Source organism: Aythya ferina (genome assembly GCF_964211825.1).
Source record: "Aythya ferina genome assembly, contig: HAP1_SCAFFOLD_501, whole genome shotgun sequence".
Classification (NCBI taxonomy): domain Eukaryota; kingdom Metazoa; phylum Chordata; class Aves; order Anseriformes; family Anatidae; genus Aythya; species Aythya ferina.
In genome coordinates this window covers 1-52,877 of record NW_028181091.1, presented here as the reverse complement: position 1 = coordinate 52,877, position 52,877 = coordinate 1, and the positions used below count along the sequence as shown (strand labels likewise).

Below are 52,877 nucleotides of genomic sequence, written 5' to 3'. Positions count from 1 at the left end.
GGTCATGGCAGGGGGTGGGGTTTATGGGGGGGCGGCGCTTCGCCCCCAACTACGCCTGCCTGGCCGCCGCCATCGCCTTATATGGGCTGTGAGGGGCGGGGCCTGACGGAGGGGGGCGGGGCCGGGGTGGGCGTGGCCTGGGGGTGGGGCTTGGGGGGGTGGGAGGGGGGTGGGGGGGTCTGGGAGGGGGTATGGGAGGGGTAGGGGAGGGGTAGGGGAGGGAAGGAGGGGGTCTAGGGGGCGTGGCTTAAGGAGGGGGCGTGGTCTGGGGGCGTGGCTTGAGTGGGTGGGGTCAAGGGGGGGCGTGGCCTGAGTGGGTGGGGTCGGGGGGTGGGGCTTGGGTGGGTGGGAGGGGCTATGGGGGGCAGGGGTGGGGGTATGGGAGGGGTAGGGGAAGGATGGGGATGGGTCTAGGGGGCGTGGCTTAAGGAGGGGGCGTGGTTTATGGGCGTGGGCGTGGCCTAGGGGGCGTGGCTTGAGTGGGTGGGGTCATGGCAGGGGGTGGGGTTTATGGGGGGGCGGCGCTTCGCCCCCCCATAATGGAGGGATGGGGATGGGGGTAGTGGGCGTGGTCTGGGGGCCTAGGGGGCGTGGTTTGAGTGGGTGGGGTCAAGGGGGGCGTGGCCTGAGTGGGTGGGGTCGGGGGGTGGGGCGGGCCTTGGGTGGGTGGGAGGGGCTATGGGGGGCAGGGGTGGGGGTATGGGAGGGGTAGGGGAGGGATGGGGATGGGTCTAGGGGGCGTGGCTTAAGGAGGGGGCGTGGTTTAGGAGGTGGGCGGGGCCAGATGGGGTGGGGTCTGGGGGCGGGGCCTGGATGGGCGGGGTCTGGGGGTGGGGCTATGGGCTATGGGGCAGAGCCTGGGGGGCTCGTGGGCGGGGTTTAAGCGTACTGGGCGGGGCTTATGGCTAGTAGGCGGGGCTTAGGGGTATGGGCGGGGCTTATGGGTCTGGGCGGGGCTTATGATATATGGGCGTGGCTTGCAGCTTCATGGGCGGGGCTTAGGGCTATGGGGCTGGGCCTGGGGGGCTATGGGGCGGGGCTTGAGGGAGGTGGGCGGGGTTTGGGTCTAGTGGGCGGGGCTTAGTGGACGCGGGTGGGGTTTATGAGACAGTGGGCGTGGCTTAGGAGATATGGGCGGGACTTAGGGCTTGTGGGCGGGGCTTGTGGGTCAGTGGGCGGGGCTTAGAGCTATGGGGCAGGAGCCTGGAGGGGCTTGTGGGTGGGGTTTATGGGAGGTGGGCGGGGCTTATGGGTCGTGGGCGGGGCTTGTGGGTCGGTGGGCGTGTCCTTGGGTTGGCCACGCCCCCACGAAGCCCCTCCCCCCAGGCTGACGTCCCCGGGGCTGCTGCTGGCGCTCGGCCTCTTCCTGGGGGTCGGGGTCGGGACCCAGCTGAGGGCACAGAGACGGCCCCTCCGCCTACTGGGTCGGACTGGGAGCACTGGGAGGGACTGGGAGGGGACTGGGAGGGGCTGGGGGGGGACTGGGAGGGGACTGGGAGGGACTGGGAGGGGACTGGGATATACTGGGAGGGACTGGGAGGGATGGGGGGGGACTGGGAGGGACTGGGAGGGGACTGGGATATACTGGGAGGGACTGGGAGGGGATGGGGGGGACTGGGAGGGACTGGGAGGGGATGGGGGGGGACTGGGATATACTGGGAGGGACTGGGAAGGGATTGGGATATACTGGGAGGGACTCGGAGGGTACTGGGGGTGCACTGGGAGAGCCTGGAAGTCACTGGGGGGAACTGGGGGATACTGGGAGGTAACTGGGGGGGCACCAAGAAGCACTGGGAGGCACTGGGGGGGGCCTGGGAGGAACTGGGCATTACTGGGAGGAACTGGGTGTTACTGGGAGGCACTGGGGAGGGCACTTAGAAGCACTGGGATGAACTGGGCATTACTGGGAGGCACTGGGGGAGACCCTGGGAGAAATTGGGCATTACTGGGAGGAACTGGGCATTACTGGGAGGTTACTGGGCATTACTGGGAGGCACTGGGCATTACTGGGAGGAACTGGGTGTTACTGGGGGGGACCCTGGGAGGCACTGGGCATTACTGGGAGGTTACTGGGTGTTACTGGGAGGCACTGGGCATTACTGGGAGGTTACTGGGTGTTACTGGGAGGCACTGGGCGTTACTGGGAGGCACTGGGATGTTACTGGGGAGGCACTGGGTGTTACTGGGAGGTTACTGGGAGGCACTGGGTATTACTGGGAGGTTACTGGGAGGCACTGGGCGTTACTGGGAGGCACTGGGCGGATACAGGGGGTGTCCAGGAGGCCGGCCGGGGTTGCTGGTGTTGTTCCTGGTGTCACTGGTGTTACTGGTGTCCCTGACTGGTGCCACTGGTGCAGGCCGGGAGCTGGTGCGGGGCAGCGCTGGGCTCTGGCCGCGGCCGTGGCCCTGCCGGGATTCTGGATCGGGGGCGCGGGGCGGCCGTGCTCTGGGTGCTGGGTGAGTGCCCTATAGGGACCCTATAGGGGCCCTAGAGACCCTATGGAGACCCTAGAGCCCCTATAGATCTTATGGACCCTGTGGAGACCCTATAGAACCCTATAGATAGCCTATGGACCCTATAGAGACCCTATGGAGACCTATAGATCCTATAGGGACCCTATAGACCCTATGGAGACCCTATAGAGACCCTATAGATAACCTATAGAGACCCTATGGACCCTATAGAGACCATAGATCCCCTATAGAGACCCTATAGAGACCCTATGGAGACCCTATTGGTACCCTATAGATCCTATCAAGACCCCATTGAGACCCTGTAGAATCTATAGATCCCCTATAGGACGCTATGGACCCTATAGGGACCCTATAGATACCCTATAGAATCTATAGATCCCCTATAGAACCCTATAGAGCCCCTATATATCCCCTATGGTTCCCTATAGATCCCCTATAGATCCCCTATATATCCCCTATGGACTCTATAGATCCCCTGTAGAACCCCTATGAACCCTACAGATCCTATAGAGCCCCTACAGAGACCCTATGGACCCCTAGAGAGACCCTAGAGAGACCCTATGGACCCCTATAGATCCACTATAGTCCCCCCATGGACCCTATAGATCCCCTATAGGGGCCCTACAGAGCCCCTATGGACCCTATAGAACCTTATAGAGCCCCTATAGAGCCTATAGATCCCACTATAGATACCCTATGGACCCCTATAGACCCTTATGGACCCCATATAGACCCCGTATAGCCCCATAGATCCCTATATAGCCCCCTACGGACCCTATGGAGCCCCTATAGAGCCCCTATAGATCCCCCTATAGAGCCCATATAGCCCCCCCATACCCCCCTATACCCCCCTATAGCCCCCTTATAGACCCTATATCCCCCCTGTAGCCCCCCTATAGCCCCCATACCCCCCCCATAGACCCCCTAATCCCCCCATAGCCCCCCTTATTGCCCCCCATAGCCCCCCTATACCCCCCCAGCCCCCTGTAGCCCCCCTATAGCCCCCCTATAGCCCCCTATAGACCCCCTATAGCCCCCCATACCCCCCCCTATAGCCCCCCCGTGACCCCCCCATTTCTCTGCCCCCCCCCCAGGGGCGTCTCTGGCTGTGATCGGTTCCCACGCGGCCCTGCGGCAGCTCGACCCCCCCGAGCCCCCCCTGCTGGAGATGGAGCCCGTCTGACCCCAAAATACCCCAAATTCACCCCAAAATCAAATACCCCAAATTCACCCCAAAACCACCCCCAAATACCCCAAATTCACCCCAAAATGCCCCCAAATCACCCCAAAATACCCCAAATCACCCCAAATTCACCCCAAAATACCCCAAAACCACCCCAAAATACCCCAAATTCACCCCAAAATCATCCCCCAATACCACCAAAACCACCCCCAAATCACCCCAAATACCCCAAATCGCCCCAAAATGCCCCCAAATTATCCCCCAAATACCCCCAAACACCCCCAAAATGCCCCAAATCCCCCCCAAACCGTCCAAACCCCCAAATCAACCCCAATTCCCCCCAAATCCTCTCCAATTTTGTGTATTTCTCCCCAAATTGCTCCAAATTCCCCCCAAATCCTCCAAAACCCCCCAAATCACCCCAAATTTCCCCAATTTCACCCCCTGTGCCAATAAAGCTGCCGCTTGTTCCAGTGCTCGTGTCTGTGTCTTCGGGGGGGTGGTGGGGGGGGGAATCTCTGCCCCACATCTCCCTGCCCCACACATGTCCCTGCCCCACATATTCTTGCCCCACATCTTCCTGCCACACATCTTCCTGCCCCACACATTCCTGCCCCACATATTTTTGCCCCACATGTCCCTGCCCCACATGTGTGCCCCACACATGTCCCTGCCCCACACATTCCTGCCCCATGTCCCTGCCCCACATGTGTGCCCCACACATCGCCCTGCCCCACATATTTTTGCCCCATATGTCCCTGCCCCACATGTCCCTGCCCCACACATGTCCCTGCCCCACATGTCTCTGCCCCACAAGTCCCACATGTGTCCCAGCCCCACATGCGTGCCCCACACATCGCCCTGCCCCACATATTCTTGCCCCATATGTCCCTGCCCCACATGTGTGCCCCACACATGTCCCTGCCCCACACACATGTGTCCCCCATGTATCCCTGCCCCACACATTCCTGCCCCATATGTGTGCCCCACACATCGCCCTGCCCCACATATTCCTGCCCCACAAGTCCCACATGTGTCCCTGCCCCACATGCGTGCCCCACACATCGTCCTGCCCCACATGTCCCTGCCCCACATGTCCCTGCCCCACACATGTGCCTGCCCCACATATTCTTGCCTCATATGTCCCTGCCCCACACGTCTCTGCCCCACAAGTCCCACATGTGTCCCTGCCCCACATCTGTGCCCCACGCGTTGCCCTGCCCCATACATTCCTGCCCCATATATCCCTGCCCCACACATGTCCCTGCCCCACACATATGTGCATGTCCCACATGTGTCCCTGCCCCACATGTGTGCCCCACACATCACCCTGCCCCACATATTCTTGCCCCATATGTCCCTGCCCCACATGTCCCTGCCCCACATGTGTGTGCCCCATGTGTGTCCCTGCCCCACATGTGCCCACCCCACACCTCCCTGCCCCATAGATCCCCACCCCATATGTGCCTGCCCCATAAGTCCCTGCCCCACACATCCCTGCCCCACACATTCCCCCCCCATCCTCTTTGTTACCATGGCAACCTCAGCACCGTCCCCATGGCAACCAAGCCCCAAAATCCCCCCAAATCCCCCCAAAATCCCCCAAATCCCCAAATCCCCCAAATCCCTCCCCTCCCCCCCCATCTCCACCGCGCACTCCGGATTTTGGGGACTTTTGGGCTTTTTTCATGTTTTTTTTTTTTTTAGTATTTTTTTTTCATTTTTTTCGCCACTTTTTCACTTTTTTCGCAGCTTTTTCGCGTTTTTCCCACCATTTTTTGGTGGTGGTTTTTGCACACGACGACAGGATCCCGACGAAGGGGGGGGGGCGGGGGGGGGGGGCAGAAAATAACGGGGGACCCCCCCTAAATCCCCGACCCCCCCCCACTTTTGGGACCCCCCCCTTTTTTTGGGGACCCCCCCCCTTTTGGGGGACCCCCCCCCGAATTATTTGGGGGGGGGCGTTGGGGACCCCCCCTTTGGGGGGGGGTCAGTGGGGAGGGGGTCATTGGGGGGGGTCATTTTTTTTGGGGGGGGTCTTTATTTTTTTGGGGGGCCAGGCTTTAATTTTGGGGTGAAACGAGCCGGTTTTGGGCAAAATGGGTCATTTTGGGGGGCGCTTCTTATTTATTTTTTTTTTGGGGGGGGGCCTCTTTGATTGGGGGGGACACTTTTCAAGTGGGGGGGGTCCTGGGGGGGGTCAATTTGGCGATGCTCCATTTGTAGGGGGGGGGCAGAGCATTTTGGGGGCATTTCCCCAAATTTTTTCTTCCTGGGGGGGGAGGAAATTCAATTTTTTTAATGGGGGGGGGGGCATTTAAATAAGTGGGGGGGGTTATTTGAATAAGGGGGGGGCACATAAATGAGGGGGGGTCATATAAATAAAGGGGGGGGCATTTAATTAAGGGGGGGGCATTTAATTAAGGGGGGGGCATATAAATAAGGGGAGGTCATTTAAATAAGGGAGGGGTAATTTGAATGGGGGGGGTATATTTTTGGGGGGGGTATTTTTAATTTTTTGGGGGAATTTTTAATTTTTGGGGGGTATTTTTAATATTTTGGGGGGGCACTTTTATTCTTGGGGTGTATTTTTTATTATTTTGGGATTATTTTTTATTGTTTTGGGTATTTTTTGGGGGGGAAAGTATTTTTTTGGGGGGGTATTTTTTATTTTTTTGGGGTTATTTTTATTTTTTTGGGGTTATTTTCTATTTTTGGGGGGCTTATTCTTTATTTTTTGGGGATATTTTTTATTTTTGGGGGTTATTCTTTATTTTTTGGGGTTATTTTCTATTTTTTGGGGGGGTTATTCTTTATTTTTGGGGGGTTATTTTTTATTTATTTTTTTTTATTTTTATTTTTTAGTGTAATTTTTATTTTTTTAGGGTATTTTTTATTTTTTTCGGGTATTTCATTTTTGGAGGGGGTGTATTTTTTTTTTTTTTTTGGGGGGGGTATATTTTTAAATGGGGGGGGGGTTCATCCATCGCTGGGAGGTGGTGGTGGGGGGGGGGGCTCAATAATAGGTCTCCTTCTCCACCCAACCTGCGGAAAAAAAAAATAATACAAATTAATTAAAAATAAAAAAAATAAAAATAATTAAAAAAAATAAAAAATTTAAAAAATTTAAAAAAAATAAAAAATTTAAAAAATTTAAAAAAAATAAAAAAATTAAAAAATAAAAAATAAAAAAATAAAAATAATAAAAATTAATTAAAAATAAAAATAATTAAAAAAATTTAAAAAATTTAAAAAATTTAAAAAATTAAAAAATTTAAAAAATAAAAAAATAAAAATAATAAAAATTAATTAAAAATAAAAATAATAAAAAAATTTAAAAAAATAAAAAATTAAAAAAAATAAAAAAATAAAAAAATAAAAAATAAAAATAATAAAAATAATAAAAATTAATTAAAAATAAAAATAATAAAAAAAATTAAAAAAATTTAAAAAATTAAAAAAAATAAAAAAAATAAAAAAAATAATAAAAATTAATTAAAAAAAAATAGGGGTTGGAAAAGGGGTCGGGGGGGGATTTTTGGGTGCCCCCCCACCCAAAAAATTAATGTCCCCCCCCCCAAATTACCTCCGGGGTTGCGGCGCAGGATGAGCTTGCGGATCTCGTCGTAGACGAAGATGAGGAAGCTGTAGGGGAAGGCGCAGAACCACCAGCTGGGCCTGGGGGGGTACGGGGGGGGGCCCCCAAAAAAATTTGGGGGGGGGTCAGGAAAAAAATTGGGGAGGGTCAGGAAAAAATTTGGGGGGGTCCCCAAAAAATTTGGGGGGGATAGGGAGAGATTTGGAGGGGTTTTGGGGGGGGTTTGGGGGGATGGGGGGTTATATAAATTGGGGGGGGTCGGAAAAAAATTTGGGGGGGGCAGGAAAAAATTTGGGGGGGGTTGGGGAGAGATTTGGGGGGATAGGGAGAGATTTGGGGGGGATTTGGGGGGTTTTGGGGGACACGGAGGTGATTTGGGGGGGTCACATAAATTGGGGGGTCCAAAAAATTTGGGGGGGTTAAGAAAAAAAATTGGGGGGGTCAGGAAAAAATTTGGGGGGGGGTCGGGGAAAGATTAGGGAGGGATAGGGAGAGATTTGGGGGGTTTTGGGGGTTTTTGGGGGGGTTTTGGGGATTGGGGGGGTTATATAAATTGGGGGGGTCAGAAAAAAATTTGGGGGGGGGCAGGAAAAAATTTGGGGGGGGGGTTGGGGAAAGATTTGGGGTGGGTTGGGAGAGATTTGGGGGGGTTTTGGAGGGGTTTTGGGGGGGTCATGGAAATTGGGGGGGGTCACACACATGGGGGGGGTCACAGACATTGGGGGGGGAGAGAAAATGGGGGGGGGGAGAGAGAAAATGGGGGGGGGGAGAGAGAAAATTGAGGGGGGTGAGTGGGGGGTCCAAGGCAGCTCGGACCCCCCCCACCCCCATAAATAGCCCCGGGGGGGGCAACTTGAACAGAGACCCCCCCCCCCCCGAAGGCCCCCACCCAAATAAAGCCCCCCCCGTAAAAAAAAAGACCAAATAAAGGCGCCCCCACCCCAAAATAAAGCGCCCCCCCCCCCCCCCATTAAGCTTCCAGGACCTTCCCAACCCAATATTGACAAAACCCAAAGGAATTGCCCCAAAATAAAGCCCTGAAATAATTCCTATGAGGCTTTCACCGCCCCCCACCCCAAAATGAAGCCCCCCCACCCAAATTTGGGTGCCCCCCCCCAAAATTTGGGTGCCCCCCCCCAAGAAAAGATGCCCAAGACTCAACCTGATATTGACAAAACCCAAAGGAATCGCCCCAAAATAAAGCCCTGAAATAATTCCTATGAGGCTTTCACCCCCCCCCACCCCAAAACCAAGGCCCCCCCACCCCAAATTTGGGTGCCCCCCCCCCCAAAATTTGGGTGCCCCCCCCCCAGAGCTCACTTGAGGGGGTACATGCGCAGCGCCACGTCCATGCCGGGCAGTAGGACAGGAACGCCGCCAGCGCCGTCTCCTCAAAAAGCCCAAAAATGAGGATTTTGTTCCTGGGGGGGGGACACGAGAGGGTTACCCGGGTGGCCCCCACCCCCAAAAATCCCCCCCCTAAAAAAATCCGGGCCCCCCCCCTTAAAAAAATCCCATCCCGATAGTCCCCAGAACAGCGGGGATGCGCTGGGCTCGCCGTTAAAAATTTACCAAAATCTCCGTTTTTTAAACAAAAATTGGGGGGGAGAGGGGGATAAATACGTCATCGGGACCCCCCCACACCCCAAAAATCCATTTCCCACCCCAAAATTCCCCCCCCCTTTAATAAAACTCCCCCCAGAGCATGAGGGATGCTCTGGGTACCGCTCTGCTCCCCCCCTAAAAATTTACCAAATTCTCCATTTTTTAAAGATTTTCTGGGGGTTGGGGGGGCATAAACACGTCATCAGGAGCCCCCCTTAATTTTAGAGACCCCCCCCCAATTTTTTGAGACCCCCCCAATTTTAGGAAACCCCCCCAATTTAGGGATCCCCCATCACTCTTGAGAAACCCACCACTCCTACCCAATTTTTTCAAACCCCCCCCAATTTTTTAGGGACCCCCCCAATTTTTTGGGACCCCCCCAATTTTTAGAGACCCCCCCAATTTTAGGGACCCCCCCCAATTTAGGGCTCTCCCATCACTCTTGAGAAACCCACCACTCCTACCCAACTTTTTGTGACTTCCCCAATTTTTTCGGACCCCCCCCCAATTTTTTAGAGACCCCCCAATTTTTTAGGACCCCCCCAATTTTAGGGACCCCCCCCAATGTCAAAGATCCCCCCAATTTTTGAATTTCCCCCCAATTTTAGGGCTCTCCCATCACTCTTGAGGAACCCACCACTCCTACCCAATTTTTTCAAATCCACCCAAATTTTTTAGGACCCCCCCAATTTTTTGGGACCCCCCCCCCAATTTTTGGGGCCCCCCCCCCACAAATTTTAGAGACCCCCCCAATGTCAAGATCTCCCCAATTTAGGGCTCTCCCATCACTCTTGAGGAACCCACCACCCTAGGACTTTCCTACCCAACTTTTTGGGACCCCCCCAATTTTTTTAGGACCCTCCCAATTTTTGGGGACCCCCCCCCAATTTTGGGCCCCCCCCCACGCACTTCATGCCCTGCTGGAAGACGGAGTTGCGCCGGGTCTTGCAGATGATGAGGTCGGACCCCGGTGTGTCCTCCCCCAATTTTTTGGGACCCCACCCCAATTTTAGAGACCCCCCCAATTTTTTGGGGACCCCCCCAAATTTTTAGAGACCCCCCTTATTTTTAGAGACCCCCCCAATTTTAGGGACACCCCCAATTTAAGGATCGCCCATCACTCTTGAGAAACCCACCGCTCTTACCCAATTTTTTTCAAATCCACCCAATTTTTTTAGGACCCCTCCCAATTTTTGGGGACCCCCCCCCAATTTTTGGGGCCCCCCCCACGCACTTCATGCCCTGCTGGAAGACGGAGTTGCGCCGGGTCTTGCAGATGATGAGGTCGGCCCACTGCACCACCACGATGCTGACGAAGAACGCCGTGTGGCACGTGAACTCCACCACCTTGCGCTGCTCGTAGGTCTGGGGGGGGGGCACACACGGCATCAGGGACCCCCCCCCGAAAAAAATAAACCCCCCAAAAATCCCCAAAACTCCCCCCAAAAAAACCCGTTCCTAAATCGGTATATTTGGGCTTGAAAGCATCGCGTGAAGACCCCAACCCCAAATGGAGGAGTCCCCAAAAATAGAGGCGCCCCCCCACGAAAAAATAAAATAAAATGAAATAAACTCCCCCCCCCGAAAAAAATAAACCCCAAAAAATCCCCAAAACTCCCCCAAAAAAACCCGTTCCCTAAATCGGTCTATTTGGGCTTAAAAAGGGTCCCAGAAAGACCCAAGGCTAAATGGAGAACCTCCTAAATGGAGGGGCCCCCCACGAGAAAATAAGATAAAATAAAATAAAATGCCCCCCCAAAAAAATATACACCCCCAAAAAATCCCAAAACTCAAAAAAATAAATGTCCTTAAATCGGTATATTTGGACGTGAAAGTATCGCGTGAAGACCCCAAGTCTAAATGGAGAACCCCTAAATGGAGGGCCCCCCCCACGAAAAAATAAAATAATATAAAATAAAATGGCCCCCCCGAAAAAATATACACCCCAAAAAATCCCGAAAATCAAAAAAAAAAAACAAACATCCCTTAAATTGGTATATTTGGACTTAAAAAGGTCCCAGAAAGACCCCAAGGCTAAATGGAGAACCTCCTAAATGGAGGCCCCCCCCCACGAAAAAATAAAAATAAAATGAAATAAACTCCCCCCCCCCCGAAAAAATAAACCCCAAAAAATCCCCAAAACTCCCCCAAAAAAACCCATTCCCTAAATCGGTATATTTGGGCTTAAAAGCATCGCGTGAAGACCCCAAGGCTAAATGGAGAACCTCCTAAATGGAGGGCCCCCCCCACGAGAAAATATGATAAAATAAAATAAAATGTCCCCCCGAAAAAATATACACCCCAAAAAATCCCGAAAATCAAAAAAAAAAAAAAAACATCCCTTAAATCGGTATATTTGGACTTAAAAAGGGTCCCAGAAAGACCCCAAGGCTAAATGGAGGAGTCCCCAAAAAATAGAGGCGCCCCCCACGAAAAAATAAAATAAAATGAAATAAACTCCCCCCCCTGAAAAAATATACAACCCAAAAAACCCCAAAACTCCCCCCAAAAAACCCGTTCCTAAATCGGTATATTTGTGCTTAAAACCATCGCGTGAAGACCCCAAGGCTAAATGGAGAACCTCCTAAATGGAGGGCCCCCCCCACGAGAAAATAAGATAAAATAAAATAAAATGGCCCCCCGAAAAATATACACCCCAAAAAATCCCGAAAATCAAAAAAAAAAAAAAACGTCCCTTAAATCGGTATGTTTGGGCTTAAAAAGGGTCCCAGAAAGACCCCAAGGCTAAATGGAGAACATCCTAAATGGAGGGCCCCCCCCCACGAAAAAATGAAATAATATAAAATAAAATGCCCCCCCCAAAAAAAATATACACCCCCAAAAAACCCAAAAACTCCCCCCAAAAAACCCGTTCCCTAAATCGGTATATTTGGCTTAAAAGCATCGCGTGAAGACCCCAAGACTAAATGGAGAACATCCTAAATGGAGGTGCCCCCCCACGAGAAAATAAAATAAAATGAAATAAATCCCCCCCCCCGAAAAAAATATACACCCCCAAAAAATCCCGAAAATCAAAAAAATAAATGTCCCTTAAATCGGTATGTTTGGGCTTAAAAAGGGTCCCAGAAAGACCCCAAGGCTAAATGGAGAACCTCCTAAATGGAGGGCCCCCCCACGAGAAAATAAGATAAAATAAAATAAAATGCCCCCCCCAAAAAATATACACCCCAAAAAAAAACAAAACTCCCCCCAAAAAAATAAACGTCCCTTTAAATCGGTCTATTTGGCCTTAAAAACATCCCGTAACGATCCCAACCCTAAATGGAGGAGTCCCCAAAAAAGGAGGAGCCCCCCCCCAAAAAAAAATAGGTCACAGAGACCCCCCCACGACCCCCCCAGACCCCCCCAAGACCCCCCCAAAACCCCCCGTGCCCCCCCCCCCCCAATACTCACCCATCGGACTCTTCCAACTCATTGACGGTGCGCCCATCCCATGACCCCATAACCCCCCCCAACCCCAAATAACCCCCCCAGGACCCCCCCCCACGACCCCCACGACCCCCCCAAGACCCCCACGACCCCCCAGACCCCCCAAGACCCCCCATGCCCCCCCGGTGCCCCCCCCCCCAACACTCACCCATCGGACTCTTCCAACGCGTTGACGGTGCGCCCATCCCCATGACCCATAACCCCCATAACCCCAAATAACCCCCCCAGGACCCCCCCCATGACCCCCACGCCCCCCCAAGACCCCCACGACCCCCCCAGACCCCCCCAGACCCCCCAAGACCCCCCCCGGTGCCCCCCCCCCCCAATACTCACCCCATTGGACTCTTCCAATGCGTTGACCGTGCGCTCAACCCCATGACCCCATACCCCCCCATAACCCCCCATAACCCCAAATAACCCCCCAAGACCCCCCCCCCACGACCCCCACGACCCCCCCACGACCCCCAAGACCCCCAAGACCCCCCACGACCCCCATACCCCCCCCGGTGCCCCCCCCCCAATACTCACCCACCTCTACCCATCGGACTCTTCCAACTCATTGACGGTGCGCCCATCCCCATGACCCCATAACCCCCCCCAACCCCAAATAACCCCCCCGGGACCCCCCCCATGACCCCCACGACCCCCCCAGACCCCCCACGACCCCCCCAGACCCCCCCCGGTGCCCCCTCCCCAATACTCACCCACCTCTACCCATCGGACTCTTCCAACGCGTTGACCGTGCGCTCAACCCCATGACCCCATAACCCCCCATAACCCCAAATAACCCCCCCAGGACCCCCCCCCACGACCCCCACGACCCCCCCACGACCCCCCCACGACCCCCCCCCCCCCCATTACCCACCCACTGCTGCCCGTAGGAGTCCTCCAGGTCGTTGACGGTGCGGTCGTCCCAGTTGAGGCGGATGCCCACCAGGCAGGAGGGCAGGAAGCCGTTCTCGGCCAGGATGACGAAGTAGGCGAAGAAACCCCCCAGGGCCTGGATCATGCCTGGGGGGGGGGCGTTTGGGGGGGGTTAAGGGCACCCAAGGGTGCTAGGGAGCACCCCAAGGTGCCCCCGTGCACCCCAAAGTGCACCCATGCATCCTATTGCACCCTATGGAGCCCCATTGTTACCCATAGAGAGACTGGGGGGCCACTAGGGGGCCACTGGGGGGACATGGGGAGGATTTGGGGGGGGTATCAGGGCACCCAAGGGTGCTAGGGAGCACCCAAAGGTGCCCCCGTGCGCCCCAAGGTGCCCCCATGCATCCTATTGCACCCTATGGAGCCCCATTGTTACCCATAGAGAGACTGGATCATGCCTGGGGGGGCATTTGGGGGCGTTTTGGGGGGGTATCAGGGCACCCAAGGGTGCTATAGGGCACCCAAAGGTGCCCCCGTGCGCCCCAAGGTGCCCCCATGCATCCTATTGCACCCTATAGAGTCCTGTTGATACCTATAGGGAGCTTGGATCGTGCCTGGGGGGGCATTTGGGGGCGTTTTGGGGGGGTATCAGGGCACCCAAGGGTGCTATGGGGCACCCCAAGGTGCCCCCATGTCCTACAATGCACCCCTTTGCCCCCCAGAGCACTTAATAGAGCCCCATTGCTTCCCATAAAGAGACTGGATCATGCCTGGGGGGGCATCTGGGGGGGATTTGGGGGGGTATCAGGGCACCCAAGGGTGCTAGGGAGCACCCAAAGGTGCCCCCGTGCGCCCCAAGGTGCCCCAGTGCATCCTATTGCCCCCTATGGAGCCCCATTGTTACCCATAGAGAGATTGGGGGGCCACTAGGGGGCCACTGAGGGGACATGGGGAGGATTTGGGGGGGGTATCAGGGCACCCAAGGGTGCTGTGGGGCACCCAAAGGTGCCCCCGTGCACCCCAAGGTGCCCCCATGCATCCTATTGCACCCTATGGAGCCCCATTGTTATGCATAGGGAGACTGGATCATGTCTAGGGGGGCACTGGGGGGACATGGGAAGGATTTGGGGGGGGTATCAGGGCACCCAAGGGTGCTATAAGGCACCCAAAGGTGCCCCCGTGCACCCCAAGGTGCCCCAGTGCATCCTATTGCACCCTATAGAGTCCTGTTGTTACCCATAGGGAGCTTGGATCATGCTTGGGGGGCATTTGGGGGCGTTTTGGGGGGGTATCAGGGCACCCAAGGGTGCTATAGGGCACCCAAAGGTGCCCCCGTGCACCCCAAGGTGCACCCATGCATCCTATTGCACCCTACAGAGTCTTATTGTTACCCATAGAGAGACTGGTTCATGCCTGGGGGGGCACTGGGGGGGATTTGGGGGGGTATCAGGGCACCCAAGGGTGCTAGGGAGCACCCAAAGGTGCCCCCGTGCACCCCAAGGTGCACCCATGTCCTATAATGCCACCCCGAGCACCCTATAGAGCCCCAGTGCTCCCAATAGAGAGACTGGATCATGCCTGGGGGGGTATTTGGGGGCCTTTTGGGGGGGTATCAGGGCACCCAAGGGTGCTATGGGGCACCCCAAGGTGCCCCCATGTCCTATAATGCGTCCATGGGTCCTTCCATGGCCCTCCAGAACCCATGGGTGCCCATATCATCCCCCAGCACCCATGGGTGCCCGTTACCCCCTATAGACCCTCCTAGCACCCATGGGTGCCCATTTCCACCTATAGAGCACCCATGGGTGCCTCCACATGCCCCTACCCCCCATGGCTGCCCATTGCCCCCTCCACAACACCACAGCACCCACGGGTCCTACAGCCACCCTAGGCGCCCCCCACCCCCCACAGCTCCCTCCCAGCACCCACGGGTGCCCAAATGATCCCCTAGCACCCATGGGTGCTCACTGCACCCTATACACCCCCCCAGCACCCATGGGTGCCCATTGCCCCCTCCACAACACCACAGCACCCACGGGTCCTACAGGTGTCCCCCACCCCCCCGACCACCCCCCAGCACCCATGGGTGCCCACACGATTCTCTAGCACCCATGGGTGCCCATTACCCCCTATACACCCCCCCAGCACCCATGGGTGCCCATTACCCCCTCCACAACACCACCTCACCCACGGGTCCTACAGCCCCCGCAGGCGCCCCCCACCCCCCACAACTCCTCCCCAGCACCCATGGGTGCCCACACGATTCTCTAGCACCCATGGGTGCCCATTACCCCCTATACACCCCCCCAGCACCCATGGGTGCCCATTGCCCCCTCCACACCACCACAGCCCCCACGGGTCCTACAGCCCCCGTAGGTGCCCCCCACCCCCCCCAGCTCCCCCCTCACCCCCCCCAGCACCCATGGGTGCCCATTACCCCCTATACACCCCCCCAGCACCCATGGGTGCTCATTACCCCCTCCACAACACCACCTCACCCACGGGTCCTACAGCCCCCGTAGGCGCCCCCCACCCCTCCCAACCCCTCCCAGCCCCCCCAGCACCCATGGGTGCCCATTACCCCCCATACACCCCCCCAGCACCCATGGGTGCCCATTGCCTTCTACACAACACCACAGCACCCACGGGTCCTACAGCGCCCCCAGGCACTCCCCACCCTCCCAGCCCCCCCCCAGCACCCATGGGTGCCCATTACCCCCTATACACCCCCCTAGCACCCATGGGTGCCTCCACATCCCCCTACCCCCCATGGCTGCCCATTGCCCCCTCCACAACACCACAGCACCCACGGGTCCTACAGCCCCCGTAGGCGCCCCCCACCCCTCCCAACTCCCCCCTCGCCCCCCCCAGCACCCATGGGTGCCCTCACCGATCTGCCCGTAGGCCATGCTGATGAGGCGCTCGTTCACCAGCTTGTCGGAGCGGGGGTTGCGGGGCTGCCGCTTCATGATGTCGCTCTCGGCCGCCTCGTAGGCCAAGGAGATGGCGGGGACCTAATGGGGGGGGATTTTGGGGTGACCCAGGGGGTTTTGGGGTGCCCAGGGGGGGTTTGGGGTGATCGAGGGGGGTCTCAGGGGGGTTTTGGGGTGCCCAATGGGGTTTTGGGGTGTCCAAGGGTGTTTTGGGGTGACTACGTGGGGTTCAAGGGGGTTTTGGGGTGACCAAGGGGGTTTTGGGGTGCCTAAAGGGGGGTTTTGGGGTGATCGAGGGGGGTCTCAGGGGGGTTTTGGGGTGACTATGTGGGGTTCAAGGGGATTTTGAGGTGACCGACCGAGGGGGTTTTGGGGTGCCCAGAGGGGTTTTGGGGTGCCCAAGGGGGTTTTGGGGTGATCCAGGGGGGTCTCAGGGGGGTTTTGGGGTGACCGAGGGGGTTTTGGGGTGCCCAGAGGGGTTTTGGGGTGATCAAATTTGGGCTCAAGGGGGTTTTGGGGTGACTGAGGGGGTTTTGGGGTGACCCAGGTGGGTCTCAGGGGGGTTTTGGGGTGCCCAATGGGGTTTTGGGGTGCCCAGGGAGGGTTTTGGGGTGTCCAAGGGTGTTTTGGGGTGACTACATGGGGTTCAAGGGGGTTTTGGGGTGCCCAAGGGGGTTTTGGGGTGATCGAGGGGGGTCTCAGGGGGGTTTTGGGGTGACCGAGGGGGTTTTGGGGTGATCAAATTTGGGCTCAAGGGGGTTTTGGGGTGCCTAAAGGGGTTTTGGGGTCCCCACCATGGATCTCAAGAGGGTTTTGGGGTCCCCCATGAATCTCAAGAGCGTTTTGGGGATCTCAAGGGGCTTTTGGTCATTCTCAAGAGGGTTTTGGGGTCCCACCACAGATCTCAAGAGCGTTTTGGGGATCTCAAGAGGTTTTTGGTCATTCTCAAGAGTTTTTTTTTTCCAACGAGTTCCTTCAACCCCCCACCCCCTCTACCCATTTTTGGGGTCCCCCCCACCCCACATATACATTTTTGGGGTCCCCATCCATGGATCTCAAGAGGCTTTTGGGGATCTCTATAGGGTTTTGGGGGTCTCAAGAAGGTTTTTGGGTCCCCTTCATGGATCCCAAGAGGTTTTTGGGGTCCCACCACAGATCTCAAGAGCGTTTTGGGGATCTCAAGAGGTTTTTGGTCATTCTCAAGAGGGTTTTGGGGATCTCTATAGGATTTTGGGGATCCCAAGAGGGTTTTGGGGTCCCCCATGAATCTCAAGAGCATTTTGGGGATCTCAAGGGGCTTTTGGTCATTCTCAAGAGTTGTTTTTTTTCCAACGAGTTCCTTCACCCCCCCCACCCCCTCTACCCATTTTTGGGGTCCCCCCTCACCCCACATTCCCATATATATACATTTTTGGGGTCCCCATCATGGATCTCAAGAGGGTCTTGGGGGTCTCAAGAGGTTTTTGGCTACCCCAACGAGTTCCTTCACCCCCCCCACCCCCTCTACCCATTTTTGGGGTTCCCCCACCACCTCTACCCATTTTTGGGGTCCCCCCCCCACATATACATTTTTGGGGTCCCCATCCATGGATCTCAAGAAGGGTTTTGGGGATCTCTATAGGGTTTTGGGGATTTCAAGAGGGTTTTGGGGTCCCCGTCATGGATCCCAAGAGGTTTTTGGGGTCCCACCACAGATCTCAAGAGCGTTTTGGGGATCTCAAGAGGTTTTTGGTCATTCTCAAGAGGGTTTTGGGGATCTCTATAGGGTTTTGGGGATCTCAAGAGGGTTTTGGGGTCCCCCATGAATCTCAAGAGCGTTTTGGGGATCTCAAGAGGTTTTTGGTCATTCTCAAGAGTTGTTTTTTTTTCCAACGAGTTCCTTCAACCCCCCACCCCCTCTACCCATTTTTGGGGTCCCCCCATCCCACATATACATTTTTGGGGTCCCCATCCATGGATCTCAAGAGGCTTTTGGGGATCTCAAGAGGTTTTTGGTCATTCTCAAGAGGGTTTTGGGGTCCCACTATGGATCTCAAGAGGCTTTTGGGGATCTCTATAGGATTTTGGGGATTTCAAGAGGGTTTTGGGGTCCCACCACAGATCTCAGAGGGTTTTGGGGTCCCCCATGAATCTCAAGAGCGTTTTGGGGATCTCAAGAGGTTTTTGGTCATTCTCAAGAGCGTTTTGGGGATCTCAAGAGGTTTTTGGTCATTCTCAAGAGTTGTTTTTTTTCCAACGAGTTCCTTCACCCCCCCCACCCCCTCTACCCATTTTCGGGGTCCCCCCCCCCAATTTCGGGGCGCCCCCTCACCATGTCGGTGCCCAGGTCGATGCAGAGGATGGTGATGGTGCCGAGGGGCAGCGGGATGTTGGCCATGATGAAGAGGAGGAAGGGCGTGATCTCGGGGATGTTGCTGGTCAGCGTGTAGGCGATGGATTTCTTCAAATTATCGAAAATCAACCGGCCTAGGGTGGGGACAACGGGGTCGGTCAGCACCCATGGGTGCTCGACACCACCCGGGGGCACCCGTGGGTGGCTCCTGACCTTCCTCCACCCCGGTGACGATGGAGGCGAAGTTGTCGTCCAGCAGGATCATGTCGGCGGCCTGCTTGGAGACGTCGGAGCCGGCGATGCCCATGGCCACGCCGATGTCGGCCTTCTTCAGCGCCGGCGAGTCGTTGACGCCATCGCCCGTCACCGCCACGATGGCGCCCTGGGGACAGGTTTGGGGGGGGGTTTTGGGGTCACGGTGGGGGGATTGGGGGTGTGGTGGGGGCGTCTTGGGGGCTTGGGGACATCACGATGGCGCCCTGGGGACAGGTTGGGGGGGGATTGGGGACATCATGGTGGCATCTTGGGGGCTTGGGGACATCATGATGGCGCCCTGGGGACAGGTTGGGGGTGGAGGGGGTCGTGGTTGTGGGATTGGGGTCATGGTGGTGTCTTGGGGACATCATGGTGGCGTCTTGGGGGCTTGGGGACATGGTGGCCATCTTGGGGACATGGTGGCCATCTTAGGGACATCATGGTGGTGGTGGCGTCTTGGGGACATGGTTGTGGCATCTTGGGGGTTTGGGGACATCATGGTGGTGGTCTTGGGGACTTGGGGAGGTTAAGGGGGTGGTGGTGTCTTGGGGACATGGTGGTGGCCTTGGGGACATCATGGTGGTGGTGGTGGTGGCATCTTGGGGTCATGGGGACATCACAATGGCGCCCTGGGGACAGTTTGGGGGTGGTGGGGGTGGGATTGGGGACATCACGGTGGCATCTTGAGGGCTTGGGGACATCATGGTGGTGGTGGTGGCATCTTGGGGTCATGGGGACATGGTGGCCATCTTGGGGACATGGTGGCCATCTTAGGAAGGTCATGGTGGCGTCTTGGGGTCATGGGGACATGGTGGCATCTTGGGGACATGGTGGTGGCTTCTTGGGGGCTTGTTTTTGGGGACTTTTTGGGGCCGTTTTCAGGGAACTTTTTGGGGCCGTTTTCAGGGAACTTTTTGGGGCCGTTTTTTTGGGGCCGTTTTGGGGACTTTTTGGGGCCATTTTCGGGGGACTTTTTGGGGCCATTTTCGGGGGACTTTTTGGGGCCATTTTCAGGGGACTTTTTGGGGCCGTTTTGGGAACTTTTTGGGGCCATTTCAGGGAACTTTTTGGGGCCATTTCAGGGAACTTTTTGGGGCCGTTTTTGGGGCCATTTGGGGAACTTTTTGGGGCCCTTTCGGGGACTTTTTGGGGCCGTTTTTTTGGGGCCGTTTTGGGGACTTTTTGGGGGACTTTTTAGCATCGTTTCAGGGAACTTTTTGGGGCTGTTTTGGAGGACTTTTTGGGGCCATTTCGGGGGACTTTTTGGGGCCGTTTGGGGGACTTTTTGGGGCCACTTTGGGGGATTTTTTGGCACCATTTCAGGGAACTTTTTGGGGCCGTTTTTGGGGAACATTTTGGGGCCGTTTTTTGAGACTTTTTGGGGCCATTTTTTGAGACTTTTTGGGGCCATTTCAGGGGACTTTTTGGGGCCATTTTGGGGACTTTTTGGGGCCACTTTTGGGGCCATTTCAGGGCCACTTTTGGGGCCATTTCGGGGACTTTTTGGGGCCGTTTTTTTGGGGCCATTTTGGGGGACTTTTTAGCATCGTTTCAGGGAACTTTTTGGGGCTGTTTTGGGAACTTTTTGGGGCCAATTCAGGGAACTTTTTGGGGCCATTTCAGGGAACTTTTAGGGGCCGTTTTTGGGGACTTTTTGGGGCCGTTTTTTTGGGGCCACTTTTGGGGACTTTTTGGGGCCATTTGGGGCCATTTTGGGGCCGACCTGGCGCTGGCAGCCCTCGACGATGATCAGCTTCTGCTGCGGGGAGGTGCGGGCGAAGACGATCTCGGTGTGGTTCTGGAGGATTTCGTCGATCTGCTCCGAGCTCATGTCCTTCAGGTCGGTGCCGTGGATCACGCAGGCCTTGGCGTCCCTGGGGGGGGCCAAATGGGGTCAGACCCCCCCCAAATACCCCCAGCCCGCGCCCCAAAACCTCCCCCACATCCCCTCGGTCCCAAATCCTCTCTCTTGTGCCCCAAAATCTCCCCGACGCCTTCCACGACCCCAAATCCCCGTGATTCGGGCATCAAAACCTTCCTCTAGGCCCCAAAACCTTCCCTATGTCCCTTTGACCCCAAATCCCTTTTCCTTTGCCCCAAAACCTCCCCAGATCCTTCTACATCCCTAAATCCCCTTCTCTGACCCCAAAACCTACCCCTGTCCCTTAGATCCCAAACCCACTTGATCATGACCCAAAAATCCCTGTTCTACAGGGCATCAATTTAAAGGGTTGACCTGGCCTCCCTGTGCCCATTGGGTCCCCAAATCCCTTTCTTTTGACCCAAAACCCCCCTCCCTGACCCCAAACCCTCCCCACTTCCCCCAAGTCCCCAAATCTCCTTCCCTGACCCCAAAAAGTTCCCCAAAGTCCCTTCAACCCCAAATCCCCTTCCCTGCACCCCAAAACCATGACATCCACTTAGAGGGTTGACCTGGCCTCCCTGTGCCCATTGGGTCCCCAAATCCCCTTCTTTTGACCCTAAATCCCCTTCCTTTCACCCAAAACCCCCCTCCCTGACCCCAAACCCTTTTCCCTGACCCCAAACCCTCCCCACATGTCCTAAAGTCCCCAAATCCCACTTTCTGACCCCAAAATGCGTTCCGGGGCATGTACTGGGGGTTGACCTGGCCTCCCTGTGCCCTTTGGGTCCCTAAATCCCCTTCTTTTCACCCCAAATCCCCTTCCTTTCACCCAAAACCCCCCTCTCTGACCCCAAACCCTTCCCACTTCCCCGAAAGTCCCCAAATCCCACTTTCTGACCCCAAAACGCGTGCCGGGGCACACACCGGGGGTTGACCTGGCCTCCCTGTGCCCATTGGGTCCCCAAATCCCCTTCTTTTGACCCAAAACCTCCCTCCCTGACCCCAAACCCTCCCCACTTCCCCGAAAGTCCCCAAATCCCACTTTCTGACCCCAAAACGTGTTCCGGGGCGCGCACCGGGGGTTGACCTGGCCTCCCTGTGCCCATTGGGTCCCCAAATCCCCTTCTTTTCACCCCAAATCCCTTTCTTTTGACCCAAAACCTCTCTACCTGACCCCAAACCCTCCCCACTTCCCCAAAAGTCCCCAAATCCCATTTTCTGACCCCAAAACGCGTTATGGGGATGCACCGGGGGTTGACCTGGCTTCCCTGTGCCCATTGGGTCCCCAAATCCCCTTCTTTTCACCCCAAACCCCTCTACCTGACCCCAAACCCTCCCCACTTCCCCTAAAGTCCCCAAATCCCGTTTTCTGACCCCAAAACGCATTCCGGGGCACGCACTGGGGGTTGACCTGGCCTCCCTGTGCCCATTGGGTCCCTAAATCCCCTTCTTTTCACCCAAAACCCCTTCTTTTGACCCAAATCCCCCTTCCCTGACCCCAAACCCTCCCCACTTCCCCTAAAGTCCCCAAATCCTGTTTTCTGACCCCAAAACGCGTTATGGGGACGCACCGGGGGTTGACCTGGCTGACGGGGATGTTGAGGCGCGCGGCGATGTCCTCCACGGTCTCGTTGCCCTCCGAGATGATCCCGACCCCCTTGGCGATGGCCTTGGCCGTGATGGGGTGGTCGCCGGTCACCATGATCACCTGCGGGCACCGCCGATTCGGGGCGTTTTTCACCCAAAAAAAAAAAAAAAAAAAAAAAAAATCACCCCCCAAAATTTCCCAATTTACCCTAAAAATTAAATTCTTTAAATTCTTTAATTTGTTCTTAGTTTTTGAATCGCTTAAACGCTTAACTTTCTAAATTTTAGTTTAATTTTGGTTTAATTTCTGAATTTAAAATGTAATTTGTAATTTACGGTCCACCCGTTTTTTAAAATTTATCTATTTTTCCATTTTTATTTTAAAATGTTTTTTAAAATCAACTTTAAAAAAAGTTACTTTTCTTAAATTTTTTCTTAGTTTTTACATCGTTTAAACGCTTGTTTTTTTTTTTAATTTAATTTAATTTTGATTTCTGAATTTAAAATTTAATTTGTAATTTATGGTCCACCCGTTTTTTAAAATTTATCTATTTTTCCATTTTTATTTTAAAATGTTTTTTTTTTTTTTAGATCAAAAAAAAGTTACTTTTCCTATTACTCTTTCCAACTTTCCATCCCTTTTTCTATTTTTTTTTTCCAGTTTTTCTACTTTTTCCCTTTTCCATCTTTCCATTACTTTTTCTACTTTTTTTTCATTTTTTTTTCTGTTTTCTCTGTTACTTTTTGCTCTTTTTCTATTACCTTTCCCTTTTCCAATTTTTTTCTACTTTTTCATTACATTTCCTTTTTTTTTTCTTTTTCTACTTTTCCCTTTATATTTCCCCCTTTTCCAAGTTTTTCTACTCTTCCCTTTACATTTTCTATTTCCCAATTTTCCTACTTTTCCCTTTACGATTCCTTTTTTTTTCACTTTTTCCCCCCTTTTCCCATTTCCTATTTTCCCCAATTTTCCACTTTTCCCTTTACAATTCCTATTTTTTCCACAATTTTCCACTCTCCCCTTTACGATTTCCTTTTTTTTCATTTTTTTCCACTTTTCCCATTCCATTTCCCATTTCCCTATTTCTATTTCCTCTAAATTTTCTATTCATTTTTTTAAAAAACCACAAACTTTCAAATTTCCCATTTTTTCCATTCTTCCCCCCTTTCCCATTCCATTTCCCATTTTCCCCAAATTTCCCCCTTTTCCCTTTACAATTCCTATTATTTCCCACCCCCCTTTTCCCCATCCCACTCCCCCATTCCCATTCCCTCCAACCTTCCCATTCCCTCGCCGAAAATCGCCAATTTCGGTTTTTTCCCATTTTTCCCATTTTTTTCCCCATTTTTCCCATTCCTCCCGTTTTTTCCCCCAATTTGGCCCCCCACCTTGATGCCGGCGCTGCGGCACTTGCCGACGGCGTCGGGGACGGCGGCGCGGGGGGGGTCGATCATGGACATGAGCCCCACGAAGCAGAGGTTGTCGGTGGCGAAGTTGACGTCGTCGCAGTCGAAGGCGAAGCCCTTGGGGTACTGCTCCTCGGGCAGGTAGAAGTGGCAGAAACCTGCGGGATTTTGGGGTGGGGGCGTCACGGACACGGAAACCCCCCCCCCAGACCCCGCTGTGGCGACCCCAGACCCTTTCATATTGCCCCTAGAAGCCCCTTTGGTGACCCCAAATTCACCTTAAGTGACCCCAAATTCACCTTTAGTGACCCCAAATGTCCCCTTGGGGACCCTAAACCCCATTTAGTGACCCCAAAACCCGCTTTGGAGACCCCAGACCCCTCTGTGGTGACCCCAGACCTCTTCATATTGCCCCTAGAAGCCCCTTTGGTGACCCCAAATTCACCTTAAGTGACCCCAAATGCCCCCTTGGGGACCCTAAACCCCATTTAGTGACCCCAAAATCCTCTTAAGTGACCCCAAACGCCCCTTTGGAGACCCCAGATCCCCCCTTTACACCCCCAGACCCCTTCATATTGCCCCTAGAAGCCCCTTTGGTGACCCCAAATTCACCTTAAGTGACCCCAAATTCACCTTTAGTGACCCAAAATGCCCCCTTGGGGACGCTAAACCTCATTTAGTGACCCCAAAATCCTCTTAAGTGACCCCAAATCCCCCTTTAGAGACCCCAGACCCCTTCATATTGCCCCTAGACACCCCATTCGGTGACCCCAAATCCACTTTTAGTGACCCTAAACCCCATTTTGGAGACCCCAAAACCCCATTTAGTGACCCCAAATCCCTCTTTAGTGACCCCAAATCCCCCTTTGGAGACCCCAGACCCCCCCAGGACCACACTTAGCCCCCATTCACCCCCCCAAGCCCCCCCAGGACCCCTCTATCCCCATATTTAACCCCTTACATCCCTTGAACCTCCCCCAAAGCCCCCCATATCTCCCCCATATCCCCCCCAAATCCCCCCCAAACCCCACAAGACCCCCCCAGGACCCCCCCAGGACCACACTTAGCCCCCATTCACCCCCCAAAACCCCCCCAGGACCCCCCCAGAACCTCTCCATCCCCATATTGAGCCCCCATCCATCCCCCAAAGCCCCCCAAAGCCCCCCAAATCTCCCCCAAACCCCCACCAGACCCCCCCCAGGACCCCTCAGGACCCCCCCCAGGACCCCCCCGTACCCAGCACTCTCTCTCCGAGCCCCCCCAGCTCGAGGTACGCGTTTTGGAAGGCCTCCTTCATCAACCCTTCACCCCCCTACATCCCCCCCGAAACCCCCCAGGACCCCCCCAGGACCCCCCAAATACCCCCAGGACCCCCCCAGGACCCCCCCAGGACCACACTTAGCCCCCATTCACCCCCCAAAACCCCCCCAGGACCCCCCCAGGACCTCTCCATCACCACATCTAGCCCCTGTATCCCCCCAAATCCCCCCCAAAGCCCCCCATATCCCTCCCAAACCCCCCCCAGACCCCCCCCAGGACCCCTCAGGACCCCTCCCAGGACCCCCCCGTACCCAGCACTCTCTCCCCGAGCCCCCCCAGCTCGAGGTACGCGTTTTGGAAGGCCTCCTTCATCAACCCTTCACCCCCCTACATCCCCCCAAACCCCCCCAGATCTCCCCCAAAGCCCCCCAGGACCCCCCAAATACCCCCAGGACCCCCCCAGGACCCCCCCAGGACCACACTTAGCCCCCATCCATCCCCCCAAACCCCCCCAGGACCCCCCCAGGACCTCTCCATCCCCATATTGAGCCCCCATCCATCCCCCATATCCCCCCCAAAGCCCCCCAGGACCCTTACCAAACCCCCCAGGACCCCTCAGGACCCCCCCAGGACCCCCCCAGGACCACACTTAGCCCCCATTTAGCCCCCCAAACCCCCCCAGGACCTCTCCATCCCCATATTGAGCCCCCATCCATCCCCCATATCCCCCCCAAAGCCCCCCAGGACCCTTACCAAACCCCCCAGGACCCCTCAGGACCCCCCCAGGACCCCCCCAGGACCACACTTAGCCCCCATTCACCCCCCAAAACCCCCCCAGGACCCCTCTATCCCCATATTTAACCCCTTACATCCCCTGAACCTCCCCCAAAGCCCCCCATAACCCCCCCAAATCTCCCCCAAACCCCCCCCAGACCCCCCCCAGGACCCCTCAAGACCCCCCCCCGGACCCCCCCGTACCCAGCACTCTCTCCCCGAGCCCCCCCAGCTCGAGGTACGCGTTTTGGAAGGCCTCCTTCATCTCCTCGTCCAGGGGCTGCTCCTTGCCCTGCAGCAGGATGGTGGAGCAGCGGTCCAGGATGCGCTCGGGGGCTCCCTTCATCACCAGCAGGTAGCGGTTGTCCGAGGGGTCCTCGGTCTCGTGGATGGATAACTGGGGGGGGGGGCACAAAAAAATTTAGGGGGGGGTCCCCCAAAAAATTTGGGGGGGGTAGAAAAAAATTTGGGGGAGAAACAAAAAAAATTGGGGAAGAAAGAGGCAAAAAGATGAGGGGAGAGGGGAAAAAAATGGATGGGAAGGAATTGGGGGGAGGAAAATTATTGGGGGGGGTCACCCAAAATATTAGGGAGGGGTCCCAAAAAAATTTGGGGGGGGTCACAAAAAAATTGGGGGAGAAGGAGGTAAAAAAAAATGGGGAGAGGAGGAAGAATTTGGGGTGGAAAATGGAAGGGAAATGAGAAAGAAGGAAAATATTTGGGGGGGGGGGGGACACCAAAAAATATTGGGGGGGGTCAAAAAAAATTGGGGGGGGGTCCTAAAAAAAATTTGGGGGGGGTCCCAAAAAAATTGGGGAAGAAGGAGGCAAAAAAACGAGGGGAGAGGGGAAAAAAATGGACGGGAAGGAATTGGGGGGGTAAAAAAATTGGGGGGGGGGCATTAAAAAATATTGGGGGGGTCCCAAAAAATATTGGGGGGTCATTATAAAATTGGGGGGGGTCCCAAAAATATTAGGGGGTTGGAAAATAAATGGGGAGGGGGATTTGGGGGTCCCTTCATCACCAGCAGGGAGCGGTTGTCCGAGGGGTCCTCGGTCTCGTGGATGGATAACTGGGGGGGGGGGCACAAAAAAATTTAGGGGGGGGCACAAAAAAAAATTGGGGGGAGAAAGAGGCAAAAAAAATGGGGAAAATTGCAAAAAAAACGAGGAAAAAGGGGAAAAAATGGGGGGAAATTGGAAGAGAAATGGGGAGAAAATAATTTTTTTTTGGGGGGGGGCACAAAAAAATATTGGGGGGGGTCCCCAAAAAACTTTGGGGGGGGTAGAAAAAAATTTGGGGGAGAAAGAGGCAAAAAAAATGGGGAAAATTGCAAAAAAAAAACGAGGAAAAAGGGGAAAAAATGGATGGAAAGGAATTAGGAGGGGAAATTGGGGGGTAAAAATATTGGGGGGGGCACAAAAAAATCAGGGGGGGGCACAAAAAAAAATTGGGGGGGGTCCTCAAAAAAATTTGGGGGGGGTAGAAAAAAAATTGGGGGAGAAAGAGGTAAAAAAAAGAGGAAAAAGGGGAAAAAATGGGAGGAAATTGGAAGAGAAATGGGGAGAAAATAATTTTTTTGGGGGGGGGGGACAAAAAAATTCAGGGGGGGGCACAAAAAAAAAATATTGGGGGGTAGAAAAAAATTTGGGGGAGAAAGAGGCAAAAAAAATGGGGAAAAAGGGGAAAAAATGGATGGGAAGGAATTGGGGGGGGTCCCAAAAAATTGGGGGGGTCCTAAAAAAATTGAGGGGGGGCCCAAAAAAATTTTGGGGTTGGAAAATAAAAATTTGGGGTTTTTGGGGGTTCCCCGTGGGTTTTAGGGTTTTGGGGATAACCATGCAGGTTATGGGATTTTTGGGATAATGATGAAACTTTTAGGGTTTTTGGGATAACCACGCAACTTTTGGGATTCCCGGGAACTCCCCCATAGGATTTGGGGTTTTTTAGGGTCCCGCGTCATTTTTTGGGGTTTCTGGCACCTGGTACTTGTTGGTGGAGTTGAAGGGGATCTCGGCCACCTTCTTGTTGTGCTCAGGTTTGGGGATTTTGGGTCCTCCCCCACAGCTTTTAGGGTTTTTTGGGGGCTCCCCTATGGCTTTTAGGATTTTTTAGGGTTCCCCCAAAGCTTTTAGGGTTTTTGGGATAACCATGCAGGTTATGGGATTTGGGGGATAACCACACAACTTTTAGGGTTAACCATGCAAGTTTTGGGATTGCTTGGGCTTCCCCCATAGTTTTGGGGATTTTTAGGGTTTCCCCATAGGATTTGGGATTTTTTAGGGTTCCCCCACAGCTTTTAGGGTTTTTGGGATAACCATGCAGTTTATAGGATTTGGGGGATAACCACGCAACTTTTAGGGTTTCTGGGATAACCACGCAACTTTTGGGATTCCCAGGAACTCCCCCATAGGATTTGGGATTTTTAGGGTTCCCCCACAACTTTTAGGGTTTTTGGGATAACCATGCAGGTTATGGGATTTTTGGGATAATGATGAAACTTTTAGGGTTTTTGGGATAACCACACAACTTTTGGGATTTTGGGGATAACCAGGCAACTTTTGGGATTCCCAGGAACTCCCCCATGGGATTTGGGATTTTTTAGGGTCCCGGCTGGGTTTTTGGGGTTTCTGGCACCTGGTACTTGTTGGTGGAGTTGAAGGGGATCTCGGCCACCTTCTTGTTGCGCTCAGGTTTGGGGATTTTGGGGGCTCCCCCACAGCTTTTAGGGTTTTTTGGGGGCTCCCCCATGGCTTTTAGGGTTTTTGGGGCTCCCCTATGGCTTTTAGGATTTTTTAGGGTTCCCCCAAAGCTTTTAGGGTTTTTGGGATAACCATGCAGGTTATAGGATTTGGGGGAAATCCACGCAACTTTTAGGGTTTTTGGGATAACCACATCACTTTTGGGATTTCCGGGGGTTCCCCCATAGGATTTGGGATTTTTAGGGTTCCCCCATGGGATTTGGGATTTTTAGGGTTCCCCCACAGCTTTTAGGGTTTTGGGGATAACCACGCAAGTTATGGGATTTTGGGGATAACAATGCAACGTGTAGGATTTTGGGGAATAACCCCACAGCTTTGGGGATTTTTAGGGTTCCCCCATGGGATTTGGGGTTTTTTAGGGTCCCGGCTGTTTTTTTGGGGTTTCTGGCACCTGGTACTTGTTGGTGGAGTTGAAGGGGATCTCGGCCACCTTCTTGTTGCGTTCCCGCATGCCCTTGACGGAGCCGGAGGAGAGCTCGATGCACTTCAGCAGCGCCGACTCCGAGGCGTCCCCGGCCACGTCCCGCTGGGGGACCCCAAAATTTGGGGGGACGGGGTCAGGGGGGGGCACCCCAAAAGGATGGGGAACCCCCCCCCCACACACACACACACCGGGTTCTGGTATGGATCTATTGGGGTTATGGGGTCGTGGGACCCCAAAAGTCTTTCTATGCCCTTTGGGACCCCAAAAATTATTCTGCACCCCCAATGGGACCCCAAAACCCTTTAAATGCCCCATGGGACCCCAAAACCCTTCCTGCACCCTATGGGACCCCGAAACTCGTTCTATGACCCAAGGGACCCCAAAACCCTTCCTATGACCCATGGGACCCCAAAAACTTTCCCTTGATCTAGGGGACCCCAAAACCATTCCCATTCTTTTAGGGTCTTCCGGGGGACCCCAAAACCCCTCCTTCACCCTATGGGACCCCAAAATTCTTCCCTTGATCAATGGGGACCCCAAAACCCTTCCCATTGTCTTGGGGTCTCCTGGGGGACCCCAAAACCCTTCCTGCACCCTATAGGACCCCAAAACCTTTCCCTTGATCTAAGGGACCCCAAAACCCTTCCCATTGTCTTGGGGTCTCCTGGGGGACCCCAAAACCTCTCCTTCACCCTATGGGACCCCAAAAATTATCCTGCCCCTCTATGGGACCCCAAAACCCTTCCTATGACCCAAGGGACCCCAAAACCTTTCCCTTGACCTAAGGGACCCCAAAACCCTTCCCATTCTTTTGGGGTCTCCTGGAGGACCCCAAAACCCTTCCCTTGAATGATGGGGACCCCAAAACCCTTCCTGCACCCCTATGGGACCCCAAAACCCTTCCTGTTGTCTTGGGGTCTCCGGGGGACCCCAAAACCCCCCGAAGGACCCCGAAACCCCCTTGGAGGACCCCAAAACCCCCCCAGTGACCCCAAAACCCCCCTGGAGGGACCCCAAAACCCCCTTGGAGGACCCTAAACCCCCCCCGGGGGGACCCCAAAACCCTTCCTGTTGTCTTGGGGTCTCCGGGGGACCCCAAAACCCCCCGAACGACCCCAAACTCCCCCGGTTGGACCCCAAAACCCCCTTGGAGGACCCCAAAACCCCCCAGGAACTCTAAAATCCCCCCCCCGGAGGGACCCCAAACTCCCCCGGTTGGACCCCAAAACCCCCCTGGAGGGACCCCAAACCCCTCCCAGGGACCCCAAAACCCCTGGAGGGACCCCAAAACCCTTCCTGTACCCTATGAGACCCCAAAATCCTTCCTATGACCCAAGGGACCCCAAAACCTTTCCCTTGCTCTATGGGGTCTCAAGAGACCCTCCCCAAAACACCCTCCCGTTGTCTTTGGGACCCCCGGGGACCCCAAACCCCCCGGGGGGACCCCAAAACCCTTGGGGGGACCCCAAAAACCCCAAACCTTGAGGATGGGGACATTTTCCTGCCCCCCCTTGAAGACGGCGCGGTTGCAGAGCCCGGCGATGTGCGCCAGCGCCACCCAGGTGGCCGAGCTCTTGTCGAACGCCGTGCCTGGGGGGGCAAAAAACCCCAATAGCCCCCAGACCCCAAATACCCAAAATACCCCAAAATAGCCCAAAATGTGCCTCCCAAAAAACTGAACCCAAATAGCCCCAAAAAGAAGCAAAAAACGGGACCCAAATAGCCCCAAAACCACATCCAAAATATCCCCCAGGGACCCCAAAACCCATAAATCCCCTATAGCCCCCAGGCCCCAAATACCCCAAAGACCCCAAAATAGCCCAAAATGTGCCTCCCAAAAAACTGAACCCAAATAGCCCCAAAAAGAAGCAAAAAACAGGACCCAAATAACCCCCAAACCACCCCAAAGTCCCCAAAACTCCTCAAAAGCCTCCAAAACCCCAATAGCCCCCAGACCCCAAATACCCCAAAGACCCCAAAATAGCCCAAAATGTGCCTCCCAAAAAACTGAACCCAAATAGCCCCAAAAAGAAGCAAAAAACAGGACCCAAATAGCCCCAAAACCACCCAAAACCAGGCCCTAAAGAGCCCCCAGGGATCCCAAAACCCACAAATCCCCTATAGCCCCCAGACCCCAAATACCCCAAAGACCCCAAAATAGCCCAAAATGTGCCTCCCAAAAAACTGAACCCAAATAGCCCCAAAAAGAAGCAAAAAACGGAACACAAATAGCCCCAAAACCACATCCAAAATAGCCCCCAAGGACCCCAAAACCCATAAATCCCCTATAGCCCCCAGGCCCCAAATACCCCAAAGACCCCAAAATAGCCCAATATGTGCCTCCCAAAAAACTGAACCCAAAGAGCCCCAAAAAGAAGCAAAAAACAGGACCCAAATAACCCCCAAACCACCCCAAAGTCCCCAAAACTCCTCAAAAGCCTCCAAAAACTCAATAGCCCCCAGACCCCAAATACCCCAAAGACCCCAAAATACCCCAAAATGTGCCTCCCAAAAAACTGAACCCAAAGAGCCCCAAAAAGAAGCAAAAAACGGGACCCAAATAGCCCCCAAACCACCCAAAAGCCCCCCAAACCTCTCAAAAGCCTCCAAAACCCCAATAGCCCCCAGACCCCAAATACCCCAAAGACCCCAAAATAGCCCAAAATGTGCCTCCCAAAAAACTGAACCCAAATAGCCCCAAAAAGAAGCAAAAAACGGAACACAAATAGCCCCAAAACCACATCCAAAATAGCCCCCAAGGACCCCAAAACGCACAAAACCCCTATAGCCCCCAGACCCCAAATACCCCAAAGACCCCAAAATAGCCCAAAATGTGCCTCCCAAAAAATTGAACCCAAAGAGCCCCAAAAAGAAGCAAAAAACGGAACACAAATAGCCCCAAAACCACCCAAAACCAGACCCTAAAGAGCCCCCAGGGATCCCAAAACGCACAAATCCCCAATAGCCCCCAGACCCCAAATACCCCAAAATCCCCCAAACACCCATATTCCCCCCAAATCCCCTATATACCCCAAATATCCCAAATAACCCCATATTCCCCCAAAATACCCCAAATTCCCTAAATGCCCCCAAATCCCCTAAATATCTTAAATCCCCCAAATACCCCAAATCCCTCACATACCCCAAAATACCCCAAATCCCTTAAATATCTTAAATCCTCTAAATACCCTAAATACCCCAAAATGCCCCAAATCCCCTAAATACCTTAAATCCCCTAAATACCCCAAATACCCCAAATCCCCCCAAATACCCTCAATACGTGAAAATCTCCCAAATATACCAAAATACCCTAAATATGTGAAAATACCCCAAATCCCCCAAAATCCCCCAAATCCCCTAAATCCCCCCAAATCCCCCAAAATCCCCAAATCGCCCCAAACTCCCCCAAATACCCGACTGGTCCTCGGTGGTGTCGGCCTCGTGGACCCGGGTATCCCCTGACCCCCACTCAACTCCCCAAATACCCCCAAATCCCCTAAATAGCTTAAATCCCCTAAATATGCCAAATACCCCCAAATACCCCAAATACCCCAAATACCCCAAATCCCCCCAAATCTCCCAACTCCCCCTAAATACCCTAAATGTCCTAAATCCCCCTAATACCCCAAAATACCCCAAATCCCTCAAATCCTCTAAATACCCCAAAATCCCCCCAAATCCCCAAAACCCCCCAAAATCCCCAAACTCCCCCCAATCCCCTAAATACCCCAAATACCCTAAATAACCCTAAATACCTTAAATCCCCTAAATCTCCCAAATATGCCAAAATACCCTAAATATGTGAAAATACCCCAAATCCCCCAAATCCCCCAAAATACCCCAAATCCCCCAAAATCCCCAAATCCCCCAAAATCCCCAAAATCCCCCAAATCCCCCAAAATCCCCAAATCGCCCCAAACTCCCCCAAATACCCGACTGGTCCTCGGTGGTGTCGGCCTCGTGGATCTGGATCCCCCCTGACCCACTACAGCCCCCAACTCCCCAAATATCCCAAAATACCCCAAATCACCTGAATTCCCTAAATACCCTAAATATGCCAAAATACCCCAAAACACTCCAAATCCCCTAAATACCCCAAATCCCCCAAAATACCCAAAATTCCCTAAATGCCCCCAAATCCCCCAAATATCTTAAATCCCCCAAATACCCCAAATCCCTCATATACCCCAAAATACCCCAAATCCCCCAAATCTCTTAAATATCTTAAATGTCTTAAATCCTCTAAATACCCTAAATACCCCAAAATGCCCCAAATCCCCTAAATACCTTAAATCCCCTAAATACCCCAAATACCCTAAATACGTGAAAATCCCCCAAATATACCAAAATACCCTAAAAATGTGAAAATCCCCCAAATCCCCCAAAATAACCAAAATACCCCAAATCCCCCAAAATCCCCAAATCCCCCCAAATCCCCTAAATCCCCCAAAATCCCCAAATCGCCCCAAACTCCCCCAAATACCCGACTGGTCCTCGGTGGTGTCGGCCTCGTGGATCTGGTTGTCGAACCACATGTGGGCCACCGTCATGCGGTTCTGGGTGAGGGTCCCGGTCTTGTCGGAGCAGATGGTGGAGGTGGAGCCCAGCGTCTCCACCGCCTCCAGGTTCTTCACCAGGCAGTTCTTGCGCGCCATGCGCTTGGCCGTCAGCGTCAGGCACACCTGGGGGGGCAAGTTTTAATTTGGGGGGGGCAGTTTTTAATTTGGGGGGGTCAATTTTTAATTTTTGGGATCGATTTTTTAATTTTGGGGGGCTATTTTTTATTTGGGAGCACAGATTTTTTAGTTGGAGGCACAGATTTATCAGTTGGCAGCACAGATTTATTAGTTGGGAGCACAGATTTTTTATTTGGGGGGCGATTTCTTAATTGGGGGGGCTATTTTTAATTTTGGGGGGACTATTTTTAATTTTGGGAGTCGATTTTTTAATTTGGGGGGGCTATTTTTAATTTGGGAGCACTGATTTTTTAGTTGGAGGCACAGATTTATTAGTTGGCAGCACAGATTTATCAGTTGGGAGCACAGATTTATTAGTTGGGGGGATGATTTCTTATTTGGGGGGGCTATTTTTAATTTGGGGGGCAATTTTTAATTTTGGGGGTCGATTTTTTAATTTGGGGGGGGGCTGTTTTTAATTTGGGGGGGGTATTTCTTAATAGGGAGGTGGAGCCCAGCGTCTCCACCGCCTCCAGGTTCTTCACCAGGCAGTTCTTGCGCGCCATGCGCTTGGCCGTCAGCGTCAGGCACACCTGGGGGGGCAATTTTAATTGGGGGGGGGGCAGTTTTTAATTTGGGGGGGTCAATTTTTAATTTTTGGGATCGATTTTTTAATTTTGGGGGGCTATTTTTTATTTGGGAGCACTGATTTTTTAGTTGGAGGCACAGATTTATCAGTTGGCAGCACAGATTTATCAGATGGGAGCACAGATTTTTAATTTGGGGGGACAATTTATTAATGGGGGGGGCTATTTTTTAATTTGGGGGGGTAAATTTTTAATTTTTGGGATCGATTTTTTAATTTTGGGGGGCTATTTTTTATTTGGGAGCACTGATTTTTTAGTTGGAGGCACAGATTTATCAGTTGGCAGCACAGATTTATCAGATGGGAGCACAGATTTTTAATTTGGGGGGACAATTTATTAATGGGGGGGGCTATTTTTTAATTTGGGGGGGTAAATTTTTAATTTTTGGGATCGATTTTTTAATTTTGGGGGGCTATTTTTTATTTGGGGGCACAGATTTATTAGTTGGCAGCACAGATTTATCAGTTGGGAGCACAGATTTTTTATTTGGGGGGCGATTTCTTAATTGGGGGGGCTATTTTTAATTTTGGGGGGACTATTTTTAATTTTGGGAGTCGATTTTTTAATTTGGGGGGGCTATTTTTAATTTGGGAGCACTGATTTTTTAGTTGGAGGCACAGATTTATTAGTTGGCAGCACAGATTTATCAGTTGGGAGCACAGATTTATTAGTTGGGGGGACTATTTTTAATTTGGGGGGCAATTTTTAATTTTGGGGGTCGATTTTTTAATTTGGGGGGGCTATTTTTAATTTGGGGGGGGTATTTCTTAATAGGGAGGTGGAGCCCAGCGTCTCCACCGCCTCCAGGTTCTTCACCAGGCAGTTCTTGCGCGCCATGCGCTTGGCCGTCAGCGTCAGGCACACCTGGGGGGGCAATTTTAATTGGGGGGGGTCAATTTTTAATTTTGGGGATCGATTTTTTAATTTTGGGGGGCTATTTTTTATTTGGGAGCACTGATTTTTTAGTTGGGGGCACAGATTTATCAGTTGGCAGCACAGATTTATTAGTTGGGAGCACAGATTTTTTATTTGGGGGGGCAATTTCTTAATTGGGGGGGTCAATTTTTAATTTTTGGGATCGATTTTTTAATTTGGGGGGGCTATTTTTAATTTGGGACCACTGATTTTTTAGTTGGAGGCACAGATTTATTAGTTGGGAGCACAGATTTTTTATTTGGGGGGCGATTTCTTAATTGCGGGGGCAATTTCTTAATTGGGGGGGCTATTTTTAATTTGGGGGGGCTATTTTTAATTTGGAAGCACAGATTTATCAGTTGGCAGCACCCATTTATTAGTTGGGAGCACAGATTTTTAATTTGGGGGGGCGATTTCTTAATTGGGAGGGGCAATTTTAATTTGGGGGCACAGATTTTTAATTTGGGAGCGCAGTTTTTTATTCGGGAACGCAGATTTTTTATTTTGGGGGGGCGATTTCTTAATTGGGGGGGCACATTTTTTAATTGTCCTCAGGCACGTTGGCCACGATGATGCCGATGAGGAAGATGATGGCCTCCAGCCACGTAACCCCCCAATATCCCCCCAAACTCCCCCCAAACCCCCTGATATCCCCCCAAATCACCCCAAAACCCCCTAAACTCCCCCCAAACCTCCCAATACTCACGGTGACGGTGGCCAGCAGCCCCTCGGGCACGTTGGCCATGATGATGCCGATGAGGAAGATGATGGTCTCTAGCCACGTAACCCCCCAAAAACCCCTGATATCCCCCCAAATCACGCCAAAACCCCCTGATATCCCCTGATAACACCCCAAAATCCCCTCAAAGCCCCCCAAACCCCCATATAACACCCCAATACTCAAGGTGACGATGGCCAACAGCCCCTTGGGCACGTTGGCCATGATGATGCCGATGAGGAAGGTGATGGTCTCTAGCCACATAACCCCCCCAAACCTCCTCATATCCCCCCAAATCCCCCTAAAACCCCCCAAAACTCCCTGATATCCTCCCCAAACCCCCCCAAAAGCCATGATATTCCCCCAATACTCACGGTGACGGTGGCCAGCAGCCCCTCGGGCACGTTGGCCACGATGATGCCGATGAGGAAGATGACGGCCTCCAGCCAGGTGTAGCCCAGGATGAGGGAGAGGATGAAGAAGGAGATGCCGAGGAAGACGGCGACGCCGGTGATGAGCTGGATGAAGTGCTCGATCTCCACCGCGATCGGCGTCTTGCCCACCTCCAGCCCCCGAGGCCGCGTGGCGATGCGCCCCATCACCGTCCGGTCCCCCGTGGCGATCACCACCCCGCGGGCCGTGCCTGGTTTGGGGTGAAAAAGGGGGAAATTGGGTGAAAAGGGGGGAAATTGGGGTGAGTGGGGGGCATTGGAGGGGGTTTGGGGTCATTGGGGGTCATTGGAGGGGGAAATGGGGGTGAGGGGGCCCCATCACCGTCTGGTCCCCCGTGGCGATCACCACCCCGCGGGCCGTGCCTGTTTTGGGGTGAAAAAGGGGGAAATTGGGTGAAAAAGGGGGAAATTGGGGTGAGTCGGGGGGCATTGGAAGGGGTTTGGGGGTCATTGGGGGTCATTGGAGGGGGAAATGGGGGTGAGGGGAGACCCCATCACCGTCCGGTCCCCCGTGGCGATCACCACCCCGCGGGCCGTGCCTGGTTTGGGGTGAAAAAGGGGGAAATTGGGTGAAAAGGGGGGAATTGGGGTGAGTGGGGGCATTGGAGGGGGTTTGGGGGTCATTGGGGGTCATTGGAGGGGGAAATGGGGGTGAGGGGGGGGCCCCATCACCGTCCGGTCCCCCGTGGCGATCACCACCCGCGGCCGTGCCTGGTTTGGGGTGAAAAAGGGGGAAATTGGGTGAAAAGGGGGAAAATTGGGGTGAGTGGGGGGCGTTGGAGGGGGTTTAGGGTGGAAAAAGGGGTAAATAGGGTGAAAAAGGGGAGAAATGGGAGTGGGAAGGGGGTTTGGGGGGCGTCGGGGGTCTTGAAGGGGGTCCTAAGGAGGTTTGGGGGTCTTCAAAGGGGGCCCTGGGACCCCAAAATGGCCCCAGATGGAGTCCTGGGGCACCAAAATAACCCCATAAATGCCCCTGGGACCCCAAAATTTGTCCTGGGGACCCCAAAAATAACCCCAAAGAGGGTCTTGGGACCCCAAAATGTGTCCTGGGACCCCAAAAATAACCCCAAATAGGGTCTTGGGACCCATAGATGTTCCTGGGACCCCAAAATTTGCCTGGGACCCCCAAAATAACCCCATAGATCTCCCAGAGCCCCCCAAAATTAACCCAGCACCCCAAAACCCCCCACCCCAAACCCCCCAGACCCCCAAAGACCCTCAACCCCCCCATACAGCCCCCCAGACCCCCCCCAAACCCCCCCAACGCCCCCATAGCACCCCAAAGACCCCCCCCAAACCCTCGTATCCACCCCATACCCACCCAAAGACCCCCCATACACTCCCAGGCCCCCAAACTCCCCCCAAAGCCCCCCCAGACCCCCCAAAGACCCTCAAACCCCCCCATTCCCCCCCCCCCAGACCCCCCAGACCCCCCCAAACCCCCCCATAGAGAGGTCTCGGGACCTCCTGGAGTGTTCTGGGAGCCCCCCCATGGGGTTTTATTTTTTTTAATTTATTTTTATTTTTTTTTTTGGGGGGGGGTCTCACCCTCGACGCAGTTGGTGGAGAAGAAGGTGATGTTGCGGGTCTCCAGGGGGTTGTCGTGGGTGCAGTCGGGGGAGCGCGTCTGGGGCTCCGACTCGCCCGTCAGAGAGGAGTTGTCAACCTGGGGGGGGGCACAAAGGTGAGGGGGGGTCCTGGGGGTCTTGGGAGGGTCTTGGGGGGGGTGTACGGGGAGTTATGGGGTCCTAAAGGGGGGTTATGGGGTCCTGAAGGGGGTTATGGGGGTCCTGGGGAGGTCTAAGGGGGGTTATGGGGGTCGTGGGGGGGTCTTGGGGGGGTCACTGGTGTCCTGGGGGGGTCTCTGGGGGTCTTGGGGGGGGGCTATGGGGGTTATTGGGGTCCTCGGGGGGTCTCTGGGGGGTCTGGGGCTCCGACTCGCCCGTCAGCGAGGAGTTGTCAACCTGGGGGGGGCACAAAGGTGAGGGGGGGTCCTGGGAGGGGTCTTGGGGGGGTCTATGGGGTCCTGGGATGGTCTTGGGGGGGGTCTCTGGGGGGTTATGGGGTCCTGAAGGGGGGTTATGGGAGGTTATAGGGGTCCTGGGGGGGTCCTGGGGGGGCCTGGGGGGGTCATGAGAGTCCTGGGGGGGTCTCTGGGGGTCTTGGGGGGGTCTAAGGGGGTTATTGGGGTCTTGGGGGGGTCTCTGGGGGTCTTGGGGGGGGCTATGGGGGGTTATTGGGGTCCTGGGGGGGGTCTCTGGGGGTTCTGGGGCTCTGACTCGCCCGTCAGGAGGAGTTGTCAACCTGGGGGGGGGCAGGGGTCACTGGGGGGTCCTGGGGGTCTTGGGGGGGGTCTATGGGAGGTTATGGGGTCCTGAAGGGGGGTTATGGGGTCCTGAAGGGGGGTTATGGGGGTCCTGGGAGGTCTAGGGGGGTTATGGGGGTCCTGGGGGGGTCTTGGGGGGGTCCTGAGGGGGGTTATGGGGGTTATGGGGGTCCTGGGGGGGTCTAAGGGGGGTTATGGGGGTCCTGGGGGGTCTTGGGGGGTCACTGGGGGGTTATTGGGGTCCTGGGGGGGTCTAAGGGGGGTTATGGGGTCCTGGGGGGGTCTCTGGGGGTCTTGGGGGGGCTATGGGGGGTTATTGGGGTCCTGGGGGGGGTCTCTGGGGGGTTCTGGGGCTCTGACTCGCCCATCAGGGAGGAGTTGTCAACCTGGGGGGGGGCAAGGGGTCACTGGGGGGTCCTGGGGGTCTTGGAGGGGTTAAGGAGGGGGTGTACGGGAGGTTATGGGGTCCTGAAGGGGGGTTATGGGGTCCTGAAGGGGGGTTATGGGGGTCCTGGGGAGGTCTAAGGGGGGTTATGGGGGTCATGAGGGTCCTGGGGGGGGTCACTGGGGGTTATTGGGGTCGTGGGGGGGTCTCTGGGGGTCTTGGAGGGAGTATGGGGGTCTTAAGGGGGTCTATGGGGGGTTATGGGGGCGCTGGAGGGGGTTACTGGGGGGTTATGGGGGGTTATAGGGGTCCTGGGGGGGGCCTTGGGGGGTCATGAGAGTCCTGGGGGGGTCTCTGGGGGTCTTAGGGGGCTCTATGGGGGTGCTGGAGAGGTTACTGGGGGGTTATGGGGTCCTGAAAGGGGGTTATGGGGGGTTATGGGGGCCCTGGGGGGTCCTGGGGGGTCTTGGTGGGGTCTAAGGGGGTTATTGGGGTCCTGGGGGGGTCTGGGCTATGGGGGGGTTATTGGGGTCCTGGGGGGGGTCTCTGGGGGGTTTCTGGGGCTCCGACTCGCCCGTCAGCGAGGGAGTTGTCAACCTGGGGGGGGGCACAAAGGTGAGGGGGGGTCCTGGGGGTCTTGGGAGGGTCTTGGGGGGGGTGTACGGGGAGTTATGGGGTCCCAAAGGGGGGTTATGGGGGTCCTGGGGGGGTCTAAGGGGGGTTATGGGGGGTTATTGGGGTCCTGGGGGGGGTCTCTGGGGGTCTTGGGGGGGGGGGCTATGGGGGTGCTGGAGGGGGTTACTGGGGGGTTATGGGGTCCTGAAAGGGGGGTTATGGGGGTCCTGGGGGGGGCCTGGGGGGGGTCATGAGAGTCCTGGGGGGGGTCTCTGGGGGTCTTGGGGGGGGTCTCTGGGTGGTTATTGGGGTCGTGGGGGGGTTGGGGTGAATCTTGAGTCTCGGGGCTTTGCCTGGGGGGGTGCGGGGGGGGCGTGTTTTAAGCTGAATTATATATTTTTTTATTTTATTTTATTTTTTTTTTTGGGGGGGGGTCTCCCCACCTTGCAGCCGTGCGCCGAGATGATGCGCAGGTCGGCGGGGCACCCGGTCCCCCCCCCTTGACCTCCACCAGGTCGCCCACCACCACCTCCTCCGCGTTCAGCTGCATCTTCTCCCCCTCGCGGATCACCAGGGCTTGCTGGGGGGGGGACACAAAAAAAATATTAAATTATAAAAAAAAAAAAATCAAATTCTTTATTGTATTGATTTTATTTTATTATTTTTTTTAATTTTTTCTTCGTTTTATTAAATATCGTCGGTTTTCTTGATTTTGGTAAAATCTTGCATTTCTTTTTAAAATTATTTGTTTTAAAATTATTTATTTATTTTAAAATTATTTATTTGTTATAAAATTATTTATTTGATATAAAATTATTTATTTTATTTATTTTTTATTTTATTTTAAAATCTTTCTTCGTTTTATTAAACATCGTTGTTTTCTTGATTTTGGTAAAATCTCTCATTTCTTTTAAAATTATTTATTTTAAAAATCATTTATTGTTTTAAAATCGTTTCTTTTATTTATTTTTTATTTTATTTTAAAATCTTTCTTCGTTTTATTTTAAAATCTTTCTTCGTTTTATTAAATATCATTGATTTCCTTGATTTTAGTAAAATCTTGTATTTCTTTTTAAAATTATTTGTTTTAAAATTATTTATTTATTTTAAAATTATTTATTTGTTATAAAATTATTTATTTTATTTATTTTTTATTTTATTTTAAAATCTTTCTTCGTTTTATTTTGAAATCTTTCTTCATTTTATTAAACATCGTTGGTTTTCTTGATTTTGGTAAAATCTTGCATTTATTTTTAAAATTATTTATTTTAAAATCATTTATTTGTTTTAAAATCATTTCTTTTATTTATTTTTTATTTTATTTTAAAATCTTTCTTCGTTTTATTTTAAAATCTTTACTCGTTTTCTTAAATATCGTTGGTTTTCTTGATTTTGTTAAAATCTTTTTATTTATTTCAAAATCTTTTATTTGTTTTAAAATCATTTATTTATTTTTAAAATTATTTATTTATTTTAAAATTATTTATTTTATTTATTTTTTATTTTATTTTAAAATCTTTGTTTTATTTTAAAATCTTTATTAATTTTATTAAATATCATTGGTTTTCTTGATTTTATTAAAATCTTGTATTTATTTTTAAAATCTTACTTATTTTAAAATTATTTCTTTATTTTCAAATTATTTCTTTTCTTTATTATCTATTTTATTTTAAAATTTCATTACATATTATTGATTTTCTTGATTTTGTTAAAATCTTTTCTTTGTCTTAAAATCTTTTCTTATTTTAAAATCATTTATTTATTTTAAAATCTTTTATTTATTTAGAAGTTATTTCTTTTCTTTATTAATTATAAATATTTCATTGTATTAAATTTTGTCCCAGCCCCCCCCAGCCCCCCCCCCACCCACCTGCGGGACCATATTTTTGAAAGATTCCATGATTTTGGAGCTTTTGGCTTCCTGGTAGTAGGAGAAGCAGCCGGTGATGATGACCACGGCGGCCAGGACGATGCCCAGGTAGAGCTGGGGGGGGGGGGGAAAAAAAATTATTTTGGGGCCCCCCCATAAAAAAAAATAATTTGGGGAGGGGGTCTGCAAAGCCCCCTGCCCCTAATGAGGCCCCAAAACCCCATTAATGCCCCCCCAAAACTGCCCCAGATCCCAATTGCCCCCCCCCATTTTCCCCTTTGCCACTTTGGGGGGGGGGGGCACAAAATAATTTTGGGCCCCCCCCACGAAAGAAAATTAATTTGGGGGGGGTCTGCAAAGCCCCCCGGCCCTAAAATGCCCCCCCCAGGACCCCCAGACCCTTATAGGACCCCCATAAACCCCATTCAGGACCCCTATAGGACCCCAGAACCCCCCTAAGACCCCCCAGGACCCCCCCAAGACCCCCCAGGACCCCTTTAAGACCCCCTATAGGACCCTAGAACCCCCCCAAGACCCCCTGTAGGACCCCATAAGCCCCCAAGACCCCCTGTAGGACCCCATAAGCCCCCAAGACCCCCCCCAAGACCCCCCTATAGGACCCCATAACCCCCCCAAGACCCCCCTAAGACCCCCCAAGACCCCCCTAAGCCCCCCTATAGGACCCCATAACCCCCCCAAGACCCCCTATAGGACCCCATAACCCCCCAAGACCCCCCCAAGACCCCCTATAGGACCCCATAAACCCCCCCAAGACCCCCCAGGACCCCCCTAAGCCCCCCCTATAGGACCCCATAGCCCCCCCAAGACCCCCTATAGGGACCCCCATAAACCCCCCCCAGGACCCCCCTAATACCCCTCAAGACCCCCTATAGGACCCCATAACCCCCATAAGACCCCCCAGGACCCCCCCAAGACCCCCCTATAGGGACCCCATAACCCCCCCAAGACCCCCAAAACCCCCCCAGGACCCCCCAAGACCCCCCCAAGACCCCCCTAATACCCCCATAAATCCCATTCAGGACCCCTATAGGACCCCATAACCCCCCCCCAAGACCCCCAAAACCCCCCCAGGACCCCCCCAAGACCCCCCCCCCCCCATACGTTGTCGTTGGAGGGCTCGTCCTCGGGTGCCCGCCTGGATGCCGTAGGCCAGGAAGCAGAGGATGGCCCCGATCCACAAAAGGATGAAAATCCCCCAAAAAGCTGGCGGCAGAACTTGACCCACTCGGGGGTGGTGGGCGGGGGGGTGAGGGGCGTTGGGGCCGTCCCGAGCCAGGATCTCCTGAGCCTTGCTGTGGGTTAAGCCCTGGGGGGGGGGGAAATATAAAGGGAATGTGAAAAGGGACCCCAAAAATGGCAAAATCCTAAAAGGGACCCTAAAAGGGGGAAATCCTAAGAGAAACCCTAAAAGGGAGCCCAAAAAGGGGGGAAATCCTAAAAGAAATCCCATAACGGGACCTCAAAAATGGAGAAATCCTAAAAGAGATCCTATAAAGGGAGCCCCAAAAGGAGGAAATCCTAAAAGAAACCCTAAAAGGAAGCCCAAAAAAGGGGAAATCCTAAAAGAAATCCCATAACGGGACCTCAAAAATGGAGAAATCCTAAAAGAGATCCTATAAAGGGAGCCCCAAAAGGAGGAAATCCTAAAAGAAACCCTAAAAGGAAGCCCAAAAAGGGGGAAATCCTAAAAGAAATCCCATAACGGGACCTCAAAAATGGAGAAATCCTAAAAGAGATCCTATAAAGGGAGCCCCAAAAGGAGGAAATCCTAAAAGAAACCCTAAAAGGAAGCCCAAAAAGGGGGAAATCCTAAAAGAAATCCCATAACGGGACCTCAAAAATGGAGAAATCCTAAAAGAGATCCTATAAAGGGAGCCCCAAAAGGAGGAAAATCCTAAAAGAAACCCTAAAAGGGAGCCCAAAAATAGGGGATCCTAAAAGAAATCCCATAAAGAGAACACTAAAAGGGGGAAATCCTAAAAGAGATCCTATAAAGAGAACCCTAAAAGGAGGAAATCCTAAAAGAGATCCTATAAAGAGAGCCCTACATGGAGGAAATCCTAAAAGGGACCCCAAAAACAGGGAATCCTAAAAGAAATCCCATAAAGAGAACACTAAAAGGGGGAAATCCTAAAAGAAATCCTATAAAGGGAGCCCAAAAAGGGGAAATCCTAAAAGGGATCCTATAAAGGGACCCTAAAAAGAGGAAATCCTAAAAGAAACCCTAAAAGGGAGACCAAAACTGGGAAATCCTAAAAGAAACCCCAAAAGGGACCCCAAAAAGGAGGAAATCCTAAAAGAGATCCCATAAAGAGAGCCCTAAAAAGAGAAAATCCTAAAAGGGGACCCCAAAAAGGGGGGAATCCTAAAAGAAATCCCATGAAGAGAACCCTAAAAGGAGGAAATCCTAAAAGAGATCCTATAAAGGGACCCTAAAAAGAGGAAATCCTAAAGAAACCCTAAAATGGAGCCCAAAAAAGGGGGAATCCTAAAAGAAATCCCATAAAGAGAACCCCAAAAAAGTGGAAATCCTAAAAGGGATCCTATAAAGAGAGCCCAAAATGGGGGAAATCCTAAAAGGGGCCCCAAAAAGAGACCCCAAAAATGGGAAATCCTAAAAGGGAGACCCCAAAAAAGGGAGAATCCTAAAAAAAAGGGGAATCCTAAAAGGGACCCCAAAAAGGGGGAATCCTAAAAGCGACCCCAAAAAAGGAGAATCCTAAGAGAGACCCCAAAAGGGAGACCCCGAGGGGGTCCCCTCCGAAAGCAGAGCCCCCCAGGTGGGCGACTCTAAAGGCGACCCCACAAATGACCCCCAAAACCCCCCGAAATGTCCCCAAAAACGCACCTGGACGCAGTCGGTGTTGTACTTGCGGCAAACCTCCTCGATGGACATCTTGTGCTCCGTCTGCGGGGACGGGGTCAGACCCCAAAAACTCCCCATAATCCGCCCATAAACCCCCTTAATCCCACCCCAGACCCCCTTAATCCCGCTCCAGACCCCCTTAATCCCACCCCAGACCCCCCCCGGACCCTTCCCCCGGGAGTTCTCACCATGGCCACCTCGCCCCTAATCCCCCTTAATCTCCCCAATTTTCCCATAATCCGCCCATAAACCCCCTTAATCCCCCCCTAAACCCCCTTAATCCCGCTCCAAACCCCTTAATCCCGCCCCAGACCCCCTTAATCCCGCCCCAGACCCCCCCACGAACCCCTCCCCGGGGGTTCTCACCATGGCCACCTCCCCCTAAACCCCCCCCAACCCCCCTTAATCCCCATAATCCGCCCATAAACCCCCTTAATCCCGCCCCAGACCCCCATAATCCCGCTCCAAACCCCTTAATCCCGCCCCAGACCCCCTTAATCCCACCCGGGACCCCCTTAATCCCACCCGGGACCCCCTTAATCCCGCCCGGGACCCTTTCCCGGGGGTTCTCACCATGGCCACCTCCCCCTAACCTCCCCCTAACCCCACCCAAACCCCCTTAATCCCCCCAAACTCCCCGTAATCCGCCCATAAACCCCCTTAATCCCGCTCCAAACCCCTTAATCCCGCCCCAGACCCCCATAATCCCGCTCCAAACCCCCTTAATCCCGCCTCAGACCCCCATAATCCCGCCCCAGACCCCCATAATCCCGCCCCAGACCCCCATAATCCCACTCCAAACCCCCTTAATCCCGCCCCAGACCCCCTTAATCCCACCCGGGACCCCCTCCCCGGGGGTTCTCACCATGGCCACCTCCTTCTTGAGGTCGTCCAGGTCTCGGGTCTTGCTCTTGCCCTTCTTGGGCGACTCCTTCTCGCCCCCCTTGTCCTGCGTGGTGGCCACCCGGTAACTGTCGGAGCGCCCGTACTGGGGGGGGGGGCGTTACCCTGGGGGCCCCCGCCCCCGGCCCCGCTCCGCAGCACCCCAAAACATCGACCCCCTCCCCCCGGGATCCCAATATAAAAAGGGCTGGGCCCCAAAAGTGAAGGAACGGCCCCAAAATCCCATTGGATTGAGTGGGAACCCCAAAAGTTAAGGCACTGCCCCCAAAATCCCAGTATTTGGGGTCTGAACCCCAAAATTTACATAATTGAACCCCAAAATCCCAATATTTCGGATCTGGACCCCAAAACCTAAAACCCCAAGATCTACAGCACAACCCCAAAAACCCAATAGATGGGGTCTGGGCCCCAAAAGTGAAGGAACGGCCCCCAAAATCCCATTGGATTGAGTGGGAACCCCAAAAGTTAAGGCACAGCTCCAAAATCCCAATATTTGGGGTCTGCACCCCAAAATCTATAGCACTGCACCCCAAAACCCCATTGTATGGAGGCTCAATCCCAAAACGTAAAAACCCAAAATCTACAGGAAACCCCAAAATGTACAGCACAACCCCAAAATTCCCATATATGGGACCTGGACCCCAAAACCTACAGCACTGAACCCCAAAATCCCAATATTTGGGGTCTGGACCCCAAAACCTAAAAGCCACAAAATCTACAGCACAACCCCAAAAAAACAATATATGGGGTCTGGGCCCCAAAAAAATAAGGAATGGCCCCAAAATCCCATTGGATTGAGTGTGAACCCCAAAAGTTAAGGCACAGCCCCCAAAATCCCAATATTTGGGGTCTGCACCCCAAAATCTATAGCACTGCACCCCAAAATCCCAATATTTGGGGTCTGAACCCTAAAACCTAAATCCCCCAAATCTACAGGAAACCCCAAAATGTACAGCACAACCCCAAAATTCCAATATTTGGGGTCTGAAACCCAAAACCTAAACCCCCAAAATCTACAGCACAACCCCAAAAACCCAATAGATGGGGTCTGGGCCCCAAAAATGAAGGAACGGCCCCAAAATCCCATTGGATTGAGTGTGAACCCCAAAAGTTAAGGCACTGCCACAAAATCCCAATATTTGGGGTCTGAACCCCAAAACCAACAGAATTGAACCCCCTAAATCCCAATATTTGGGGTCTGAACCCAAAACCTAAAACCCCCAAATCTACAGGAAACCCCAAAACCTACAAAACAACCCCAAAATCCCAATATTTGGCATATGGACCCCAAAACCTAAAACCCCCACATCTGCAGCACAACCCCAAAAACCCAACAGATGGGGTCTGGGCCCCAAAAGTGAAGGAACAGCCCCAAAATCCCATTGTAGTGAGTGGGAAACCAAAAAGTTAAGGCACAGCCCCCAAATCCCAATACTTGGGCTCTGCACCCCAAAACCTAAAACCCCCAAACCTACAGAAACCCCAAAACCTACAGCTCATCCCCAAAATCCCCAAAATTTGGGGTCTGGACCCCAAAACCTACAGAATTTAACCCAAAATACCAGTATTTCAGGTCTGAACCCCAAAACCTAAACCCCCAAAATCTACAGCAAAACCCCAGAAACCCAATAGATGGGGTCTGGGCCCCAAAACCTATGGAATAGAGCCCCAAAATCCCAATATTTGGGGTCTGAAACCCAAAACCTAAAACCCCAAAATCTACAGGACAACCCAAAACCTACAGCACAACCCCAAAACCCCAATATATGGGATCTGGACCCCAAAAGTTAAGGCTCAACCCCAAAATCCTCGATATTTGGGGTCTGAACCCCAAAACCTAAATAGCTAAAACCTACAGGAAACCCCAAAACCTACAAAACAACCCCCAAAACCCCAGTATATGGGACCTGGACCCCAAGACCTACAGCACCGCACCCCAAAATCCCAATATTTGGGGTCTGTACCCCAAAACCTAAAACCCCAAAATCTACAGCACAACCCCAAAAAAACAATATTTGGGGTCTGGGCCCCAAAAGTGAAGGAATGGCCCCAAAATCCCATTGTAGTGAGTGGGGACCCCAAAAATTAAGGCACAGCCCCCAAAATCCCAATACTTGGGGTCTGCACCCCAAAACCAACAGAATTGAACCCCCTAAATCCCAATATTTGGGGTCTGAACCCCAAAACCTAAAACCCCCAAATCTACAGGAAACCCCAAAACCTACAGCACAGCCCCAAAATCCCAATATATGGGACGTGAACCCCAAAATCCCAATATTTGGGGTCTGAATCCTGAAGCCTAAAATCCCCAAATCTACAGGAAACCCCAAAACGTACAAAACAACCCCAAAAAAAAAAACAATATATAGGACCTGGACACCAAAACCTACAGAATTGAATCCCAAAATCCCAGTATTTGGGCTCTGAACCCCAAAACCTAAATCCCCAAAATCTACTGGAAACCCCAAAACCTAGGGAACAGCCCCCAAAATCCCAATATTTGGCATATGGACCCCAAAACCTACAGAATATAACCCCAAATTCCCAATATTGGGGTTTGCACCCCAAAACCCACAGCACAGCCCCAAAACTCCCAATATTTGGGGTCTGCACCCCAAAACCCCTGCAGCCCCCCAAAAACACAAATATTTGGGTTCTTCACCCTAAAACCCACAGGACAGCCCCAAAACTCCCAATATTTCTGGTTTTCACCCCAAAACCCCAATATTTGGATGCTTCACCCAAAATCCTAAATCAGCCCCAACAAGACCCTGATATTTGGGTTCTTCACCCCAAAACCCACAGCACAGCCCCAAAACTCCCAATATTTGAGGTTTGCACCCCAAAACCCCATAGGAGCCCCCCAAGACCCCAATATTTGAGGTTTTCACCCCAAAACCCACAGCACAGCCCCAAAAATCCCAATATTTGGGGTTTTCACCCCAACCCCCCCTGCAGTCTCCCCGAAAATCCCAATATTTGGTGTTTTCACCCCAAAACCCACAGCACAGCCCCAAAACTCCCAATATTTGGGATTTTCACCCCAAAACCCAACAGCAGCCCCCCAAGACCCCAATATTGGAGGTTTTCACCCCAAAACCCCATAGCAGCCCCCCCCAAATCCCAATATTTGGTGTTTTCACCCCAAAAACCCCAAAATCCACTTACCTGGGGTCCGGGGGGGGGGGGGGGGGCTTCTTTTTTTTTTGGGGGGGGGGGGGGGGGGGGAATTTGACCCTAAATATTTTTTTGGGGGGGGGGGGGCAGTTCCGCATTGTGGTTAATTGGAGGGGGGGGGGGCACGATTTTGGGGCAAAAAGGGCCGATTTTGGGTCTGGGGGGGGGGGGGGGCGGCGCCGCAGGGGGGTGGCACGGAGCCAGCACTGCGGGATTTTTATTGGGCGGGGGGGGGGATTTGGGATTTCTTTATGGGGGGGGCATTTTTTTTTGGGGTGTCCCTATATTTTGGGGGGCTATTTCTTTATGGGGGGGGCCCTATTATTTGGGGGGGGGTCCCATTTATGGGGTGGGTCCCTATTTTTTTGGGGGGTCCCAATTTTTTTGGGGGGGGGTCCCTATATCTTTATGGGGTCCCTATTTCCTTATGGGGGGGGGGCAATTTCTTTATGGGGGGGTCCCTATTTCCTTATAGGGTCCCCTTCTTTTGGGGGGGGTCCCTATTTCTTTGGGGTGGTCCCTATTTCCTTATGGGGTCCCCCTCTTTTTTTTGGGGGGGTCCCTATTTCTTTGGGGGGGGGCTATTTCCTTATAGGGTCCCCTTCTTTTGGGGGGGGGTCCCTATTTCTTTAGGGGGGGGTCCCCTATTTATGGGGTCGTCCCTATTTCCTTATAGGTTCCCCTTCGTTTGGGGGGGGTCCCTATTTTTTGGGGGTGGTCCTATTCTTTTTGGGGGGGCTATTTCCTTATGGGGGGGTCCCCTATTCCTTTGGGGGGGGGCTATTCCTTTATGGGGGTGTCCCCATTTCCTTATGGGGGGGGTCCCCTATTTATGGGGTCCCTATTCCTTTACGGGGGGGTCCCTATTTTTTTGGGGGGGGGTCCCAATTTCCTTATGGGGGGGGGGTCCCTATTTCCTTATGGGGTCCCCTTCATTTGGGAAGGGGTCCCTATTTTTTTGGGGGGGTCCTATTCTTTTTTGGGGGGGGCTATTTCCTTATGGGGGGGTCCCCTATTTATAGGGTCCCTATTCCTTTACGGGGGGGTCCCTATTTCTTTGGGGGGGGTCCCAATTTCCTAATGGGGGGTCCCTATTTTTTAAGGGGGGGGCCCTATTTTTGGGGGGGGGGGCTATTCCTTTATGGGGGGGTCCCCTATTTATGGGGGGGTCCCTATTTTTTTTGGGGGGGGGGCTCCCAATTTCCTTTCGGAATCCCCCTATTGTTTTTTCCGGGGGGGGGGGTCCCCATTTACACCCCCCCCCAATTTATCCTCCCCTTTTCCTTTAAGGGGGGGGGGGGGGGGCTCCTATTTTTTTTTTTCCCCCGGGGGGGGGCACAAATCCCTTCCCCTCCCCCCCCCCCCCGCGGCATCTGCCTGATCCCTTCCCTCCGCCGCCCCTCCCCCCGCTAATTAGGGCCCTAATTAGCAGCGGGAGGCCCTGATAAGGGGGGGGGGGGGGAGGGGCAGTGCCCCCCCCCACCAAAGGGTGCTTTTGGGGGGGGGGAGGGGCGCACTGCGGAGGATTTGCACGAGGATTTGCACGAGGATGGGGGGGGGTGGGGGGGGGCACGGGGGGGTTGCACGAGGATTTGCACGAGGATGTGCAAAGGGGGGGGGGCACGGGGACATTTTTTGGGGGGGGGGGCGCTGGGGTTTGCACGAGGATTTGCACGAGGATGTGCAAAGGGGGGGGGCACGGGGACATTTTTTGGGGGGGGGGCGCTGGGGTTTGCACGAGGATTTGCACGAGGACGTGCAAGGGGTCACGGGGACCTTGGGGGGGGGGGGCACGGGGATTTGCACCAGGATTTGCACGAGGATTTGCACGAGGACACTGGGGTGGGGGCACGGGGACCTTGGGGGGGGGGGGCACTGGGATTTGCACGAGGACGTGGGGACATCGGGACACTGGGGACACCGGGATTTGCACGAGGATTTGCACGAGGACGTGGGGACACCGGGATTTGCACGAGGGCGTGCACAGGGTCACGAGGATGGGGACACGGGGGGACACTGGGATTTGCACGAGGACACTGGGGACACTGGGATTTGCACGAGGACACCGGGATTTGCACGAGGGTTTGCACGAGGATTCGCACGAGGCCCCCAAGGGCACGGGGACACTCGTGACACCGGCCACGAGGGGGGGGACACACGGGGACGTTACACAAGAGCCGCGTGTCCCCGGGCCCGCAAGGACACGCGCCTTGCACGCCCCTGCGGCGCCTTGCACGCCCCTCTGCTGGCAGCCCCCCCCCCTCCTTGCACGCTCACCCTCCTCCCCCCTTCCCCACCCCCCCCTCCCCGGCCTTTGCACGCTCCTGGGGCTCTCCGCAAGCTCCTTGCACACTCGGGCTGCGCCTTGCACGCTCCTTGCACGCTCCACCTGCCCCTTGCACGCCCCTGCAGGCACCTTGCACGCCCTTTGCACGCCCTTCGAGCGCCCTGCACCCCCCCCGAGCACCTTGCACGCCCTTTGCACACCCCATCCGCCCCTTGCACGCCCCTCCAGCGCCTTGCACGCCCCTTGCACTCCCCATCCCCATCCTTGCACGCCCCTCCAGCACCTTGCACGCCCCTTGCACGCCCCTGCAGGCACCTTGCACACCTCTCCAGCACCTTGCACGCCCCTTGCACGCCCCATCCGCACCCTGCAACCCCCCTCCAGCCCCTTGCACGCCCTTCACACGCCCCTTGCACGCCCCTGCAGCACCCTGCAGTCCCCCTCCAGCACCTTGCACACCCCCTGCACCCTCCTTGCACACCCATCCTCCCCTTGCACACCCCTCCAGCACCTTGCACGCCCCTTGCACGCCCTTACACACCTCTCTAGCACCTTCCACACCCCTTGCACGCCCCTCCAGCACCCCACAACCCCCCTCTAATCCCTTGCACACCCCTTACACCCCCCTCCAGCCCCTTGCACGCCCCTTGCACACTCATCCTCCCCTTGCACACTCATCCTCTCATTTTGCACACCCCCCCAGCACCTTGCACGCCCCTTGCACACTCATCCTCCCCTTGCACACTCATCCTCCCCCCTTGCACGCCCGTTTGCACGTACCCCCATGGCGGCGGCTCTCTGGCCGGGCCGGGCCGGGCCGGTGTCAGCTGGAAACGGAGCCGAATCCGGAGCAGGATCCGGATCAGGTGAAGCGGGATCCGGAGCAGAATCCGGAGCGGGATCGGGACCGGCCCCGGCTGCGGCGAGCCCGGGACTGGGGCCGGGGTCGGAGCCGCCGCTCTCTGGGCTATGGGGGGGGGGGGCGGGGGGGGGCCGGGGAGCAGCCAATCACAGCGCGCCCCCCCACCCCGCGGGCCACGCCCCCCTCGCAGGCCACGCCCCTTTTACTGCGGATCCACCATGGGGGGGGGAGGGGAGGGGAGAGGAGCCCCCCCCCCCACCCAAGCCGGTGCAGGGGGCCCTGCAGTGACCCCCCCCCTATTAATGCACCCCCCTTAATTAAAGCCCCCTCCCTTAATTAATTAAGGACCCCCCCTTAATTAAGGGTCCTTAATGACCCGCTTAATTAACCGCCCTTAATTAATGGCACCGCCTTAATGAAGCCCCCTTAATGAGCCCCCCCTTAATGCCCCCCCCTTAATGATCCCCCTTAATTAACCCCCCCCTTAATGCCCCCCCTTAATTAACACCCCCTTAATGCCCCCCCCTTAATGACCTCCCTTAATGACCCCCCTCTTAATGACCCCCCCTTAATTAACCTCCCCTTAATGCCCCCCCTTAATTAACCCCCTTTAATGACCCCCCCCAATGGTCCCCCCATTAATGACCTCCCTTAATGACCCCCCTTAATGAGCCCCCCCTTAATGAAGCCCCCTTAATGCCCCCCCTTAATTTACCCCCCCCTTAATGACCTCCCTTAATGACCCCCCCTTAACGACCCCCCCCTTAACGACCCCCCCTTAACGACCCCCCCCTTAATGACCCCCCCTTAGTGCCCCCACCTTAATGCAGCCCCTTTAATGCCCCCCCCTTAATTACCCCCCCTTAATGACCCCCCCTTAATTACCCCCCCCGCAGTGCCCCTCCCCAAAGGCTTCCCCGCAATGCGCCCCCCCCCTCCGCAATGCGCCCCCCCCGCATCCTCCCCCCCCCCAATTTTCCTGCCCCCCCCCCCGCAATGCGTCCCCCCCCCGCACTGCACCTCGATGTCCTCCCCCCTGCAATGCGCCCCCCCCCGCGGGATTAGGCCCCAAATCCCCCCCCCCTCAATGTGCCCCCCCCCCCAAATATACCCCCCCCAACCCCCCCCCTACAACTCGACCCCCCCCCAAACCCCCTCCGCATCCCCCCCCCCGCAATGCGACCCCCCCCCCAAACACCCCCCCGTGGTGCCCCCCCCCCCAAAACCCCCCCTTGGTGCCCCCCCCCCCTTGGTGCCCCCCCCCCCTTGGTGCCCCCCCCCACACCCCCCCACTGCACCACTCCCCCCCCTTTTTCCCCCCCCCCCTCAAACCTCCCCCTCCCCCCAAACCACCCCGCGACCCCTCCCCCATCACCCCCGG

General features: G+C 53.9%; 1 protein-coding gene and 2 long non-coding RNA genes across 3 annotated transcripts; 1 reads left to right on the top strand and 2 right to left on the bottom strand.

Moving 5' to 3' along the window:
* Positions 1 to 24: 24 nt before the first annotated feature.
* LOC311429274 lies at positions 25 to 4,131 on the top strand. Its single transcript, XR_014688213.1, has 4 exons — positions 25 to 88; positions 1,327 to 1,424; positions 2,358 to 2,457; positions 3,570 to 4,131. It is a non-coding gene; the product is annotated as an uncharacterized lncRNA (long non-coding RNA).
* A 2,497-nt stretch (positions 4,132 to 6,628) lies between these two features.
* Positions 6,629 to 51,595, bottom strand: LOC311429273 (sodium/potassium-transporting ATPase subunit alpha-3-like). The gene is given in 28 exon segments (XM_084540367.1): positions 6,629 to 6,703; positions 7,245 to 7,336; positions 8,577 to 8,610; positions 8,613 to 8,677; positions 10,096 to 10,226; positions 13,177 to 13,322; positions 16,069 to 16,192; positions 18,423 to 18,577; positions 18,657 to 18,825; positions 20,422 to 20,572; positions 22,134 to 22,270; positions 23,539 to 23,714; positions 25,795 to 25,987; positions 28,744 to 28,878; positions 30,257 to 30,366; positions 33,260 to 33,458; positions 36,107 to 36,375; positions 37,733 to 37,850; positions 39,954 to 40,007; positions 40,010 to 40,090; positions 41,381 to 41,494; positions 42,503 to 42,526; positions 42,528 to 42,589; positions 42,592 to 42,652; positions 42,654 to 42,707; positions 44,250 to 44,309; positions 45,133 to 45,255; positions 51,415 to 51,595. Coding segments are annotated over 28 exon segments (3,072 nt in total). The 5' UTR covers positions 51,421 to 51,595; the 3' UTR covers positions 6,629 to 6,674.
* LOC311429275 lies at positions 50,872 to 51,158 on the bottom strand. Its single transcript, XR_014688214.1, has 3 exons — positions 51,135 to 51,158; positions 50,970 to 51,031; positions 50,872 to 50,917 (listed from the first exon to the last, which is right to left on the bottom strand). It is a non-coding gene; the product is annotated as an uncharacterized lncRNA (long non-coding RNA).
* Positions 51,596 to 52,877: the final 1,282 nt, after the last annotated feature.